At 47.1% G+C, this 72,089-nt stretch overlaps 2 protein-coding genes across 3 annotated transcripts in view; both read right to left on the bottom strand.

Moving 5' to 3' along the window:
• Positions 1–3,979: 3,979 nt before the first annotated feature.
• Positions 3,980–40,822, bottom strand: LOC138799479 (gastrula zinc finger protein XlCGF53.1-like). 2 transcript variants are annotated; one of them, XM_069980716.1, is made up of 10 exons: positions 40,690–40,822; positions 16,089–16,180; positions 15,809–15,982; positions 15,598–15,727; positions 12,889–13,026; positions 11,440–11,528; positions 11,261–11,360; positions 11,011–11,102; positions 7,269–7,380; positions 3,980–4,871 (listed from the first exon to the last, which is right to left on the bottom strand). In XM_069980716.1, exons 2-10 carry the CDS (start codon positions 16,164–16,166, stop codon positions 4,096–4,098), a joined length of 1,689 nt encoding a protein of 562 aa, XP_069836817.1. In that variant the 5' UTR covers positions 16,167–16,180; positions 40,690–40,822; the 3' UTR covers positions 3,980–4,095. The 2 variants fall into 2 exon arrangements, with proteins under 2 accessions (XP_069836817.1, XP_069836818.1); XM_069980717.1 differs by lacking the exon at positions 40,690–40,822 and having other exon boundaries at positions 16,073–16,177.
• Positions 40,823–56,293: 15,471 nt separating this feature from the next.
• Positions 56,294–72,089, bottom strand: part of LOC138798918 (zinc finger protein 665-like) — a 41,380-nt gene continuing 25,584 nt past the window's right edge. The window contains exons 11-15 of the mRNA XM_069979535.1: positions 71,062–71,217; positions 70,862–70,985; positions 68,140–68,228; positions 58,315–58,423; positions 56,294–57,150 (exon numbers count right to left, since the gene is read on the bottom strand). Of these exons, the coding sequence (XP_069835636.1) occupies positions 56,360–57,150; positions 58,315–58,423; positions 68,140–68,228; positions 70,862–70,985; positions 71,062–71,217 (1,269 nt within the window). The 3' untranslated portion in view covers positions 56,294–56,359. The remainder of the gene's footprint in view (positions 57,151–58,314; positions 58,424–68,139; positions 68,229–70,861; positions 70,986–71,061; positions 71,218–72,089) is intronic.

The following is a 72,089-nucleotide window of genomic DNA, read 5'->3' on the forward strand; positions in this document are numbered from 1 at the left end:
TCTCTGCAGCTTAAATTATAGGCTGCAGGGACATTAATTAACAGAGCTACAGAGCAATCTCGGCAGATTGCTCTATAACTGAAGAGCCCAGGAGATGGCGGGAACATCCCACAGAGCTGTCATGCGCCCACTCTTTTGAAAAGAGCCAGCGCGAACTATCCCCTTACTAAACCTTCTCGAACTACAAAATTAATCTCCAAAAATCTGAGGCTCTCAATATCTCCCTTTCTACCAAGGTGATTTCCTCCCTTGAAGTGTCTTTTCCCTTCCGCTGGTCCCGCACTTCCCTCAAGTATCTGGGGGTTCAGCTCACACCTTCCACGTCTGATTTATACAAGGTGAATTTTTCACCTATGCTTCATACGATAGAGAGGGACTACAGTGGCACAAGGGCACCTTTTCCTGGTTTGGCCGATGTGCTATCTTTAAAATGAATGTCCTGCCCCGTCTCCTGTATCTCTTTCAGGCCCTCCCGGTTGCGGTGCCCTTGTCGTTCTTCAGGCAACTTACCTCACTCCTCACCAAATTCATATGGGCGTACAAACAACCACAGCTAGCAAAGGCAGTTTTGTATCGCCCCAAATCACGAGGAGGCCTTGGTCTTCCTAACCTCTACCAATATTATGTAGCTGCCCACCTGTCCAGAGTATTGGACTGGCACCGCCACTGCTCTACAAAGTTATGAGTGGATCTGGAAAAGGCGATTGCTCCTCTGTCTTTTCTGGCCGCACCCTGGCTACCGGCCTCATCCCGCTTCGTGGGCTCCCATCCCACCATTGCCCAGACACTCCGGGTCTTTCATAAACACCCCTCCCCTCTGTTCCCGATTCTAGACAACCCATTCTTTCGCCCGGGGGTAGAAGACACTGGCTTCCGCGCGTGGTCCCGGGCTGGCTACTTTCGTGCTCAATTCTTCCTCAGGGGTACGACATGGCCCTCGCTCTCCGATCTCAATGGTCTGACAGACCCCACCCCTTTGGGGTTCTGGAGATCGCTTCAGCTTCACCACTTCCTCCTCACCCTCCCCATGCCCTCTTGTTTCGCCCGGACACTCACTCAGTTTGAATCTCTATGCTTGGGCTCTGGCCCTCTCCGACATTCTCTTTCCACTCTATACGCCATGTTGGGCTCCCCTCCGGATCAGCCACCCTGGCCTGGGAAGAGGATCTGAACACCTCTTTCTCCACAGCGCAGGTGGACCGAGTGCTCACATTCTTCCTCAATCTCCTCCCGTATCCAGGAGGCGGGCTACAAGCTCCTTTCCCAATGGTACCGGGTTCCTTCCCGCTTCCACCGGATTTTCCCTGAGGTGTCCCCACACTGCTGGAGGGACTGCGGCGAGGAGGTTATCATTCCTCAGTTCTCCGACACCTGACCAATGCTGCCCGGGCCTGTATCCCTGTTCTGTGGCGCCAACCAGACCCTCCTAGCCTCGCAGTATGGATCCGGAAAGTGGAAGATATTAAACACATGGAGGCACTGACTGCTCAGCTCCACGACCGGAACTCCCGGTTCTTTCGGACGTGGTTCTACTGGGATCAGTTCACCGATTCCTCTGAATACAGATCTCTGCTGGCTCAGTGAGGAGCTGCTTGCTCCTCTGCCCCCTCTTCTTTTTTCCGCTTTCCTCCCTTGCCTAACTCCTCCTCACTTTCCCCCTCTCTCCTTACCCCCCCCCCCCCCCTTAACCCGTCTTTCTCCAGACCCTTTAGAGTACTGGTTGAGCGCTAGCTCACTACCTATCTTACATTCCATGTTTGACATGTTATGTTATTTTACTTTATGGGAGCCATGATTGGTTCTGTATGTCTGGGTATAGGTGCCTCTGCGCCCTGCGAGACGCCAGTAGCATCTATTGTTGTATAAAAATGTAAAAATTTGAATAAAATTTAGAATATTAAAATAAAAAAAAAGAAGTGCCAGCGCATGACAGTTAATAAAAACTGTTATAGCTACTCACAGTGGCAATAAAAGTAACAAGATATGTACAGTAATGCAACAACACTTAAGGCCATTGCATTACTGTAAAATACCAAATCACCCAGACCCCCATTATAGTTTCTCTTTAAGAATATCCTGAATTTTGAACTTATAAACTATGATATCAACTGTATCCAGTCTCTTTTCATTTTATCATTGTGAGCGAATGCAGTATTTTAAAGTGAAATATCCAGGGTTACATAAGTATAGCTGTTTTCCTCCAAAAACATATAGTATAGTTTGTATGTGTAATTGTGGCTCAGTTCCATTGAATGGAACAGAGCTGAGTTATGATACCACACACAACCCATGGACAAGTGTGGGGCGGCTTTTGGATGATATCAGCTATGTCTTTCTAATCCTGGATAACAACTTCAAAATAGAATTTATCAATGGCAGCAAATCAAGGATCCAGATGAACTACTACCTTTGGAAAACTTTTGCAGGGCTGCTTTTTGGTTTGTATAAACGAAGAAGCAGATCTTATCCAGTTTCTGCAAAGGACACTGAGGGTAAAGGTAAGTTTCTCATCTTCATCCTCATCGCTGTTTTCCCCAGTGCACCAAAATGCCTAAACAGCATATGGATTAAACTGCTAATATGACAGAAAAGGCTCCAAGCATGAGGGTAAGAAATCTACCTTAAAGGGGAACTCCAGATAAGGAAAAAAAAATTCTATTAAAAGTTATATAGATGTGTCTACCATATTACCATATCTGTGCGGTTCTGCCACACTGGTAGCTGTTTGAAATCCAGGAAGTGAAGAAAAATGGCCTCTGTGCCAATCCACATTGTCACCTGCTCCTTTTGCTATCCCCACTTAGGAGACAAATGTTCCATGCCTCTGTCTCACAGTGTGTGTTTGCTGAGATCAGGATGATGATGCAGACAGGGGGCAGGGCGTGATGTCACAGGAGGCTTAGCGGGATCCCCCAATCCCCTGAGTGATCCACCATCTCTGACCGGCTCTGACTGTGTGGTGTTACAGGTAGAGAATACAGTGCGCTTTGCGATGTTACAGGTAGAGAATACAGCGTGCTGTGTGGTGTTACAGGTAGAGAATACAGCTTGATGTGTGGTGTTACAGGTAGAGAATACAGCTTGATGTGTGGTGTTACAGGTAGAGAATACAGTGTGCTGCGTGGTGTAACAGGTAGAGAATACAGCGTGCTGTGTGGTGTAACAGGTAGAGAATACAGCGTGCTGTGTGGTGTTACAGGTAGAGAATACAGTGTGCTGCGTGGTGTTACAGATAGAAAATACAGCGTCCTGTATGGATGGGACAACAATAAAATGATAAAGTACTGCAAATAATCCAGTAACACAATGAAACTGCAATGTGTGAACACAGGCTAGATGTTCTGCAACAGATTTGGGCGGGGAATGGGCAGGGTGGGGGACTGTGATGACCAGCTGAGGGAAAGCATTGCATTTTGGAACCTGTAGTACTGTATACAACTGCTCAACCAGGAAGTGCAGAAACACAAAACAGAACAAAACCCCCAAAAACAAATGATAGTTTCGAATAGATAGGCAAGTAATGCTTTATGCTTCTGAAGAAGTTTAATTTTTTTTTAATCAGCAGGTTAGATTCTTCTAGCTTCCCTTTAAATTAAAAAAAAAAAAAACCCTGTAGGAGCTAGAGATGAACGAATTTGCCGAAGATTGGGTTCGTATAGACCTGAACTATCGGCTTCTGATTCCCGCTGTCCGCAGCCTCCATGAACAGGGTGGATACAGCCTTACGGAAACTGGGATACAGACATTGGCATAGGCTGTATGCCAGTTTTCCAGGCGATCCGTAAGGCTGTATCCACCCTGTTCACCAAGGCTGCAGACAGCGGGAATCAGAAGCCGATAGTTCAGGTTCATACGAACCTGAACTTTGGCAAATTCGCTCATCTCTAGTAGGAGCGTGACCTGTATTTTCATATGACCTTCACTACACCTGACCAGTTGGTTCAGCAATTGTACAAAAAAATATTCCTTTCCACAAGAGTCAGTATAAAAATATTTATTACCTTAACAATGACCTACAGAACAACCACTGAAACCTAGAATTATTTTTAGCAGTCCAAAAACAATCACATAAACAGAAGAGGGCAGCTTCTTTCTTCATAAATGGTTGTGACTTTTCTGATGTCTAATGAGATGGGCCTTCTGGGTAAAACTTTTATTACATTCAGAGCAGGAAAATGGCTTCTCCCCTGTGTGAACCCGCAGATGCTTGAGAAGCCTTGATTTGCTGGTAAAGCCTTTCCCACACTCAGAACATGAAAATGGTTTTTCCCCTGTGTGAATCCTCTGATGCTCCACCAGATGAGATTTATTCTTGAAACATTTCCCGCATTCAGAACATGGAAATGGCTTCTCTCCTGTATGAACTCGAAGATGTTCAAGGAGGTTGGACTTTGTGGAGAATCTTTTCTCACACTGGGAACATAAGAATGGCTTCTCTCCCGTATGAATCTTCAAATGATTGGTGAGATTAAATTTCTCTTTAAAACAGAGACCACATTCGTAGCACGTATATGGTTTGTCACCTCTGTGAATTCTCAGATGTTTGTTAAGATGCCATTTATATCGAAAATGTTTTCCACACTCAGGGCATGGAAATGATTTCATGACAGGATTATTTGCCAGTGTAAAATCACTATGAGGATATATTGTATTATTTAGGTGGATTGAACTGTGGTTAATGATACCTGATGGATCAGAGGAAAAGCTTCCATGCATGGTGGGGTCATATAACACATCTAAGCCACGAACGAAAGAGTGCATATTGGGTGTAAAATGATTTTGAAAGTGTCCTGTGATGTTCACCTCTTTTGCTCCAAAGTGTGAATACGCACCTAGACGTCCCTTCAACATACTGCTGCTCCTGTGTCTACCTGCAAGGTAGTTCAGCAAAAGTTATTGCACTGAGATTCTTATTGGATAAATAGTTAAAAAAAATATGAATAATAAAAGTTACATCTTAGGCTGGGTTCACACTGGGTTTTTGCAGTCTGCTTAACGTACCCATGGTTTGACATTACCAATCTTAAATGGTTACTTTTAAACGTACACAGACGTGGTGAACCATGTTTTTGTGTATGCTAAACAAAAAAGAACAAAAAAAAAAAAAAAACTTTTGATCCTTTTTTTTTTTTTTTTTTTTTTAGAAAAAAAAAATAAATAAAAACAGGATGCGTTTTTCCCTTTTTTTTCCGTAGACTAAAACATTTTTTTGTGTCTGTTAAAAGTAAGCATTTAAAAACAGATATGTTAAAGGGACTGCAAAAATGCAGTGTGAACCCGGCCTTAGCCTCCAGGAAAATGTATTGCCTATATTTTTCTTATTAACTACAACAAAAGAACTTCTTATTTTCCTTGTATCTTTGTATTTTGTTCATGATTGTAGGGATCTTGTTTGAGCTTCTAAAAAATTATTAAATGGGTTATCCAGGATTTTAAAAAGCACAGCTACTTTCTTGCAAAACCACCACCACAACCACCCCTGTTTCCAGGCAGTATGAAGTATTACACACAGGGCTATGGAGTCGGTAAACAGCAGCTCCGGCTCAGACTCCTGAATCTTATTAAGACTCCAACTCCCGACTTTGACTCTGTGGTATAGGGGTCAGCCATAGTGATATTGAGGTCACATATAGTGACATTGAGGGGTGATCCATACTGATATAGAGGGGGTCACAGTAATATAGAGAGGTCATCCATGGTGATATAGGGGTGTCAGCCATAGGTCCAGATTTATCAGGTCTCTATTGCAGCCCCACAGGAACTACCCACTCAACCAGTCAGTAACTACAGCTGTGTCCCGCCTCACTGATTGGCTGAGCGGGCATTTCTGGGGGGCCATGACATCACAGGATTTGGAGCACATTGCATTGTGGGGGCACAGGGACAGGTAAATAGGAATTCTTTATTATGATCCCAAACCCCTGTCTTCCCTGGATTTTCCACTGATGCCCAGACTACCCCTTTCATTTCTGTCTCTCTCTCTAACACACACAGCCTGCTGCAGCCATAGTGCGCACACACACAATGCCTGCAAAAGCCATAGTGCACAGACAAACAGCCTGTTGCAGCCATAGCAGAAACACACACAGCCTGCTGCAGCCAGAGCACGCGCGCGCACACACACACACACAGCCTGCTGCAGCCATAGCGCACACACACAGAGCCTGCTGCAGCCATAGCGCACACACACACAGCCTGCTGCAGCCATAGCGCACACACACACAGCCTGCTGCAGCCATAGCACGTACACACACACACAGCCTGCTGCAGCCATAGTGCACAAACCCAGCCTGCTGCAGTCATAGTGCGCACACACACACACAGCCTGCTGCAGCCATAGCGCACACACACACACACACACACACACACACACAGCCTGCTGCAGCCATAGCGCACGCGCACACACACACACACGCGCAGCCTGCTGCAGCTATAGCACACAAAGCCTGCTGCAGCCATAGCGCACACACGCACAGCCTGCTGCAGCCATGGCGCACACACGCACAGCCTGCTGCAGCCATAGTGCACACACACACAGCCTGCTGCAGCCATAGTGCACACACACACACACACACACACAGCCTGCTGCAGCCATAGAGCACACACACACACACACACACACACAGCCTGCTGCAGCCATAGCGCACACACACACACACACACACAGCCTGCTGCAGCCATAGCGCACACACGCCCAGCCTGCTGCTGCACATGTCACTTCTTTTGGCGGAATGCGGAATCAGCCGGCCCATAGGATGGTGTCTACGGAGCCGGCGGAAAGGCGTGCGGACAGCTGACGGAATTCCGCGGAGTTTATCCGCGAGAATTCTGTAGTGTGAACCCACCCTGAGGACAAGAGTGGTGCTGGTTATGGAGAAAAGTGGGCATGTTTTTCTAAGCCTGGATAATCCTTTTGTTTGACTCCTATGGAAGGGTATTCCTGATTAAAGTTAAAGTTGGCAGAATTGGTCAACCATCTAATGCAGTGCTTCCCAAAGTGGGCAGTACTGCCCCCCTGTTATCAGTGGAACAATTAAGAGGGGCAATAGTAGCCTTGGGTGCAGTTGGGATTGTTCAAACCCCAAATTTGAAATGGATATACATTAGAGAGAGAAAAAAAAACAAAAAACAAATCAGAGGTACACTTTACCTACAAAAGATGGGTACCTTGTGGGCTGAACAGGGAATACCAGTACACAAGATGGAGGAAATAGGGTCAGCCAAGTAGAAAAAAAATATCTTTTCTGTATTTAGTGACGGTTACTCACTTGGGCTAAAATCTGCAGGAATTTCCTCCTCCATATAATTGTGACCCGCCCTCACATAGGTCTCATTGCCTTCTCCCACAGTACACACGTTAATATCCATTTGGTCTTCATCCTAAATGGACCATAACCAACAGGAGCATTAGGCTATGAGCACACAGTTTAGGATGTTTATTCAGCATCATAAAATCAATCACAAACATGTTTATTTTAAAGGCAATAAATACCTGATACCTTCAGGTTTCTTCTGCCTTCTGGCATTTTCAGTATTAATTATCATTTAGACATTTGTTTTATATTCTTTATAATTCTTTAGACAATTTTTGAAAAGATTTTGGCCAAAATACATGCTAGGAGACTGACATTTTTTGAAACATAAAAGGAGAAATCCAGAGTCCATAATTTTTTAAGAACTGCAGGTGGCCGAACCTAACAGGCAGTTTCCTCCCCGACTGGTCTCTGGTTTGCTGGTCGCTTCCTGGTCTGCGCGAGGACCCATCTAGCCGCTGACTGGTTGAGCAAGCCTGACACGGGACATCCTGGGTCCCAGTTCACACCAGGAAGCGCCCGGTGAACGGGAGGACAGCTGACCTCTGCGCTGGAGCCGGGGATGTAACTGCCAGACTTCTTTATTAAAGTGAAATTGTGTTTTAGAAACATAAAATGACTTTTTTTTTTAAAATAAACACTAGATAAAGACAAAAGGGGAAATTTATCAACAGGGGATTTTTCTAGGTGCGGTCTATTTCTGCTTTGGCAAGAATAGAATGGTCTATTTAACCCATAGCTGCACCAGGACGTTATTTAACGTCCTCGTGCCGCTATGGGAGTTCAGAGGGGGGTCGCGCGGCGACCCCCCTCTGAACTGCCGCGATACCGGGTGCCGCATGTAGCCCGGGCTCGCGGCTGTTAGCGGGCACGGTCCGATCGCCGTGCCCGCTAATTAAGTACTTAGAAGCAGCTGTCAAAGTTGACAGCTGCTTCTAAGTACTTGCTTTTATACATCCCTGGTGGTCTAGTGGGGGGATCGCCCCCCTGCGGCGCGATTGCGGGGGGGCGATCCCTGCATCCATACCGGGCCGGGGTCTGCTCCATAATGGCGCTGATCCCGGCTCGGCATTCTATTACTTTTGGCTGCAGCAGCCAAAAGTAATAGAACACCGATCTCATGGATTCATGCAGTATAACTATACTGCATGGATCTCTATGAGAGATCAGAGTGCATATACTAGAAGTCCCCCAGGGGGGCTTCTAGTATATGTGTAAAGTAAAAGAAAAATGTATTTTTAATAACACAAAATCCCCTCCCCTAATAAAAGTCTGAATCACCCCCCTTTCCCCATTTTATAAATAAAAATAAATAAATAAATTAATAAACAAACATGTTTGCTATCGCCGCGTGCGTAATCGCCCGAACTATTAATGAATCACATTCCTGATCTCACACGGTAAACGGCGTCAGCGCAAAAAAATCCCAAAAGTGCAAAATTGCGCATTTTTGGTCGCATCAAATCCAGAATAATTGTAATAAAAAGCGATCAAAAAGTCATATATGCGCAATCAAGGTACCGATAGAAAGATCACATCATGGCGCAAAAAATGACACCTGACACAGACCCATAGACCAAAGGATAAAAGCGCTATAAGCCTGGGAATGGAGCGATTTTAAGGAACATATATTTTCTTTAAAAGGTTTTAATTTTTTACAAGCCATCAAATCAAATAAAAGTTATACATGTTACATATCGTTGTAATCGTAACAACTTAAGGAACATATATAACGAGTCAGTTTTACCCCAGGGCGAACATAGTAAAAACAACCCCCCCCCCCAAATAAAAAAAAAAACATTTTTTTTTTTCAATTTCACCACACATATAATTTTTTTCTGGTTTCCCGGCACATTTTAGGCAAAAATTACATCTGCCATAGCAAAGTACAATTAGTTGCGCAAAAAATAAGGGCTCATTTGGGTCTCTAGGTGGAAAAATGCAGGCGCTATGGCCTTATATACACGAGGAGGGAAAAACGAAAATGCAAAAAAGAAAACTGGCTGTGTCCCCTAAGGGTTAAAGTGCAATTTACTATCAGGGATAAGCCTGGTCTAATTTCTGTGGTGCAGATTTGTTTGTCTCAGAATTGTCTCTAAATAGTCTCACTGTAACTCCCATGGTTTGCCTCCTAGGTAATGGGCATTTTCTCTTCCCTTTCTTTTTTCAGATACTGGCATGCAGAGGACTACATTGGATTCATTTGGACTAGATCAATGACCAGCGGATTTTAATGTACAATAAAATAGTCAATGAGGGGTGTGGGGGTGTTTGTATTTGAATTGAAAAAATTTGTAGGTGTGTTGTGTTTTCTTTCATTAGTTTACAGACTTAGTAATGGATCAGACAGCTTCCACTACTAAGTCGGGACTTAGTGTTGGCTGGTATAAAATGGCTATAACTAACCCTCCCCATTATTACCCCAGTACCCAATGCCACCAGGGGTACTGGGAAGAGCCAGGTGCAAGTAGTCCCGGAGAGCGTCAAAATTGGTGCTCCAGGACTGGCGGTAGCAGGCTAGCATTATTAGGCTGAGGAGGGCCAAAATAAATGGCCCTTCCCACCCTGGTACTACTAGGCTGCTGCTGCTTGCTTTTTGACCAGATTTACAACCAAACAGCAGCAGCTTAATAGTACCAGGGTGGGAAGGGCCATTTATTTATTGACCAGCCTGCTACCGCCCAGTCCAGGAGCCCCAATTTCTGATGCTCCGGGACTACTGGCACCCAGCTCTTCCCAGTACCCCTGCTGGCAGTGTTAGCTATTTTATACCGGCTAACACTAAGTCCTGACTAATGGATTCCAGCTATCAGACAGCTTCCACTACTAAGTCTGTAAATTAATGAAAGAAAACACAACACACCTAGGAAATTGTTTTATTCAAATAAAAACACCCCCACACATTAAAGTCCGCTGGTCATCGACGTAGTCCAAACGAATCCAATGTAATCCTCTGCATGCTGGTATCTGAAAAACAAAAAGAGAAAACACAAGCAAAAACAAACAGCAAGTAAGGGGTTAAGTCCCTGGGAGCCACACTGTAACTCCCATGCCCATGCTGGAGGTCACCCAGCTTTCCCACCATCCTGTAAGATTAACCCTTACAGAATCCTGGGAAAGCTGGGTGACCTCCAGCATGGGCATGGGAGTTACAGTCTGGCTCCCAGGGACTTAACCCCCTGGGAGTCAGACTGTTCTGGCACTGCACCTGCAACAGCAAGGAAGTGGGTTAAGTGCCCCCTTCCTTGCTGGGGCAGATGAAGTGAGCTCTCCATGGTGGGGGAGGGGGTGATGGTAGGGGCTGTGGGTTACCTGCTGCTTACTCCAGAGTTGCTTGCAATCCTGGTATGTCTCGGTAAGCCCTGCCCCCCCCCCCCCAATGGAGAGCGCACTGCATCTGCCCCAGCGAAGAAGGGGGCACTTAACCCACTCTTTACTGGTGCAGGTGCAGTGCCAGAACAGTCTGACTCCCAGGGGGTTAAGCCCCTGGGTGCCAGACTGTAACCTCTGTGCGGGGATTTTAAATATCCCGCTCAGAAGCAGAAGCTTTCTGCTTCTGAGTCGGAAACCCCATAGGGCAGGGAATCCTGGCTTAATGAGGGGATTCCCTGCTCCTGTACTGTAAGGAGGGGTGCACTTTGCACCCCTCCTTACTGTACAGCCCCAGAGGGTTAGTAGTGATCTCAATGAGATCTACCTGATGATCATCACTGGGATCTTCCTCTGGAGAATCCTGGAAACACAGCGGACTGGAATCATCCCTTGGTAGAGTTCTTTCAATGGATCCATCTGTAGATGACAAACACCAGTGATTGATTACCAATTAACACTTCAGGGATATTCTTTTTTTTTTTTTTTTAAATCACACATACAGAGAAAGTCAATGAAGAGTGAACTCTTCTGTATCCCTGTATTCTGTTATAATGGCTGAACTCTGTACTACTAACCTAGGCCGATCTCTCCCTGCTCACAGAGCGAATTGCTCCTGCCATACATCTCCTCTTCATCATCTAGCATTTCAACTTTGATAATCTTCAGGTCTTCAACCTGAATAACCAAAAACATAGAAGAATGCGTAATTATGTTACATTATAAACAGGTTAACTGAAGACTTAACCCCATTTACCTGATGTGCCTGGGAGATACAGCGTGATTTTTTTGGACAATCCTTAGAATTATAACATTTTCCTGATGGATTTCTTTTACGGGATTCAACTGTAGGAATCACACACACAGTGAATGAGTACACAGTCCATTAGACAGGAATTGCGCTTTTTCTGGAAGAAAGCAATTAGGTTTTTTCTAATCTCATTCAATCCCTTTAGGAAAGGAAAAGACCATATCCAGCTAGGGCCAAATATGTCCCAAATATATTTCTTAAGGTTACAAACCCACTTGGCGGGTCTGCAGCGAGTCTCCATGCTGCGTTTTTGCAGCGAGAATCGCTGCAGATCCCGGCCCTATACTTTTAATGGCAGACAAACAAGCAGCAGGGATGTACATCCCTGCTGCAAGTTTGTCTGCAGCCCTCCCCATTAACCCCCCGGCCGCCGGAGCTGATACTTCACCTGATCCCGGCTCCGGCGGTTCCCGATGTCTTCAGCAAGCCGGAGCGGGGACCAGGTGAAGTATATGCTCCAGCCAGCCGCCCGCAGCCCCGGCCGCCCGATCGCACGCCCCCCCCGCAGCCCCGGTCGCCCGATCGCCCCCCCGCAGCACCGATCGCACGCCCCCCCGCAGCACCGATCGCACGCCCACCCGATCGAGCGGCCGGGGCTGCAGGGGGGCGTGTAAGCGATCGGTACTGCGGGGGGGCGTGCGATCAGTGCTGCGGGGGGCGATCGGGCGGCCGGGGCTGCGGGGGGGTGATCGGGCGGCCGGGGCTGCGGGCGGCTGGCTGGAGCATATACTTCACCTGGTCCCCGCTCCGGCTTGCTGAAGACATCGGGAACCGCCGGAGCCGGGATCAGGTGAAGTATCAGCTCCGGCGGCCGGGGGGTTAATGGGGAGGGCTGCAGACAAACTCGCAGCAGGGATGTACATCCCTGCTGCGTGTTTGTCTGCCATTAAAAGCATAGGGCCGGGATCTGCAGCAAGTCTCGCTGCAAAAACGCAGCATGGAGACTCGCTACAGACCCGCCAAGTGGGTTTGTAACCTTAGGGAGATATGACTATGGAGAAGCAAAGAAGCCGTATTTGTCAAACATACAATCATGTCATATTTAAATCAGATTTTCTTGACAATGTTGATTGTAAGAAATATATAGCATGTGTATATTTGATTGTTAGTCAATATAACACGTGTATATTTAGTGTTGTTGACATCTTTGCAGTGCTGTGACAGGAACTGTCTGTAGCAGCAGCAAATCCCTATTGAAAACCTTTACCGCTTTGGACAGTTCCTGTCACAAACAAAGGTAGAAAGAATATACCAATTCCTGCAGGATATACAGCAGCTGATAAGTACTAGAAGACTTGAGATTTTTAAATAGAAGTAAAATACAAATCTATATAACTTTCTGACACCAATGGATTTGAATATAAATGTGTAACAATATAAATTATATAGCAATACCTGGTTCTGTGTACTGCATGGCTTTACTTCTAGGTGAAACCTTAGTTCTACCAATTTGACAATTCTGAGACAATCCTGTGACATTCTGATTTTCTTTTAAATTTGGAGACTCTGGTGGATTTCTCTTATTGGATCCATCTGTTAGGGAACACATATACAGTGATGAAATAGAACAGAATTATCCCCTTATCAACAGGATAGGGCAGGGGTCCTAAACTGGAGGCCAGCTGTCCGGACCCCTGGTCAGACCTCCCAATCGCCCCGTCCCGGGACGGCCCCCATGCCTCCCGCCCCAAAAGCATACTGTCCTTAGATTTCAGTATGCCTGTGGGGCTGGGGGCAGTGTCGGCCCGGCCCCTGGCTGATACGCGCTCTCTGGGGATGTCCCAGGGATTCCCCAGCAGAGCGCGCATCAGTAACCTCAGTGTACGCCGCCGTCCTGAACTTCCCAGCCGTCCTGAAGTACAGGCCAGCAGCGTACACTGAGGTTACTGGTGCGCGCTCTGCTGGGGAATCCCCGGGACATCCCCAGAGAGCGCGTATCAGCAGGGGGCCGAGCCGACAGGAGAAAAGAAGAAGACAGCCGCAGCGGGGAACGAGGTGCTAGGTGAGTTGTGGTTTGTTTGTTTTTTTGTCTGGGGGAGAGCGCACAGGGGGGCTATATACTACAGGGGGAGAGTGCACAGGGGGGCTATATACTACTGGGGGGAGCATATACTACTGGGGGGAGCGCACAGGGGGGCTATATACTACTGGGGGGGAGCGCACAGGGGGGCTATATACTACTGGGGGGAGCGCACAGGGGGCTATATACTACTGGGGGGAGCGCACAGGGGGCTATATACTACTGGGGGAGAGCACAGGGGGCTATATACTACTAGGGGAGAGCACAGGGGGGCTATATACTACTGGGGGAGACCTCACAGGGAAGCTATATACTACTGGGGGAGGGCACAGAGGGGGGCTATATACTATGGGGGAGAGTGCACAGGTGGGCTCTATACTACTGGGGGGAGCTCACAGGGGGCTATATACTACTGGGGGAGAGCGCACAGGGGGGCTATATACTATGGGGGAGAGTGCACAGGTGGGCTATATACTACTGGGGGGAGCTCACAGGGGGCTATATACTACTGGGGGAGAGCGCACAGGGGGGCTATATACTACTGGGGGAGACCTCACAGGGGGGCTATATACTACTGAGGGAGAACGCACAGCGGGGCTATATACTACTGGGGGAGACCTCACAGGGGAGCTATATACTACTGTGGAAGCTCACAGGGGGGCTATATACTACTGGGGGAGCAACAGGGGGGCTATATACTACTGGGGGAGCTCACAGGGGGGGCTATATACTACTGTCGGAGAGCGCACAGCGGGGCTATATACTACTGGGGGAGCAACAGGGGGCTATATACTACTGGGGGGAACTCACAGGGGGGCTATATACTACTGGGGGAGCAACAGGGGGGGCTATATATATACTACTCGGGCAGTCACCCCCTTTGTACCCAATATTATAGGGCCGGTGAGAGAGAAAAAAACGCCAGTTTTCCCACTAATAAGCATCAATTCTGTATGTAAATAGTTGAACGTTTGTGAAAAGTAACAAAACACGTTTCCTACTGATGTTCAGCTCGACCTTCGCCTGACAATAGACCCCGGTAAGTGGACCTTCACTAAAAGTTGTTGAGTACCCCTTGGATAGGGCATAAGTGTCAGATCGTAGGTAAAAGGCCCTTAGCTTTTGTTATGATAGCCCAAACCCTCCTCGGTCATATAAAATGCAGGCTAAGTGTTGCAAACTTAACCCCTTCAGGACCAGGCTAATTTTCGTTTTTTCCTTCTTGTGCTTAAAAGGCCATAGCAGTTGCATTTTTACACCTACAAAAATTATATGCGCGGTGAAATTGAAAAAAACAAACAAACATAATTCTTTTTCTTTTGGGGGGGGGGGGATTCGTTTTTACTCCGTGTGTCGTATGGTAAAACTGTCCTCAAGTCGTTACGATTACAACGATATGTAACATGTATAACTTTCATTGTATCTGATGGCCTGTAAAAAATTCAAACCATTGTTAACAAATATATGTACCTTAAAATCGCTCCATTCCCAGGCTTATAACGCTTTAATCCTTTGGTCTATGGGGCTGTGGGAGGTGTCATTTTTTGCGACATGATGTGTTCTTTCTATTGATACCTTGATTGCGCATATGCGACTGTTTGAATTTTTCTGGATTTGATGCGACCAAAAATGCGCAATTTTGCACTTTGGGATTTTTTGGCGCTTATGCTGTTTACCGTACAAGATCTGGAATGTGATAAATTAATATTTTGGGCGATTACGCACGCGGCGATACCAAACATGTTTATTTATTTTTATTTATAACATGGGAAAAGAGGGGTGATTCTGACTTATTAGGGGAGGGAGCTTTTTTTTATTAATAACACTTTTTTTTTACACTTATACTAGAAGGGGACTTCTAGTATAAGTACTCTAATCTCTCACACAGATCTATGCTGCATAGATCGATGAGATAGGCACTAGATTGCTTCCGGACGCGCGGCCCCACTCTGAACGCCCCCACAGTACAGTTACGTCCTCGTGTGGGAGAGGGTTAAATCAGTATCGAGTGTTCTATCTTAGAATAACACATAGCTTATATTTCATTAAGGGTTACCTTGGGAGACTCTCATAACTGCTCTTACCTTTCCTTAGCCATTTAACAGGCAGGTGGTTCTCCATTATCATGTCCTTATAGAGATCCTTATGTCCTTCTAAATACTCCCACTCCTCCATGGAAAAGTAAACTGTGACATCCTGACATCTTATGGGAACCTAACATACACAATGACATCATCATCCAAATGCCATCATAGCAGTGGTGTAAAATATCCCAGCATTCCCTGCAGCACTCACCTCTCCAGTCAGCAGCTCAATGATCTGGTTGGTGAGTTCTAGGATCTTCTGCTCATGTACCAATGGCAGACAATAAGGCTCTGTGATAGTGGTTTGGGTCCTACTCCAATCTGATGACATGTGCAGGTCCCAAATAGGTTTCATATGTTTACTTGTCTTCATGGGTCCATAATTCTAAGGCCCCCCCAAAAAAGATCAAATATCATGCAACAGCATAACCCATAATGCTCTGCTAGTGCTTTTGCTCAGATGTCATTGTATTACCTCCAGACACTCTCACCTCTCCAGTCAGCAGGTATATAATCTTCAGAGTGATGTTTAATATTATTTCGGTGTTATCCCTCCTCTTTCCATCCATTATGGCCCTACAGCCTGCAAGGGACACAACAAAAACAATAAAATAAAAATACTTGTGTCATCTGACATCACTACAGCAATTAATGGTATGGCATGTCTGTTGATAAAAGCAATATATGAAACCAACTCTTCTTCAGCCCCTTCTCTCCCCTATTTTCAGATTCCTTCATGCTACTCTGGTGTGTGTGTGTGGGGGGGGCACTAATGTTGCACCCAATTCAAGTGCTGGTTAAGTATGTTACCCTGTGTAATCTCCTCATTCTAAGGAGATATAGTTGAAGGTTTTGTGGCTATAACTCGGTACCCGTCTCTGTACAATACTGAAATACCTTATTTTTTTCTGAATTTTGTGAAGAATGGCCTTTTGTTTAAATGGTAAAATTGTTCATTATAAAAAAAAAAGAAAGAAAGAATTCAAAAACTAACTCTCACCCCCTTAAAGATTTTAACCAAATGCTTCCCATAATTTTAGACACTTTGGAGACATTGTTCCACCCTCATCTGCTATATAGCTAAGGCACGTTTAAGAGGGTTGTCCGACATAAGAATACTTTTGGCATATAGCTGTGGTTATATACAGTAGAAAATAATAACGAACCTATACTTACCTATCCCGCTCCCCCAGGTGTCCTCCTGCAGTGTCTCTTGGTCCCCTGCTAACCACAGCTACCGCCCCTCCAGAGACACACTCAACTAGGCAGTGACAGCCCGCTCAGCCACCAATCACTGACTGACAGCACCTACATAAGCACAGGCTCTTTATTATTTTCTATAACTGCAGCTATATACCGATATGGTTCTCACGCCAGACAACTCCTTTACAGAGAACCAATCACAGTCCCCTAGGACAGTGCTTCTCAATTCCGGTCCTTAGGCCTCACCAACAGGTCATGTTTTGAGGCTATCCCATACAAAGGACACCTGTGCTAATACCTGATGCACTGAGTATAATTATATCACCTGTGAAATACTAAGGAAATCCTCAAAACATGACCTGTTGGTGAGGCCTGAGGACTAGAATTGATAAGCACTTCCCTAGGAGGATGGCTCACCAAGTATGGTAAGAGAACGCTTTAGCAGCTCTATTATAACTGTGATTGGTTCCCTTTCAGGTCTCATGTATTGAGCATCTCCATTAGGATCAACTTCAGTTCTCTCTCTTCAGCCATTAAGATATAGGAATTAATATTTCGTGTAAAGTGTTATTTAGTATGGTTGAAGAAAAGACACATGTCCATCAAGTTGAACCAAGGAAACTTGTCTAAGCCTGTTGTGAAGCCCTCTACTGTTTTTGCTATGACTAATGGTCCTTTTACACGGAGCGATAATTCGCCCAATCGATCGTTTAACAATTTTGAAGTAACAATGTGTTTTTTATAACGATCAGCGTTTAGACAGAATGAAAGATCGTTTAAAAAAATCGTTATTGCGATTGTTTTAAGATTGCTTAAGCCCATCTCACACATAGGGTAAATCGTTGAAAGACTGTTTACACAAAGCGATCTGCAAATTTTTTGCGAACGACCAACAATGATTTGAGAACTTGTTGAAAGATCAAAATGAACGATTTCTCGATCGTCGTTTGATTGTTTGCTGTGTTTACACAAGTCGATTATCACTTAAATGCACCATAACTCCTGAGGAAGACAGAGTCACTGTTCTCATGGTAAAAATTGCTTGTCGCTTCTGGAGAATTTTGAGGGAGTTTTACCTGAAACATCTTTGCACCATTTTTCTTGTAGGGACCATTTATATACTTATACTAAAAGAAGTGCTCCAGGCATGTTAAAAAAAAGGGAAGAAAAAAAAAAAAAAAAATGAAGGTATACTTACCTATTCCTGTGCCCCTGCAGCACCAACGCTCACGGTCACCCTCTGGTATCCTCCTGTATCTCCCGGGTCCCTGTTTTCTGAGGACCCTGCAGGAGCTACCCGTTCAGCCAGTCAGTGACTGCAAAGGTGTCCCACCTCGGTCTGAGTGGGCATTTCTGAGACGGGACCAAGAATTACAAAAGACCAGGGGGGACCATGAGCAGTGACACTGTGCTTTGGGGGCACCAACCTAGGTAAGTATATTATGTTCCTACCACCCCCTACCCTTCCTGATTATATCTGCCCTTAACCGTCTCTAATTCTTTCTTTCCTCATAACTCCATGCCCCTTAGGCCCCCTTCACACATCCGGACATAGGTCAGGATTTTATAGATCCTGTCCAATTTTCGACCGAAAACCCAGCACGGACACTGCCATAGAAGTCTATGAGAGCGCAGGAACTCACGACCCTTTTACTGATGCACATCAGGAAAGCATCCAAAATTCTGATGACAAGCCGGGGCTGGGGATCGATGACAGACAGGGCGGGTGACTGCAGGGAGCAACCCCCCTTCCCCCCATACCTAAGAGAGACAACACAGGGGCAGACAGTGCAGTGCCGCCCTACCCCCCCCCCCCCCCATTTCCTTAATCCCCTGCCCCTTTCCATCTCACTTGAAGAGGACAAGGGTGAGCTTATACCCCTAGAACCAATACTACCATCATGCCCTGCTGACAGTTCATGATGACAGTTGTAGTTTTGTCACCTGCGACCATCCAGATTGCAAAACTACTATTCCTATCATGACCTATTGGCAGTTCATATTGGAAGTTATAGTTCTGCAACAGATTAGGGGATGACACATAGTATGAGAGGGGACTGTGGCACGGTACACAAGGAGGACATGGTGGCATGGTACAGTAAATGGGGAGATGGTGGCATGGTACACTAGGGGTACTATGTGGGTACTTGTGATGTATGTTGGCATACCAGACCATATTGAAAACACTTTTTTCTGATCAGGAAATCCTGTTGCTTTCCTGAAGCCTTTTGAGGCCTCCTGATCAGGATTTTCTGACAGTAAAAACTGACCCGAACGTGAGGGGCGTTATTAGTTTAGTTGCTGCCTTTGTACCTTTTCCAGCTCTAGGGCATCCATTCTATGAATTGGGGCCTAAAACTGAATAGTGTACTCCAGATGAGGCTGCAAAGTTTTATGAAGTGTAAATGTCCCTGTCCTGAGAATTCATGCCTGTTTTAATACATAACAATATCCTGCTGGCCTTAGAAGCAAATGTCTTGTGCCATAACCAAGTTACAATATTTTCTTCCAAAAATGTCTTCCATTGGAAATTTTCGTGGCCCCCTCAATGGTGGACATACAAATGTCATACAACTGTAGGACATTACGAAGCCGCCACCACCTAAGGGTGTGACGTCTGTTAAATCCTGGATTTCATTAAACATAATGGGACCTATGTTGTCCATAAAGCTTTTTTTTTTTTTTTTTTTTTTTTTTTTGCTGCAGCCTTGAATTTACCACAGTTATAAGCTTTCTCCTTAGTCTCATTTTCTCCTCTATTTTTTCACTGAGTTTCTGAGCTTACAATGGCTGTGATTATTACGAGAATATAAGTTGCATTGCTGTCTATGGGATCCCAACCGAAGAGTATACACATGGTATTTGCTCCGGCCGGGATCTCTCACGGCCCCGCAAACAACTGACATGTCAGTTTTCTGCGGCCGCTATTTATTGAAGTACCTGCCGGGATGATCTATTCAGAGACCGGGTCACGGAACAGCTGATCTCTTACATTGTGTGAACATAGCCTAAAGATGTATACTAGTTACATACGTTTGAAACAGTATGAACACCCTTGGTATCGTATTTTTAAAGAAAATGTGCTAGCAGAAAATGACCTACTGCTCAACTCAAGTTTTTACGTTAAACATTCTTTTAGTGTTAGGAATTTAAAAGGGTTATCCAGGATTAGCAAAAACATAAATGCTTTCTTTCAAAAACAGCTCTACACTTATACACAGTGTGGTATTACAACTGGTATTGTGTGCTATTATAGCTGGCTCTACTTACTACAATGGAGCCAAACTGCACACAAACTGAGGACAAGGTTGCCGCTGGACCGCAACAAAAAAAAAATATTTTTTTTTTTATTCTTTTCCAAAATAGATTTTATTAAAGATAAACAAACATAGTACATCTCAGTACATAGGAAGTAAAGTGTATACAAAGGTTTTGTATATAATTATAAGAATAGTTTACACAAAGTGATTTAACGGTTAGGTATGTGTTAATGGATTACAAATAATTAGCAAAAAAAAGGCAAGTAGGACCAAAACAAATTAAATAAGCTATGGTAGTCATAGACTATTCCTCAAGGTAAGGTTATGTGGAGGGAGAGGGGCTTATCAGCATGGCAGGTTCCTATAGCTAGGAGAATCTAGGAAGGCTAGCCAGGGAGACCAAGTTGCTGTATATTTAGTTACATATTTAGAGGCTAGCAGAATTACCATATGTAGGGTATGAGTAATTTCAGTAAACCTGTCCTCTTAAGATGGAGGATCTGTGGATGTCCAATTACTGTTTTAGCTGTTTGCAATAGTTAACAAGTCAAAGGTTTCTTGTATTTGGACTGGGCCGTGGTAAACGTGAACAGAAGGGTAGCCTCAAGTGTGTTGAAAATGAATACTCCTGCAATTTCCAATATCATTTGCAGCACAGTTGTCCAAAAGGTGCTTGAGTCATGGTCTCTCCAGAGTTGTCACATCTTCAACACAGATCCAGAACCAAGAGGAACCTTTCTGACAACTACAGCTTTGTATGTCGGAAGGAAGCATTTTGTCCATTGGGCATTGAAGAACTATTTGCCTAGCTCCAACTACCATTTCCTACACAAAACAAATTACTGATATCAGGGAGACCAGCCAAAGAAGACACTCGGCTGCTGGTTAAAGCCTCAATATAGTAAAATCCTAGGTGCATTGCCCCCTAAGAAACATCAATATGCAAAAAGGTCTGCAGAGCCTCAGTTACGAGTCTCAAAACATGGGACTAGCCAGACATGCTTCCAGGGAAGGACCTAGCAAATTGATGGCTCGTGTAAGGCAGTGCTTCTCAAACTTTTTCTACTGGAGCCTCACCTAACAGACCAAGGCAATGCCTGGGCCTCACCAGACTGACAAAAAGGGTCACTGGGCCTCACTATCTGTGGTGACAGTCTATTTAAAAGCTGAAAATAATGCTTTCACCCGCCTCCCAAGCTCTATATACTAATAAATCAGTACAAAATATATTAATAATGTTGCTAAAATAGAGATTTCTGCAAAAAAGCAAAATGACTGTGCAGATCATAGTTAATTTGTGAAAACTGGCTCCCCAGCTGGGCCTCACCAACAACTAGGGGGCGCCTCACTGGTGAGGCCCGCCTCACAGTTTGAGAAGCACTGGTGTAAGGAGACCACCAAAACCACCATATTTACTCGTCCCTTCAGTCAATATCCAACTCAATTACAAGTCTGATGATATGACTAGGAAAATACCGAAGGCAGGTATCCATCCACAGACAGCTGTTTAGGGCTGTTTGATATTGAATGAAGGGACCACTTAATATGGTGGTTTTCGTGGTCTCCGTACAGGAGCCATCGCTAGGTCCTTCCCTGGAGGGATGTCTGGCTAGTCCCATGTTTTGAGATTCGTAAGCAAGGCTCTGCTGACCTTTTTGCATATTGATGTTTCCCAGGGGGCAATGAACCTAGGATTTCACCATATTGAGGGCTTTAACCAGCAGCCAACAGTGTCTTCTTTGGTGGATCTGTTCGCTGTATTGGTCTACTAGGCATTGCTCCACCTAGCCAGAACCCTACCCCACACTGATGAGGGGCAACACCCCAAAACCGCTGTCTGTGGATGTACACCTGGCTTTGGTATTTCTTTGGTCATATCATCAGACTCGTAATTGAGTTGGATACTGACTAAAGGTACCACTTAAAGTGACTGTACCACCAGGCCCAGGCTGAAGCACTGGAGGCGGGCCGACCCACCCTTAGTGGGAAGAAACTCCAGCCCCTCCATGACGTGACTCCATTAGAATCAATGGAACCCAATCATATGGGGGAGGGGGTTTCCTCCCACTAAGGGTGGGTCGGCCCGCCTCCAGTGCTTCAGCCTGGGCCTGGTGGTACAGTCAGTTTAATATGGTGGTCTTGGTGGTCTCCGTGTAGGAGCCACCCCTTTGCTAGGTCCTTTCCTGGAGGGATATCTGACTAGTCCCGTGTTTTGAGACTTGTGACTGAGGCACTGAGCCTTTTTGCATATTGATATTTCTTACAGAAGGAGGGAAGCGTCTGCCTTCTAGGTGAAATTAGCAGTCCATAGATGGTGGATATAGTTTCTCAAAATCTGTGAGTGAGCGATGCAGCTGTTTTACATGTGAAATGTTGAAATAAAAATGGAGCAATTAGCCATACATGAACGGGGCACGATTTAAAAATGCATTGCTTTTAACAATAGAGAGAGGCAGAAGGGTACTGTTTGAAAAGATAAACCAAGTTATTTTTTCCCAATCCTGGATAACCCTGTTAAAAGGATTGATTATTTAAAGGTTTATGTAACATATTTCAAAATAATTTTTATGATGTTTTAATATATTTCCATGTTACTACCTTGATATATTGCAGGGTTTTTCTCTCCATTAAGCCCAAAGGTACCTATACACCTGCAATAACTGTTGGCTCTGGTCCCTGCATATCCTTCCGAGAGCAAAAGGGTGTGAAGATCCATCATACCAAACTTTAGTATACATTGTATGGGCAGGAATAAGCTGTGACTTTTTGCTCTGATTGTGGTATTAGCAGGAATCCTGTGAAATGATCTGTGCAGCACTACAGCGACAGGTGACACCAGTAGATATTTTAATAGATAAAGCTCACAGTTTAACCTCCCCCACCATGTGAAATAAGCTCTTTGGAGTATGCCAAATAATGTTTCCTTTTTTGAATGGGACAGGTCCATTCCATTGTCATCAATATAATGGAGCTTGCTGTAAAGCATTTCACTGTTAAACAAGTTAGACAAGCACTATTCAATTCTCTCACCAATGCCTCTGTCCCTACGGTAGCCCACATTGGACTTCTCTCTATGATTCTCCTCAGTTAAGAAGGATATACTTTGCCCTTTCTTAACGGCTGCCAGAATGGTATTGCCTGCCCACTGGAAATCTCCCACCTCCCCATCTCTTGCTGAGTGGATGGCTGAAATTGAAGGGGAACTCCGGATAAGAAAAACTTGTTTTCTATTAAAAGTACATTAAAAGTTAAATATATGTGTCTATACAATGTATTACCATATCTGTGCGGTTCTGCCACACTGGTAGCTGATAGAAATCCAGGAAGTGAAAAAAAAATGGCCCCTGTGCCAATTCACATTGGCTCCTGCTCCTTCTGCTATCCCCCCTTAGGAGACAAATATTCCATGCCTCTGTCTCACATTGTGTGTGTTTGCTGATGATGCAGACAGGGGGCAGGGTGTGAAGTCCCAGGAGGCTTGGCTGGATCCCCCAATCCCCTGTATGATCCACCATCTCTGACCGGGCAGAAGCAGGTGTTGCACTGATTTCTCTGATTGTGAAGAAGTGTGCAGGGAAATTAGGGCTGTCTTCACACATGTTGAAGTGTCATTGCAGTACTGCTGCGTGTTCGCAAAAATGATGCAGTAATGGTGCGTTTACACAGGCAGATTTATCTGACAGATTTTGGAAGCCAAAACCTGGAATGGATTAGAAAAGAGAAGAAATCTCAGTATTTCCTTTTATGACCCGTTCCAAGTTTAGGTCTGTTTCTGGCTTTGGCTTAAAAAATCTGTCAGATAAATCTGCCTGTGTAAACGCACCATAACACAAGTAAATGATGCTAAACGGCAGAGAGCATCAGAGCCTTATTGTGGGGCTCAACTTCAAAGATAATAGATGCTTGATCATATTATGTGCGTGGAAATGAAGAGAAAAAAAAGTCAAAAAGTTCTTTACTTTATTCCAATATCAGTGTTACAGGTAGAGAATACAGCGTGCTGTGTGGTGTTACAGGTAGAGAATACAGTGTGCTGTTACAGGGAGAGAATACAGCGTGCTATGTGGTGTTACAGGTAGAGAATACAGCGTGCTGTGTGGAGTTACAGGTAGAGAATACAGCGTGATGTGTGGTGTTACAGGTAGAGAATACAGTGTGCTGTGTGGTGTTACAGGTAGAGAATACAGTGTGGTGTTACAGGGAGAGAATACAGCGTGCTGTGTGGTGTTACAGGTAGAGAATACAGCGTGCTGTGTGGTGTTACAGGTAGAGAATACAGTGTGCTGTGTGGTGTTACAGGGAGAGAATACAGTGTGCTGTGTGGTGTTACAGGTAGAGAATACAGCGTGCTGTGTGGAGTTACAGGTAGAGAATACAGCGTGCTGTGTGGTGTTACAGGTAGAGAATACAGCGTGCTGTGTGGAGTTACAGGTAGAGAATACAGCGTGCTGTGTGGTGTTACAGGTAGAGAATACAGCGTGCTGTGTGGCGTTACAGGTAGAGAATACAGCGTGCTGTGTGATGTTACAGGTAGAGAATATAGTGTGCTGTGTGGAGTTACAGGTAGAGAATACAGCGTGATGTGTGGTGTTACAGGCAGAGAATACAGCGTGATGTGTGGTGTTACAGGCAGAGAATACAGCGTGATGTGTGGTGTTACAGGTAGTAACTGTGTGCTGTGGGGGTGGGACAACAATGAAATGAAAGTATTGCAAATAATTCAGTAACTGTTACGGCCGCGGCGGCGTCCCGCGTTCCGGGCCGCCGCCGCGACCGCTACCTGCCCTATGCAGCAGCCGGTGTCCATAGTCGGGGACCCGGCGCTGCTGTCACCTCGGCCCCGGGGGGCGCCTCACCTCTCCACGCTCCTGTCTCCCGCTGTGCCGGCCGGCGCGCGCGTCCCCGCCTCCTCGGGCGCGCGCGCGCCGGCTGTCTCAGATTTAAAGGGGCAGTGCGCTCCTAATTGGTAGTTGCACCCAATCACTCCCCTATAAATCCCAGCATGCCCTGTCCTTAGTGTTGGAGCCTCTACATGCTTCCCATAGCGTTTGGCCCAGCCCCCTGTTGTTCCTGAGTCCTATCTGTTACCTGGTCCCAGTCCCTGTTCCTGAGTCCTATCCGTTACCCGGTCCCTAGTCCCTGTTCCTGGTTCCTGTTTCCCTGTCACTCCATCTGTTCCTGCGTTCAGCCTGTCACGTGCGCTCTCACCTGCAGACCTTTGCCAGTGCCATCTCCTGCCTACTGCTCCTGCCACGCCTCGCCTGCCGTCACCAGCAACCAAGCCAGGGGTAGCGACCTGGGGGTCGCCTGCCGCAGCAAGTCCATCCCGCCTTGCGGCGGGCTCTGGTGAAAACCAGCGGCCCCTTAGACTCCGCTCCCTGGTGAGGTTTGTGCCAGTGCTGGTGCCGGTCCAGTGGATCCACTACTCCAGGCGTTACAGTAGGCTCCAACCATGGATCCCGGCGAGGTGCCAGATCTCCGTGACGTCGCCAGAGTGGTCGCGCAACAGGCTCAACAAATCCAGAAACAGTCACAGCAGATCCAGCAACTCACTGCCGCCTTACAGCAGCAGACTACTGCCCAGCGCACACCATCTCCTGACGCTGCTTCTTCACTCCGACTGGCTCTCCCAAGCAAGTACTCTGGGGGACTCTAAGTTGTGCAGAGGATTCCTGACTCAGTGCACCATGCACATTGAACTTTTGAGTAGTCAGTTTTCCACCGAGCGCTCTAAAGTGGCTTTCATCATCAGCCTATTAGAGGGTAGAGCCCTGGCCTGGGCCACGCCACTGTGGGACCGTGATGATCCTGTTGCTGCCAATCTCCGGGCCTTCCTATTCGAGTTCGCTCCGTCTTTGAGGAACCTGCCCGTGCTTCTTCGGCCGAGACTGCTCTCCTCAACCTCTCTCAAGGCAGCTCCTCTGTCGGTGACTACGCCATCCAGTTCCGCACCCTGGCAGCTGAATTGGACTGGAACGAGGCCGCCCTGTTGGCCACCTTCAAGAAGGGCCTGTCTAGTCGAGTGAGAGACGTGCTCGCTGCCCGAGACCTGCCTACCTCCCTGAACGAACTCATTCTACTGGCCACCCGAGTTGATACTCGTTTTTTCGGAGAGGGAGGAGGAGGTTCGGCATGAACATTTACTAACCCATTCCCGTCGCCACCCCCAGCTGGCGCCGGTTTTCCAGAATCCTGACCTTTCGATGTCCCAGCCCTCTCCTGAGATTCCTATGCAGGTGGAACGGGCTCACCTGACGCCTGATGAAAGAATCCGGCGCCTGGAGCAGAATCTCTGTCTCTATTGCGGTGGTTCCGATCACTTCCGGCTGGGATGTTCCCTACGTCCCCAAACATCCGGAGGACGCTCGCACCTAGGTCCGGTGGGACAGGTGTCCCTAGGTGCGAATGCCACCATTCCAAGTCTGTCTATGCCTGTTTTCCATCCGGACTCCCTCAGGACAAAATCATCAGACTACTGCCTTCCTCGATTCTGGCTCAGCAGGCAGTTTTATTGCGGCAACATTGGTCCAAAGATGGCGGCTACCCGTGACCCGACTAGCCAGGCCCCTGACTATCTCCTCGGTCACGGGCGAAATTCTTACCGACCGTGTGTACTACCAGACCGCATCTTTAGTCCTCCAGGTGGGTCCTTCACATCAAGAAGAGATATCCTTCTACGTTCTGCCCCATTCTTCCCCCGCGGTCCTCCTGGGACTCCCGTGGCTACAAGAACATGCCCCTCAGCTGGACTGGAGAACCGGGGAGATTCTCAGTTGGGGTCAGGACTGTTCCCACCAGTGTCTCAAGTCACCTCAGACCAAGTGTATTTTGTCATTTCCTGTCCCGGCCAAGCCTCTATCCGGCCTACCGGCAGAAGACCAAGACTCGGCGGATGCCTTCTCTGCCGAGGTGTACCCTCTCCCCGTACCCAAGACTAAGGTCGTGTCCTCTCACCACCGGAAGAACTTACAGAAGGTCCCTTGCCACGTTATACCGCCTGATCGCCTAGTACCAGTCGTCACCTCCACTCTTCAGAGAGTACCCCCCGGAAAGACTCACGTTCACCCTGCGCTTCGAAGAGGTATTTTGAACTGGGGACATTCCTCGTTGGAGGCCGGGCACCCGGGAGTCCGTAAGACCGGCCAACGGATCTCTCGCCACTACTGGTGGCCCAGCCTATCCCAAGATGTCAAAGACTTTGTGGCTTCCTGTGCCATTTGCAGGCAAGAAAGAGGGGGAGGCCAAAGGGGGGGGGTACTGTTACGGCCGCGGCGGCGTCCCGCGTTCCGGGCCGCCGCCGCGACCGCTACCTGCCCTATGCAGCAGCCGGTGTCCATAGTCGGGGACCCGGCGCTGCTGTCACCTCGGCCCCGGGGGGCGCCTCACCTCTCCACGCTCCTGTCTCCCGCTGTGCCGGCCGGCGCGCGCGTCCCCGCCTCCTAGGGCGCGCGCGCGCCGGCTGTCTCAGATTTAAAGGGGCAGTGCGCTCCTAATTGGTAGTTGCACCCAATCACTCCCCTATAAATCCCAGCATGCCCTGTCCTTAGTGTTGGAGCCTCTACATGCTTCCCATAGCGTTTGGCCCAGCCCCCTGTTGTTCCTGAGTCCTATCTGTTACCTGGTCCCAGTCCCTGTTCCTGAGTCCTATCCGTTACCCGGTCCCTAGTCCCTGTTCCTGGTTCCTGTTTCCCTGTCACTCCATCTGTTCCTGCGTTCAGCCTGTCACGTGCGCTCTCACCTGCAGACCTTTGCCAGTGCCATCTCCTGCCTACTGCTCCTGCCACGCCTCGCCTGCCGTCACCAGCAACCAAGCCAGGGGTAGCGACCTGGGGGTCGCCTGCCGCAGCAAGTCCATCCCGCCTTGCGGCGGGCTCTGGTGAAAACCAGCGGCCCCTTAGACTCCGCTCCCTGGTGAGGTTTGTGCCAGTGCTGGTGCCGGTCCAGTGGATCCACTACTCCAGGCGTTACAGTAACACAATGAAACTGCAATGTGTGAACACAGCCTAGATGTTCTGCAATAGATTTGGGCAGGGTGGGGGACAGCTGAGGGAAAGCAATGCATTCTGGAACCTGTAGTACTGTGTACAACTGATAAACCAGGAAGTGCAGAAACACAAAACAAAACAAACCCCCCCAAAACAAATGGATTTTTGGTAGTTTCAAAACTGGAAAATGGATGGTCCGAACCTGCCGAGGTTCGGGTTCGTACGAACCATAACTCTCGGCAATGATTCCCGCTGTCTGCCCACTCCGTGGAGAGGGTGGATACAGCCGGAAGACCGCCTTGAAAACTGGGATACAGCCTATGGCTATGACTGTATCCCAGTTTTCCAGGCGGTCCTCCGGCTGTATCCACACGCTGAACGGAGCGGGCAGACAGCCGAATCATTGCCGAGAGTTCAGGTTCGTAAGAACCCGAACCTCGGTAGGTTTGGACCATCCCTACTGCAGAGGTCCCTTTATATGTTTTGGCCTCATTGCAATATTCAAAAAAGGTGCCCACTGCACTACACTTTTTCTTAAACTTGGGAAGGGGGGGAGGGGGGACACAGATCCGATTGCAAAAAGGAGAGTTGAAGCAGATGAGTACAATGACTTTTTTAGGGTAAGGAATTATTCCCTATCGAGTTTCGTTCTAATTACACAGTAGTAGAATTAAAGCAATTTCTAGTTCGATCCTTAATATGAGGAAGGAGCAGTCTAGCAGTCTGATAATGGGTGACCCAAGTTTCTTTTTGCAGGGATGCCTCCACCCAATCCATCTTAGATAGAAAAGTGAGTTTCTCTAAAAAGATGTACAGGGTAGGGGCATGAGGTACCAACCAGGTTTGTAAAATAGTTTTCCTGACTGCCACAGAAATGCAGAACAGTAAGCAGTTGGATTTAGGAGAAAGAAACGTGTTGGTGTTGGGAAGCTGGCCTAAGAGGGCCCAAGCTAGCTGTAAGGGAAAGTTATGGGGGAAGTATGTAGTGGTAAAAAGGTGGGTTCTGTGCCAGAACGCAATCTCAAAGATAGTAGAAGTGGTCAGCAGTGGATGCTTTTCTAGATATAATATAATATTACAAGTTATGGGCAGTAGAGTTCAAGTGATAGGACATTGATCCAGGGAATTATTCTGATATTGGTGTCGGGAAGGAATTTTTCTTCCTGTGATGGGGCAATTGGAATCTGCCTTATGAGGGTTTTTGCCTTACTCTGGAAGTTATAGCACAAGCCTGGAGGACAGATATGGCTGCACAATGATTTAGTGTAGGGACTCATGTGTATCAGAGACCTGCACGTGGTACATGAGGCAATATGGTTTGATCAAATTATATACGAACTTCTGATGTTGGTTTTTAATGTAGCTGAACAGGCTTTCGTATCAACCATGAGTGTGATGTGCAGCCATTTCTGTGCTCCAGGCTTGTGCACAGTAGAGTTATAGGTTGAACTTGATGGACTCTTTTTTTTTTTTTTTTAACCTTATTAAAGGGGTTATCCAGCGCTACAAAAAAAATGGCCACTTTCCCCCCTCTTTTGTCTCCAGTTTGGGTGGGGTTTTGAAACTCAGTTCCACTGAAGTAAATGGAGCTTAATTGCAAACCACACCTGAACTGGAGACAACAGTAGGGGGAAAAGTGGCCATGTTTTTGTAGCGCTGGATAACCCCTGCAATAGAGATGAGCAAATTGCTTTGTTTGATCAGCGTTCCGTTCATCAAGCCGCCAGCCTTACAGCGCTGCTACACTCCCTGCTACTCCTCCCAAGGTGGCGGAAAAAGCTGGATCCAATCCTGGGAAACTTCTCCCACTTTCAAAGGATTGGACCCAGCTTTTCCCTGGCACCTGGGGCAGAGCAGCAGGGAAGGGAACAGCGCTAACAAGCCGGCGGCCTGGAGAGCGGAGCGCAGATCAAACAAAGTGCTTTGCTTCATTTACATCTGTGATTTGCTCATCTCTACTTATTAACTGTATAACTATGAAAGAGCCAGTGAAGAGTGTCAGTGTCACCAGCCTGCTCCGCTGTGTAATTCTATTGAATCCACCCCCCAGCCTTGCTGATTGATAAGCAGTGCTCTACAAATCTATTCTCTCTCACACATGGTATGTTACAATGGTGGCCTAATGACAGATTTGCTTTGGTGATTGTTTTTCTACTCTGTATAGTATAAAATAATCCTAAAATTTTGCAGTTTTCAGCCAGGCCTAGACATTTCTACATGTTGTGTACAGCTCACTTTCCAGCAGTGCCCTCCTTATCATGACAGACAGGAGTACAGTGAAAGGTGATACTAGTGTCACTGTCCTGGTCATCCAGTGAACTTTATTGGTGACAGTACACTACACAAGTATGACACACAAAGGACACTACATTCTGCTCCTCCTGTAATAGTATACAAAGACTACATTGCATCCCTCCCCCAGTATAAAACATAGAAAATATTTCTGATGTATATCCTACATTCTGCTCATCTATGGTATATCCTACGAACAGGCCATTCTGTCCTTACTGCAGTACAATGGGATATGAACACATAGGTATGCATCACCTATCAAATAAAGGAATGCTTGCATACATGAAAGAATAGCTACTCACAAAGACCGAAGGCAATCATGCATAAAACACCACACATCTCATACTGCTGACTGATAAAAAAATTGTACATTGTACACACAAAAAATACTGAATAAAATGGCCCAGATATCCTAAGGTGTCTGAGCCAGAGTTGTGACAAAAAAAAAAAAAAAAAAAAAAAAAAAGCTGCACACAGGACTTTTCTCCACATTTATTATGTGTATCAGATAATATAAGAATAGTATGGAACAACAAGAACAAATGTAAAGTGCTAATGAAATATATAGAAAAAATGAAGTACCCAACGTGGGGGCCAAACCCCATGTGTATTGCAGAGTGGCTTCATCAAGAGTGATGGAATTCTCTCTCCCTCTCTATTACATATATATATATATATATATATATATATATATACACACACACACACACATCATACAATACATAATCAGCATAATGAGGTAGGACAACCCGCTAAACTGTACGCACTAGTGTTATGACGCACCACAAGCAGTGGCGTAGCTACCAGGGTCGCAGTGGTCGCCACTGCGACCCGGCCCGCTATGAGGGGGGGCCCGCGAGGGCCCCCCCTTGCCACTGCACTGCTCACCCCTTAAATTACTCTTGTGACCGCAAGCATTGATTTGCTTGCGGTCACAAGAGCGTGCTCGTCCGGGCCCCCAGCTGATGCGCGGCTGCCGGGGGTGTCCCGTCCTATCCCCGGCAGCGCGGCGCATCAGTGAGCTGCTTGGGGCCCTGACTTCCGGCACAGGAAGCGCACGTCAGAGACGCTTCCTGTGTCAGAAGTCCCATCCCCGGCGTACAGGGAGCTCACTGATGCGCCGCACTGCCGGGGATAGGATGGGACACCCCCGGCAGCCGCGCATCAGCTGGGGGCCCGGACGAGCCTGAAGAAGAAGAGGATCGCCGGGGGAGCAGGTTGTCAGGTGAGTTTGTGTGTTGTTTTTTTAAATACTGCTTAGCATAGAGGAAAGGAGGGGGCATTTATAATGGGGGGAAGAGAAGGGGGGGCATCTATAATGGGAAGGAGAGGGGGGGCATCTATATTGGGGGGAAGAGAAGGGGGGCATCTATAATGGGGGAAAGAGAACAGGGGGGCATCTATAATGGGGGAGAGGGGGCATCTATAGGGGGGAAAGAGAACGGGGGCATCTATAATGGGGGGGAGAGGGGGGCATCTATAATGGGGGGGAGAGGGGGGCATCTATAATGGGGGGGAGAGGGGGGCATCTATAGGGGGGAAAGAGAACGGGGGCATCTATAATGGGGGGAGAGGGGGGCATCTATAATGGGGGAAAGAGAACAGGGGGGCATCTATAATGGGGGAAAGAGAACAGGGGGGCATCTATAATGGGGGAGAGGGGGACATCTATAAGGGGGGAAAGAACAGGGGGGCATCTATAATGGGGGGAGAGGGGGGGCATCTATAATGGGGGGAGAGGGGGGCATCTATAATGGGGGGAGAGGGGGGGGCATCTATAATGGGGGAGAGGGGGGCATCTATAAGGGAGGAAAGAGAACAGGAGGGCATCTATAAGGGGGGAAGAGAAGAGGGGGCATCTATAATGGGGGAGAAGAGGGGCCATCTTCAAGGGGGGGGAGAGGGGGCCATCTATAATGGGGGGAGAGGGGGCATCTATAATGGGGGAGAGGGGGGCATCTATAATGGGGGAGAGGGGGGCATCTATAATGGGGGTAGAGGGGTTCATCTATAAGGGGAGGGGGGCATCTATAATGGGGGGGGTAGAGGGGGCATCTATAATCGGGGTAGAGGGGGTCATCAGTAAGGGGAGGGGGAGAGGGGGCCATCTATAAGGGAAGGGGGGTGCAACATGCAGTGGGGGCCATCTATATATACTATACCTACTAAATGAGGGTGTAAAGGGGACAGTACAGATGTGCAGTGTGTATAGAGATGAGGATGGTGTCAGTGTGAGGAGACTAATATGTCTGTCTGGCAGATTCTGTGGATTTGTGGCTCAGAGAAGTTCTCATAACGGCCCAGGGCAGATGGAGAAGAAGATGAAAAGGAAAGAACTCCGATCAGAGAAGACGTCCCCTGTGAGTCACCTGATATATCTGCGCTGTAATGTATATGGTGTATACAACCTGTGTGCAGCTGCTTCCACCTCTATATGAGTGTATGAGGTGATAGTGATCTGTGTACAGTGGATCTTATTCAGTAGCAGCAGTGGTGGTATTAGTCAGTATGTGGTGGTAATATTTGTTACTTGTTATCTGGTACTGTGTTTTATTGGTCTCAGTATACTGGTTTTGGTCAGTAACAATATGGTGGTGATGGTTGTGGTGTGGCGTTAATATTTGCCCCTTGTATACTTGTATTATTGGCAATATTGGTCTCAGTATACAGTAACAGTATGGCGGTAATATATATGGTGATAATATTTTCACTTCCTATATGCTGGTGTTATTGGTAATATCTGTCTTGGAGTGTATATATATATATATATATATATATATATATATATATATATATATATATATATATATATATATATATATATATATTGTAGACATGTCACTGGAGAAGTATTTGAGGGGAGGTACATCTCACCCAGGCTAAGGCATATGGTGAGATGGTGAATCCAGGTGAGATCTGTCACTCAGCAGTGTTATGCTGCTGAGGGTTTTTTTTCCATGTTCCGGGCCTGGATTTACTGGAATGGTGGGTAGGTTGGTAGTGGGACCTGCCATTCCCCTCCCCCGGTCCAGTTCGGGTGTTGCAGGCAGGTGTGCCTTGTTAAGCCTGCAGCAGGTAAAAGCTCCACAGAGCTAGAGGGATTTGCTCTCAGCCCGGGTGAACAGCCTGCATGCTGTGTTTCCTGGGAGCAAGGAGTTCTATCACTGCTGGGGCCTATTCACACTCCACGATACCGCCTATGGAAGTGACAGTTAGGTGACCTGTGTTAGTAAGTGCCCAGACGGGCAAGACCTTTTTGTTTTGTTTTATTATCAATGCATGGTGTTGCTGTATTTATGTTGCTGGACCGTTTATGCTACAAATAAACACCAAAGCGGTTTTAAGTCCAAGTTTGCTGCCTGAACTGTGTCCTAACACACCATTCCCCCGGGAAGATCCTTACAATTGGTGCTGCGGAGCGGGCAAAACGGTTGCTAGGGGCAACGGTGTGCATCAACTTGGCTACAGCTGCTTATGTCCTGGGTGAAGGCTGCTGCTTCACTCCAAAAACAGCCAAGCAACATGGAGGAGATGATGAAGCAGTTAATGCAAGTGAGTTTGCAGCAACAACAGGCTCTGACAGACGCTAACCTGCGCCATGAGCAGGCTAATAGGCTGCAACAACAGGCTCTATCAGATGCTAACCTGCGCCATGAACAGACAATGGCTGCACAACAGAGACTTATTGAGCACCTGATAGCAAAGCAGGAGGCGTCTGCAGGTGCTAATCCCCAGCTGGTGGCCACAGCCACGCCAGAGACTTTGTCTGTGAAAAGAGCCGTGCAGCGTGCGCTGCAAAAGATGACTGCTGATGATGATATTGAGGCCTACTTAACTGTCTTTGAGCGGGTGGCTGAGCGAGAGAAGTTACCCTCCACTGAGTGGCCAGAAGTGATTGCGCCTTATTTAACAGGCGAACCTCAAAAGGCCTATTATGACCTCAGTGAGCAAGAGGTCAAAGACTATCCTCGGCTAAAAGCAGAGATACTCGCCCGACTAGGAGTTACTGCTGCTGTTCGTGCCCGGAGGGTCCGCAACTGGAGCTACAGTCTGGACAAGTCAGCGAGGTCCCAGATGTACGACCTGATCCATTTGGCAAGAAAGTGGTTGGAGCCAGACACCTCTACTCCTGCCCAGATCCTAGAGAGGGTCGTGATGGATCGCTACCTCCGTGCCCTTCCTGCTGATCTACAACGCTGGGTGGGACAAGGCGACCCTAGGAGTGCCAACGAACTCGTCAGCCTTGTGGAGAGGTTCCAGGCGACCGAGGACTACCTCCGTGATGTTCCTGCAGCACCTTCACCTCCCCGGAGTGCCAGATCTGTGCCTTCAGCTGGTAAGAGACTTCCATCTATTGGGGGAGTGTGGAGGGGTGCTGATAGAGGGAAGAGCGCTCAGGAGGTAACTCAGGGGCAAAAGACTGGTGATGGTCCCCGGTGGCTAAGTGGCCCTAAAAAGGACTCCCTGCCAAGGAGACCAGGCCCTATCCAGTGCTGGAGATGCCATGAGACGGGACATGTGTCTGCCCATTGCCCTCTTACCTCTGAGCCCATGGAGTGTGACGCTAGCCGGCGTCAGTCGCTATTTGCGGAACCGTCTCTTGTTGCGGTCACTGGACTAGAGACTGAACCGCAAGTCTGCCACATTACTGTCAATAACTTCCCTGTTAAGGCGTTGCTGGACTCAGGAAGCCTTGTCACCTTGGTGCATGCCAGCCTGGTGACTGGGGACTTTGTGCCAAAAAGACATATGAGTGTGGTATGCATACATGGTGATACAAAGGTTTACCCTATAGTACTGGCTAATGTCGGGACTGAACTAGGCACTGTACAATATGAAGTGGGTGTGGTTAAAAACCTTATGCATAATGTGATATTGGGGCGTGATTTTCCATTGTTCTGGGCTTTATGGGGAAAACAACAATCCCCTAAAAGGAGTGAGGATACCCTAAGTCTATTGCATTACCCACGGTAATTGATAAAAATGTACAGGATGAAAATGCTTTTCCTTTGCAGGTCCTGGCTGGTGAGGATGAGGCTCCTCCTACTGAGCAGAATGTTCCAGACTTAGAGGTGTCTAGGGATAATTTTGGTACTGCACAGTTGCAGGACCCCACTCTCAAAAATGCGAGAGAGCAGGTCACTGTTATGAATGGGGTACCTCAGGAACCAGAAGCTGAGAAAAAGTTTCCACATTTTTCTATGACTAACGATCTCTACTATAGAGTCACTAAAATTAATGATGAGGTTGTGGAACAGCTTCTGGTGCCTAAGTCGTACCGGCATCAGGTACTCGACATGGCCCATAATCATGTCCTTGGGGGCCACTTGGGGACGGATAAAACGCAGGAGAGAGTCCTCCAGAGGTTTTATTGGCCTGCGATTTATGCTGATATAAAAAAATACTGTGAGTCGTGCCCCACATGTCAGCTTAGCGCCCCAGTGTCGCATTTCCGCAGCCCGTTGGTTTCGCTCCCCATCATAGAGGTACCTTTTGACCGCATTGCAATGGACTTGGTGGGTCCCATTGTAAAGTCGGCAAGGGGACACCAGTACATTTTGGTGGTCTTAGACTACGCAACCCGCTATCCTGAGGCTGTACCCCTAAGAAACACTGCGTCTAAAACAATTGCCCGTGAGTTGTTTTATATGTTTTCCAGAGTGGGGATCCCCAAAGAAATCTTGACCGACCAAGGTACTCCGTTTATGTCAAAGGTAATGAAGGACCTGTGCAAACTGTTTAAAATCTCACACCTTCGTACCTCTGTATATCACCCACCGACGGACGGGTTAGTGGAGAGGTTTAATAAAACCCTGAAACATATGTTAAAGAAAGTAGTGGAAAAAGATGGTCGGGATTGGGATCACTTACTACCTTACCTAATGTTTGCTATTAGGGAAGTGCCCCAATCATCCACAGGGTTCTCTCCCTTCGAATTAGTCTATGGTCGTCACCCTAGGGGTTTGTTGGATATAGCGAAAGAGACATGGGAAAGTGAGTCCACCCCATACAAGAGTGTTATAGAGCATGTAGCACAAATGCAGGACCGTATAGCCACTGTAATGCCCCTAGTAAGGGAACACCTCCAGAGGGCGCAAGAGGGCCAAAGTAGAATTTACAATCGTTCTGCGAGAATCAGGACATTTAGCCCTGGTGACCGGGTACTCATACTTGTTCCCACAGTAGAAAGCAAATTCTTAGCAAAGTGGCAGGGTCCCTATGAAATTGTAGAGAAGATCAGTGAGGTCAACTACAAGGTACACCAACCAGGTAGAAGGAAGCCTTTCCAAGTTTATCACATAAACTTGATCAAGCCCTGGAAAGACAGGGAATCCATGGTGGCGACAAAGCCTGTTGGTCATCGGTCACCACCAATCCCTCCGGTCAGGATTGGTGACACCCTGTCAGTATCCCAGAAGCAGGAAGCTAAGGAATTCCTGCAGAAAAATAAAGACAAGTTTTCTGACCTCCCAGGGCGTACGCATCTCATTAGTCATCATATTGAAACTGAGCCTAGAAGCAGAGTAAACCTTAAGCCCTATAGGATACCAGAAGCACGGAGGGAGGCGGTATCCTCTGAGGTAAAACGTATGCTGGACCTAGGAGTCATTGAGGTGTCCCAGAGCGAGTGGTCCAGCCCGATTGTGTTAATCCCAAAGCCCAATGGAACTTGGAGGTTCTGTAATGATTTTAGAAAGTTAAATGAGATCTCCAAGTTCGATGCCTACCCCATGCCCAGGGTAGATGAGTTGATCGAAAGGATGGGTAATGCCAGGTACATAACTACCCTCTATCTCACTAAGGGCTACTGGCAGATCCCCCTCACTCCTAAGGCTAGAGAGAAGACCGCATTCTCCACCCCTGATGGGCTCTTCCAATATGTAGTGATGCCATTCGGGTTACATGGAGCCCCTGCCACTTTTCAGAGGTTGATGGACTTGATCCTGCAACCACATCGGGACTACTCTGCTGCCTACCTCGATGATGTGGTCATTTTTAGCCCTGATTGGGAAAGTCACCTCTGTAAGGTCCAGGCGGTATTAGATGCCATAAGTGATGCGGGGTTAACCATCAATGCAGAGAAGTGTGCACTAGCCTTAGAGGAGGCCAAATACCTGGGATACATTATTGGGAGGGGGTTAGTGAAACCACAATTGAATAAAATTGAGGCAATACAGAATTGGCCCAAACCCCTCACAAAGAAACAGGTCAGAGCTTTCCTGGGTATTACGGGCTATTACCGTAGGTTCGTGCCAAACTTTGCCACAGTTGCAGCCCCGCTAACTGACCTGACAAAGGGTGCGAAGTCCGCAATGGTGACATGGACTCCAGAGGCCGAGAAGGCTTTTCAAAGCCTTAAATCTGCCTTGTGTCAACAACCCGTACTAGTTACCCCTGACTTTAGGCAAGAATTTCTGGTCCAGACAGATGCCTCCAACACAGGGTTAGGTGCCGTCCTCTCACAGGTCGTGAATGGCGAGGAGCACCCAGTGATGTACTTAAGCAGGAAGCTATCCCCGGCCGAGAAAAACTACGCCATTGTTGAGCGAGAGTGTCTGGCAGTGAAATGGGCCCTAGAGTCCCTGAGGTACTACCTGCTAGGCAGAAAATTTAAGCTAGTGACCGACCATGCCCCCCTAACATGGATGAAGGTTAACAAGGAGAAAAATGTGAGGGTAACTAGATGGTTTCTGTCCCTCCAAAACTTTTATTTCACGGTGGAACACAGGCCAGGAAAGTTACAGGCAAATGCTGATGCCCTATCAAGGGTACACTGTCTGTGGGGACAGAATGCTCAGCCCTCCGGTCTGAAAAAGAGGGGGGGGATATGTAGACATGTCACTGGAGAAGTATTTGAGGGGAGGTACATCTCACCCAGGCTAAGGCATATGGTGAGATGGTGAATCCAGGTGAGATCTGTCACTCAGCAGTGTTATGCTGCTGAGGGTTTTTTTTTCCATGTTCCGGGCCTGGATTTACTGGAATGGTGGGTAGGTTGGTAGTGGGACCTGCCATTCCCCTCCCCCGGTCCAGTTCGGGTGTTGCAGGCAGGTGTGCCTTGTTAAGCCTGCAGCAGGTAAAAGCTCCACAGAGCTAGAGGGAATTGCTCTCAGCCAGGGTGAACAGCCTGCATGCTGTGTTTCCTGGGAGCAAGGAGTTCTATCACTGCTGGGGCCTATTCACACTCCACGATACCGCCTATGGAAGTGACAGTTAGGTGACCTGTGTTAGTAAGTGCCCAGACGGGCAAGACCTTTTTGTTTTGTTTTATTATCAATGCACGGTGTTGCTGTATTTATGTTGCTGGACCGTTTATGCTACAAATAAACACCAAAGCGGTTTTAAGTCCAAGTTTGCTGCCTGAACTGTGTCCTAACACACCATTCCCCCGGGAAGATCCTTACAATATATTATATATATATATATATATATATATATATATATATATATATATATATATGTATTTACATACACACACACACACACATACACCTACCAGTAGCATCACTTGGTCGTGAAAGGGGGGGGGGCCCCAAGTTGACCTCTCGCACCAGGGCCCAGGAGACATTAGCTACGCCCCTGACCACAAGTTATCATCAGCAAAGTCCCACATAGCGCAGGCTGGTGCCCAGTACATATGGTGGATGAAATGTGATTAACCTGTGCTACAGTGGCTTTACTGGTGACTAGAGACGAGCGAACCGGGTTCGGGTTCGAGTCCATCTGAACCCGAACGTTCGGTATTTGATTAGCAGTGGCTGCTGAACTTGGATAAAGCTCTAAGGTTGTCTGGAAAACATGGATACAGCCAATGACTATATCCATGTTTTCCACATAGCCTTAGGGCTTTATCCAAGTTCAGCAGCCACCGCTAATCAAATGCCGAACGTTCGGGTTCGGATCGACTCGAGCATGCTCCAGGTTCGCTCATCTCTACTGGTGACACAATAGCTTGTGGTTTGGCAAAACTCGGATAGAGTATGGTATTTTCCAGCATTTTTCATGCTTGTCTAGAGGTTTGTCCAGTGGCTGGGGCCAGGGTCGTGCACACAGGGCCAGACCTGATATATATATTTTTTAGGGTGCCTTCACAGGTACCGTATCGCTGCGAGTTTCTCACACATAAATACACAGTGATACTGATTGCTATCAAGTCAATGTATGTCTATTCTCGCTGCGTGTTTAATGCGATTTTTACATGCGAGTTTTGATTGTCATATGATTTTTACAGGCGAGTTCAACACCACAAAAAATGCAGCTACTTTTATGCGAGTTTGATGCGAGTTTTGTGCGAGAAATAAGCAGCGATACGGTACGTGTGAAGGCACCCTTAATATCCTATTTTGTACATGTCATTTCCTGCCATTCCTGTACTGTTCATGACGTCAGAGGCTTAGCCTTCAATAGCGATTTCTGAAATATTGTGTTTACTCTCTGTAATAGGAGATCTTTTAGGAGGTCTTTTATACATAAATGCTTTTCTCTCTTTGCTTTCGATAGGTGGTGCCCACCACTATGTAAATATTGCAGACACTACATCCTACTCCTACTGGAAAATAACCTACAGACAGGACACTACATTCTGCTCCTACTGTAGGATAAGCCACAGACAGGACACTACATTCTGCTCCTACTGTAGGATAAGCCACAGACAGGACACTACATTCTGCTCCTACTGTAGGATAAGCCACAGACAGGACACTACATTCTGCTCCTACTGTAGGATAAGCCACAGACAGGACAATACATTCTGCTCCCACTGCAGTATTACAGACAGGACACTACATTCTGCTCCCACTGCAGTATTACAGACAGGACACTACATTCTGCTCCCACTGCAGTATTACAGACAGGACACTACATTCTGCTCCCACTGCAGTATTACAGACAGGACACTACATTCTGCTCCCACTGCAGTATTACAGACAGGACACTACATTCTGCTCCCACTGCAGTATTACAGACAGGACACTACATTCTGCTCCCACTGCAGTATTACAGACAGGACACTACACTCCTCCTGTAAAACAACACACAGACCAGACAATAACAGCTCTTCCTCCAGTGTTATTAATCAAGCAGTCCAGACACTACATCCTGCTCACCCAGCACGACACCCACATCAGGACTACACTGCCCTCCATGTCGCTCAACAGAAGAGGACACTACACTGCACTACATCTCGTTATACATTACCTTCTTCTTTAAAGGGACATAACACTATAGTGTACCCCTCTACCCCTGTAGTACATCCCACAGTCAGGACACTACATTCTGCTCCTCCTCCAGCAGCACATATCACACACACAGGACACCGCACTCCACTCCTCCTGCAGCAGCAGCCCCGTTACCTGTCACCTCCTCTTTGTTATCCTGCACTTCCTGTCTCTGCGCTGTGTTCCTGGAGGCAGTTGGTAACGTTATCTGCCTGGCCACACCCCCTCACCCTCAGTAGTCAGCTCTTTCATTTTCTGCTATGCGGTTCCCAAATATGGACTGCGTGACGTCATGTTGTTCCCCTAGTTATAGTGACCTGGAGCTCTAGCTCTGTCCTCAAGGTATGGGAGCGGCAGCCATTTTCTCGTGGTCCATATCCTCCCTAGAAATAGAGGAAAGGCTGGATTTTTATATAGCTGTAAATATTTGGAGACAGTCTAGTCTATGTTGGTGCATACAATACTTATGTAAATCTTGGCGAATATTCCATAGATTACTTTTTCAGGAATACTGACAGTCTATGAGCTGCTTGGAGGCATGCAATGTGATAAGAGATACAGGAGGATGTGAATGGCTGCTCGCATGGTGGGCTTCCTAGATAGCACAAAATTAGCGCCATCCCTATCTCTAAAGCATCACGCACACCTCCAGTAAATTTAAATTTCTGGACCCATAGACTTCTATTGTGCACGGACACCCTTCAGTATTTTTCCTGAAGGGTGTCCATTCTGGAAAGGAGGTCAGGGAATTATAGAACCTGGCCTATTTTCATCCAGAAATCAGGCACAGATGACCCTATAAAAGTCTATGGGAGCATTCGTAATTCCAGACAGTCTAGAAAAGTCTATGCACATCTGGAAACTGTCCAGAATTCTGGATAGGCTGCTAGCCAGGTAGGCCAGCCTCACCACTTGGGCAAGTACCACCAGATGCTGCATCTGACCCTTTAACTGTATGCGCTTCTAATCAGGAGTGCATACAGTTAAAGGGGTATTCCCCCCAAGAGCAAAAATAATTAAATGCTCCCAAACCTAGCTGAGTTCCAGAGTTCCAAGTTTTTCTAAAAGATGGTCTATTATCAAGATGGGAAACTACATTTCCCATCATGCAATGCTTATGTCTGATGATTGTGTAGCAGAGCTGAGATGCTGTTGAGGATGCAGCAGAGCTAAGATGGTGATACGGATATAGCAGAGCTGAGATGCTGTTGAGGATGTAGCAGAGCTGAGTTGGTGATACGGATATAGCAGAGCTGAGTTGGTGATACGGATATAGCAGAGCTGAGATGGTGATACGGATATAGCAGAGCTGAGTTGGTGATACGGATATAGCAGAGCTGAGATGGTGATACGGATATAGCAGAGCTGAGATGGTAATATGGATATAGCAGAGCTGAGATGGTGATACGGATATAGCAGAGCTGAGATGGTGTTGAGGATGTAGCAGAGCTGAGATGGTGATACGGCTATAGCAGAGCTGAGATGGTGTTGAAGATGTAGCAGAGCTGAGATGGTGTTGAAGATGTAGCAGAGCTGAGTTGATGTTGAAGATGTAGCAGAGCTGAGTTGATGTTGAAGATGTAGCAGAGCTGAGTTGATGTTGAAGATGTAGCAGAGCTGAGTTGGTGTTGGGGATGTAGCAGAGCTGAGATGGTGTTGAAGATGTAGCAGTGCTGAGTTGGTGTTGAAGATGTAGCAGAGCTGAGTTGGTGTTGAAGATGTAGCAGAGCTGAGTTGGTGTTGGGGATGTAGCAGAGCTGAGTTGGTGTTGGGGATGTAGCAGAGCTGAGTTGGTGTTGGGGATGTAGCAGAGCTGAGATGGTGATACGGATATAGCAGAGCTGAGATGGTGATACGGATATAGCAGAGCTGAGTTGGTGTTGGGGATATAGCACAGCTGAGTTGGTGTTGGGGATGTAGTAGAGCTGAGTTGGTGTTGGGGATGTAGCAGAGCTGAGTTGGTGTTGAAGGATGTAGCAGAGCTGAGATGGTGTTGGGGATGTAGCAGAGCTGAGTTGGTGTTGGGGATGTAGCAGAGCTGAGTTGGTGTTGGGGATGTAGCAGAACTAAGTTGGGGATGTAGCAGAGCTTTGTTGGTGTTGAAGATGTAGCAGAGCTGAGTTGGTGTTGGGGATGTAGCAGAACTGAGTTGGTGACGTAGCAAAGCTGAGTTGGTGTTGGGAATGTAGCAGAGCTGAGTTGGTGTTGGGAATGTAGCAGAGCTGAGTTGGTGTTGGGGATGTAGCAGAGCTGAGTTGGTGTTGGGGATGTAGCAGAGCTGAGTTGGGGATGTAGCAGAGCTGAGTTGGTGTTGGGGATGTAGCAGAGCTGAGTTGGTGTTCAAGATGTAGCCTGCGGTATTGCCCGACACCAACCCCCCCCCCCACCTGCGGCCATCACCATCCCCGTCTCACCCGTGGCAGCATGTTACTCCCCCCGCCCCGAGTCTCACCCGCTGAGTTGGTGTTGGGGATATAGCAGAGGTGAGTTGGTGTTGGGGATGTAGCAGAGCTGAGTTGGTGTTGGGGATGTAGCAGAGCTGAGTTGGTGTTGAAGATGTAGCAGAGCTGAGTTGGTGTTGAAGATGTAGCAGAGCTGAGTTGGTGTTGGAGATGTAGCAGAGCTGAGTTGGTGTTGGGGATGTAGCAGAGCTGAGTTGGTGTTGGGGATGTAGCAGAGCTGAGTTGGTGTTGGGGATGTAGCAGAGCTAAGATGGTGATACGGATATAGCAGAGCTGAGTTGGTGTTGAAGATGTAGCAGAGCTGAGTTGGTGTTGAAGATGTAGCAGAGCTGAGTTGGTGTTGGGGATGTTGCAGAGCTGAGTTGGTGTTGGGGATGTTGCAGAGCTGAGTTGGTGTTGGGGATGTAGCAGAGCTGAGTTGGTGTTGGGGATGTAGCAGAGCTGAGTTGGTGTTGAAGATGTAGCAGAGCTGAGTTGGTGTTGAAGATGTAGCAGAGCTGAGTTGGTGTTGGGGATGTAGCAGAGCTGAGTTGGTGTTGGGGATGTAGCAGAGCTGAGTTGGTGTTGGGGATGTAGCAGAGCTGAGTTGGTGTTGGGGATGTAGCAGAGCTGAGTTGGTGTTGGGGATGTAGCAGAGCTGAGTTGGTGTTGGGGATGTATCAGAGCTGAGATGGTGATACGGATATAGCAGAGCTGAGTTGGTGTTGAAGATGTAGCAGAGCTGAGTTGGTGTTGGGGATGTAGCAGAGCTGAGTTGGTGTTGGGGATGTTGCAGAGCTGAGTTGGTGTTGGGGATGTAGCAGAGCTGACTTGGTGTTGAAGATGTAGCTGAGTTGGTGTTGAAGATGTATCAGAGCTGAGATGGTGATACGGATATAGCAGAGCTGAGTTGGTGTTGGGGATATAGCAGAGCTGAGTTGGTGTTGAAGATGTAGCTGAGTTGGTGTTGGGGATGTAGCAGAGCTGAGTTGGTGTTGGGGATGTAGCAGAAATAAGTTGGGGATGTAGCAGAGCTTTGTTGGTGTTGGGGATATAGCAGAGCTGAGTTGGTGTTGGGGATGTAGCAGAGCTGAGTTGGTGTTGGGGATGTAGCAGAGCTGAGTTGGTGTTGGGAATGTAGCAGAGCTGAGTTGGTGTTGGGGATGTAGCAGAGCTGAGTTGGTGTTGAAGATGTAGCAGAGCTGAGATGGTGTTGGGGATGTAGCAGAGGTGAGTTGGTGTTGGGGATGTAGCAGAGGTGAGTTGGTGTTGGGGATGTAGCAGAGCTGAGTTGGTGTTGGGGATGTAGCAGAGCTGAGTTGGTGTTGGGGATGTAGCAGAGGCGAGTTGGTGTTGGGGATGTAGGAGAGCTGAGTGGGTGTTCAAGATGTAGCCTGCGGCATTGCCCGACCCCCAACCCCCCCCCCCACCTGCGGCCATCACCATCCCGGTCTCACCTGTGGCAGCATGTTACTCCCCCCGCCCCCAGTCTCACCCGCTGAGTTGGTGTTGGGGATATAGCAGAGCTGAGTTGGTGTTGAAGATGTAGCAGAGCTGAGTTGGTGTTGAAGATGTAGCAGAGCTGAGTTGGTGTTGAAGATGTAGCAGAGCTGAGTTGGTGTTGAAGATGTAGCAGAGCTGAGATGGTGTTGGGGATGTAGCAGAGCTGAGTTGGTGTTGGGGATGTAGCAGAGCTGAGTTGGTGTTGGGGATGTAGCAGAGCTGAGTTGGTGTTGAAGATGTAGCAGAGCTGAGTTGGTGTTGAAGATGTAGCAGAGCTGAGATGGTGTTGAAGATGTAGCAGAGCTGAGTTGGTGTTGGGGATGTAGCAGAGCTGAGTTGGTGTTGGGGATGTAGCAGAGCTGAGTTGGTGTTGGGGATGTAGCAGAGCTGAGTTGGTGTTGGGGATGTAGCAGAGCTGAGTTGGTGTTGGGGATGTAGCAGAGCTGAGTTGGTGTTGGGGATGTAGCAGAGCTGAGTTGGTGTTGGGGATGTAGCAGAGCTGAGTTGGTGTTGGGGATGTAGCAGAGCTGAGTTGGTGTTGGGGATGTAGCAGAGCTGAGTTGGTGTTGGGGATGTAGCAGAGCTGAGTTGGTGTTGGGGATGTAGCAGAGCTGAGTTGGTGTTGGGGATGTAGCAGAGCTGAGTTGGTGTTGGGGATGTAGCAGAGCTGAGTTGGTGTTGGGGATGTAGCAGAGCTGAGTTGGTGTTGGGGATGTAGCAGAGCTGAGTTGGTGTTGGGGATGTAGCAGAGCTGAGTTGGTGTTGGGGATGTAGCAGAGCTGAGTTGGTGTTGGGGATGTAGCAGAGCTGAGTTGGTGTTGGGGATGTAGCAGAGCTGAGTTGGTGTTGGGGATGTAGCAGAGCTGAGTTGGTGTTGGGGATGTAGCAGAGCTGAGTTGGTGTTGGGGATGTAGCAGAGCTGAGTTGGTGTTGGGGATGTAGCAGAGGTGAGTTGGTGTTGGGGATGTAGCAGAGGTGAGTTGGTGTTGGGGATGTAGCAGAGGTGAGTTGGTGTTGGGGATGTAGCAGAGCTGAGTTGGTGTTGGGGATGTAGCAGAGCTGAGTTGGTGTTGGGGATGTAGCAGAGCTGAGTTGGTGTTGGGGATGTAGCAGAGCTGAGTTGGTGTTGGGGATGTAGCAGAGCTGAGTTGGGGATGTAGCAGAGCTGAGTTGGGGATGTAGCAGAGCTGAGTTGGGGATGTAGCAGAGCTGAGTTGGGGATGTAGCAGAGCTGAGTTGGGGATGTAGCAGAGCTGAGTTGGTGTTGGGGATGTAGCAGAGCTGAGTTGGTGTTGGGGATGTAGCAGAGCTAAATTGGGGATGTAGCAGAGCTGAGTTGGTGTTGGGGATGTAGCAGAGGTGAGTTGGTGTTCAAGATGTAGCCTGCGGCATTGCCGGACCCCCAACCCCCCCCCCCCCCCACCTGTGGCCATCACCATCCCGGTCTCACCCGTGGCAGCATGTTACTCCCCCCGCCCCCAGTCTCACCCGCGGGACGTTCCCTCCCCCCGTCTCACTTGCGGCAGCACCCGACCCCCCCCACCCCGTCTCACCTGCGGCCATCACCACCCCGGCCTCACCCATGGCACACGTTCCTCCCCCCCTCTCACCCGCGGTAGCACCATCCCAGTCTCCCTGCTCTTCCGAGGCCTCCCGCAGCTCAGTGATGCTACTGAGCTGCGGGAGGCCTCGGAAGAGCAGGGAGCCTGGGATGGTGCTACCGCGGGTGAGAGGGGGGGGGGGGGGAACGTGTGCCATGGGTGAGGCCGGGGTGGTGATGGCCGCCCGTTAGACGGGGTGGGGGGGTCGGGTGCTGCCGCGGGTGAGAGGGGGGGGGGGCATGGGTGAGACAGGGGTGGTGATGGCCGCAGGTGAGACGGGGTGGGGGGTCGGGTGCTGCCGCGGGTGAGACGGGGTGGGGGGGGTCGGGTGCTGCCGCGGGTGCATGATGAGAGCGGGCGGCGGGAAATGCCCACAGGTGACACCGGGGGGGGTGGGGGGTTGTGGAAAATGGGTGCCGCGGGTGATCGCAGGGGGGGTTGCCGCGGGTGAGCGTTGTCAGTGTGAGCGCAGTCAGGGGGAACAGTGCAGGGGAGCACTGAGGGGGCACAGAGTGCTCTGGGCTGGGGGGGGCACACGGTATGGGTGACGGGGGTGGCTGCTGTTAGAGAGGGAGACAGTGACCAGTGCAGCTGTCACTATCTCCCTCTCTAACATCAGCCATCCCCGTCAGTGTCCTCCTTCTCTTCAGATTGGCTGGGTTAGAAGTGCTAACCCGGCCCATTGAAGAGAGGGAGGACATGTGATGCCGTCTCGGAGGGTGCGGGCCAGGAGCAGGGAGCGTGTCGGAGTGGACTTAGATTTGATGATTCTATCTGTTTGGTGGGGGTGAATGCATGCATTTGGATTACAGCGAAATTGTGCAGAATCCTTAATAAATTGATATTAGAAAGATGGAAAGCTACGGGTGGGCAATGTATTAATGTAAAAATAATTTTGGGGGCAATACCCCTTTAAATGCTGTGCTGTTTTTGAGAGCCCCTGTCAAGCACTCTTGTGACCAGAGGCAGTATTATGGCCACAAGAGGCTTCTCTCTTTCCATTAGCACTGCACAGAGTAGGAGGGGAGAGGGAGAAGCACCACTACAGCCTGCAGCAGGTATGTCTTTTTTTTCTCTTCAGTTTTTATGGTTAGTAAATATTGATGCTTCCTGACCCTAAAAAGTGACACGGACAAGTGCATAAATCTAACCTCCTAATGTTTGAGTTGACCCACAGCGCCTCTAGGGGCCCAGTGTTCTAATGTTCAGCCCACTCACTGTAGTGTAGAGAGTGAGAGGGCTGAACATCAGAAGACAGGGGAGATGGAGCAGGACCTGCACAGAAAGAGAAAAGGGTGAATGGTCTGATCACATGACCTGCAGGTCCTCAACCTATCAGTGTGGACAGCAGCCCCACAGAGAGAAAGAGGGAGAAGACAGAGTTGTAAGTGCATTCTGTCAGTGTTAGTCAGTCAGTGTGTGTAATGTGTGTCAATAATGTGTGTTTGTGTATGTTAGTGGTTTCTCATAGTGTGTGGATGATGGGTGCATAGTGGATGGATGAGGGGCCCGCAAAATCCTGGAGCTGGCCCTGGCAATTGTGGTAGAGAACAGGATAAATCCTGACTTACACAGACCTGATTACTGTCGTCACCGTCACCAGGCAGCTCCTTCTTGTGAGGATGAGTCATCAGCAGGAGGGCTGCTCTAGGTCCTGTTACACAAGCCTCCCCCTCCCCCTCCTTGTCAGGTGACTCTGCTTGCTCAGCTTATCTTCTCTAGTAACATGACTCCTTCACTGAGTCCACAGCAGCAGGAGAGAGGGTATGAGGGGAGGGGGGAGCTGCCTATCTGCAGAGTCAGTCTGAGGGAAGATAAGCAAGTGAGATATGACAAGTGATGGCTTGCAGTTGTTCAGCCAATGGGAGCTGAGCACGCCTGTCACCTGACAAGGCAGGGGAGGGGGGAGGCTAGTGTAACAGGAGAAGTAGCTGAGAGAAGAGCTTGGTGACGGTGACGACAGTAATTAGGTCTGTGTGAGTCAGGACACTTCCTGGTGGGGGGTGGAGGGGGGAAAAGACAGGGAAGGGAGGCAGATAGGTGACTGAAGCATATTACAGAGTTATATAACTTTGTAATGTGCTTCAATTACTGAGAAAAAGTTTTTCATGGCACTTGTCCTTTAAACTTACGGCAATATACTCCTGAGATAAACAGCTACTGCGGCATATCAGCAGGTTCGCTTTAATGCTGGCCCCCAAGACTTCAGGAAGCCCAAATTTGAAAATAAATCTTTTTAGAAGTAAAATGAATACATGGCACATGCATGTCAGATGCACTGTATCAGAGGAAGGGAAATATCCACCCAAAATGTGACTTGCATTTTATTTTAGGTAAATTAATTTTTTTTCTCTTTTCTAAAGCCTTTGTGGGTAATTAGGAATGAGCGAACTTTTGAAAAGTTCGGTTCGGTTCGATCCGGCTAACTTTCGTTAAGTTCTGATTCGTATGACCCGAACCTAAAACGAACCTTGCTAATAGTGATATATTAGAATATTCTAATATTCAATATTCGGACGCATATCTCCTGATATTCGAATATTTGATCGAATATTCGATCCCATTAAAGTCTATGGGAACAAGTATTCGATTATTGAAAAACATCTATTCGACCACTTGGAGGTCACCAAGTCCACAATGACACCTCAGGAAATTATGCCAACACCACTGGAATGCAACTGGGACAGCAGGGGAAGCATCTGACTCTGCGAAATCGCTGGTAATAAAGTCACAAGTTGATGTTATACAGATGAATTACCTGGTTATTAGAGATGAGTGAATAGTGAAATATTCGATTCAATTGGATTAGATTCAAATAGCTCCCGATATTTGACTATTCTAACGAATATTGAATCCCATTATAGTCTTTGGTAGAAAAATCCTTGGAACCTGGAAATCAATGTTCAACGAATTGGAGGTCACCAAGTGCACAATGAAACCTCAGGAAATGATGCCAACACCTCTGGATGCATATGGGGCAGCATGCCTGGATGCCTCTAAGGCTGCCTAATCGCACCATTACGCCAAATTCTGGGCAACAGCATGGCAGTGATCACACAGTGAACCATTAAAACAGAGGTAGCATATAAACCATCCCAAAATTGGTGACAGCTGTGTGTTTCCATTTAGTGACAGCAAACAAGGCTACTGGGTGTTTCCATTCATTGACAGTAAACAAGGACACTGGGTGTTTCCGTTCATTGACAGCAAACAAGAGTACTGGGTGTTTCCATTCATTGCAGCAAACAAGGACACTAGGTGTTTCCATTCATTGACAGCAAACAAGGTTACTGGGTGTTTCCATTCAATGACAGCAAACAAGGTCGCTGGGTGTTTCCACTCAGTGACAGCAAACAAGGTCGCTGGGTGTTTCCACTCAGTGACAGCAAACAAGGTTGCTGGGTGTTTCCACTCAGTGACAGCAAACAATGTTACTGGGTGTTTGCATTCAATGACAGCAAACAAGGCTACTGGGTGTTTCCACTCAGTGATAGAAAACAAGAGTACTGGGTGTTTCCATTCATTGACAACAAACAATATTACTGGGTGTGTCCACTCAGTGACAGCAAACAAGGTCGCTGGGTGTTTCCATTCATTGACAGCAAACAAGGCTACTGGGTGTTTCCATTCATTGACAGCAAACAAGGTTATTGGGTGTTTCCATTCAAATATGTAGTAGCAAATCTACTCTGCTGACCAAGTGCTTTGTGCTGCTGATACGTGCTAGAGTAGTACGCATGTTCATCCAGTGCTATGTGCTGCTACCAGGGCTGTGAAGTCGGTAAGCCGCAGCTCCACACACACACACAGCTGCAGCCATAGAACACGGAAGAAAAACACAATCTTCTCCCAGAGAGAAAACACTACACTGAGGACAGAGGTTACAGCTACACTACTTATGTCTTCTCCTCCTCCTCCATATTACACAGGATATCTTCATATTACACTGCTGCTCATATACAGTCATCCAGCATCCAGGAAGAGAACAGCACAGATCTCCCCCCACACAATGGACTCTTCCAGCTCAGAAACAAACTGCCAAATAGTGACTGACAACTTTTCCATGACCACCCTTATCTAACAGGGCCAGTGTTCTATTAGAATCTTGCTCATAATATATATTCATGAGCAAAACTTGTAAAGTACATTTTTTTACCGACTCCAACTCAGACTCCGACTCCAGCCAAAACTAGCTCCAACTCAGACTCTGACTCCACAGCCCTGGCTGCTAAGTCATACATAAATATACCGTGTGGTACAAGCAGGCTGCTGTGCTACTATAAGGCACTCTGTTTACCAAGTGCTACGTGCTGTACGTGCTATGTACGTCATACATAAATATACCGTGTGGTACAAGCAGGCTGCTGTGCTACTATAAGGCACTCTGTTTACCAAGTGCTACGTGCTACATAATACAGCCGTCCAGCTGTACCTATAAAATATTCATACACCCTTTAATAACCAGGTAATTCACCTGTATAACATCGACTTGTGACCTTCTTACCGGCGATTTTGGGGTGTCAGATGCTTCCCCTGCTGTCCCAGTTGCATTCCAGTGGTGTTGGCATCATTTCCTGAGGTGTCAAGTGGTCTAATAGATGTTTTTCAATAATCGAATACTTGTTCCCATAGACTTTAATGGGATAGAATATTCGATCAAATATTCGAATATCAGGAGATATGCGTACGAATATCGAATATTCCAGTTTGTTACGAACTTTCTCAAAGTTCGGTTTGGTGACGAACCGAACTTTTTGCAAAGTTCATAACGAATCTGGTTTGTTACCGTTCGGTTCGCTCATCTCTACTGATAATACCAGATTTATCCCATTTTCTACCACTATTGCTTTGCATCATAGGCCTCCTTCTAAAAACACTGAGAAGTAGCTATTCAAATGGTTAGCAATCATCTCATCTCCATCAATAAGGGGCAATACCCACCAAATTAGGTGATTTACCTTCCTACTGGGGGCATCTACCTAATGGGGGAGATTACCTACCTAATGAGAGGATTACCTACCTATTGATAGCATCTACCTAATAGCTGGGTGCTATCTAGTGGGGGCAGCTACCTAATTGAGGAGGGGGGTTCAGGGGCGGATTAACTTTACCATAGGCCCCGGGCTGTTCACCAAGCCTCGGCCCCACACCACCCTACTGTAACTATGGCAGCACTAGTGTGGTGTTCATAGTACAGGATAGATGATGTCATGATGTTTGTGCAAAGTTGTGGTAAAAAAGCATCAGTTTTTGCAAATCATGGCAGAATAGTAGCCCGGAGACAATACACCACTGAAAGTATAAGTCTTTTTAGGGTGGCCATGGGCCCCCCAGAAGCCCTGGGCTACCACCCAAAATGTACCTGTTATAATCCGCTACTGGGGGGGGGGGGGGTTACATAATGGGGGTAATTACCTAATGGGAAATTGCTACCTACTGTGGGCTTCCACACTATGGTGGAAGGTTACTTAATGGGGGCATCTACCTAATAGGTGGTGTTACCTGCCCATCCTTATGTTCCCCCCACCCACGCTGCTTACCTACCGACTCATACAATGCAGGGCACCTAAAAGCCTTATTTGGGGCATTTAGGGTAGGGAAAAGATGGGGAATGTGCTGGAAAACTGCAGAGTTTAAGATGTTTGTCTAGTTGGAAGAAGTCATTAAGATGGGATATGCCAGACGAGAAGATAAGAAAATAAAACCACCCCAAGAAGATGTCCCCTGTGAGTCACTAGATATAACTGCAATATAACCTCTTCTACTGCAATATGTAGCGGTAGACCTGTGTGTTGCATAGACTTGTGTAGAGCTGGGATCATTGCTACATGGGTACTGTATTGGAGGTGGGTGGATGGCTTTGTGTACAGTGGTTTTTATTCAGTATTGTAGTCACTATGTGGTAGTAGTGGTCATTGTGTGGCGCAATTATTTGTCCCTTGTATAAGTGTGGTGATATTGGTCTGTGTATAGTGTTTGTTTTCTCCTCCCCTTGCAGGATGGAAACAAATGTCTTCACACAACACCTGCTGGCATTGTGAGTGGTTCTATTGTGATTTTGGCTCTATTTTTAGTCTGTTTGGCCCCTGTAAGCAAGAAGTTCATGACTGTATGAATAGCAGATGATCATTAACACATAAATATCCAGGCAGATAGCTGCAGGGAAGTCATTTTTCTCATGACACATTCGCTTTTAGAGACTCAAACAAGGTAAAGCCCCAGGACAAGATCGCTATACTGCAGTTATTTGTTAACAACCTCTCTACCCTCTCACGTCCTTTTACAATTACATCCTCCAAGGCCCCCCTCTCCCCCACAACAAAAAAATCTTAAGATCTTTATATAACTGTCATACCCAAGGCAAATAAATATTCCCTAATCTCATTTAACTATAAGACCAATTTCCCTACTCAATATGGACTATGAATGCCTAACTTCCATTCTCACCTTAACCAACTTTGATCTACAGGGACCCACTGTGATTTATCCCATCCCGCAAGGCTCCATATAACATAAGGGAGGTTCTGAATATCATTCATACCACCCACAGACCCTTAAAGGGGTTATCCAGCTCTACTAAAACATGGCCACTTTTGCCCCACTCTTGTCTCCAGTTCCAGTTCAGGTGTGGTTTGCAATTAAGCTCCATCTACTTAAATGGAACAGAGTTTCAAACTCCACCCAATCTGGAGACAAGAGTGATGCAAAAGTGGCCATGTTTTTGTAGCGCTGGATAACCCCTTTAAGTTGTACTAGCCTTAGATACTGTAAAGGCTTTTGATAATCTCTCATGGGACTACTACATGTTTAAAACTCTTTCCATTATAGGCTTCCAGGGTCCATGTCTGCAGGCCATTCAGTCCCTATACATTGCCTTGAAAGCTACACTAAAACACTGTTTGTCTTCCCACACCATGTGGATGTCAGGAAAGGAACACTTCTTGTGCCAATATTTGCCACAGCCATGAAATCTCACAGCAATATTTTTAGTCTTGGGGCCCATTCACACTGAGCAAAAGAGGCAGAATTTTAAGCAGAGCCCCTGCCACGGACACCGCTTGAAATTTTGCCAGTCCCATTGTTTCAATAGGATTTCTTGTGCGCCTCCACTCTCTGTCCAAAGAATTGACATGTCAATTCTTGACATGACATTCCGGGAAACGGCGTGGGGTAGGGCTGGGCGGTATACCGTGAAAATACCGATACCGTCTCTGGCGTCGGTTAACCGACCTCAACTTTGCCAGGACGGTATGTGCGGTATTTCACATATTTTGTATGTGCAGGGACGCTGGGCAGACAGGACATGGCTGTAGCTGATAGGATGAGGGGAGTCTTATCCCAGGCCCGAGACAGAAGGGCGATCACTGTTCCGAGACTACAGTCCGGGATCCGGATTATCGCTCCCCGTCCCAAGACGCAGACGCTGAGCCTGGGGAGCCCGGCAGGTGAGTGCAGCCTCGGTGTGTCCTGCGGTCCCCGCCTGTATCTCTCTGCCCGGGAAGCACAGGGCAGACGCCTGCAGGCTGAGGACTGGACTGCTGCTGCTGCACCGTGACCGCTCAGCCCCCTCCTGTCTCTGCCGGGATCCGTCCTGTCAAAAAGGGCAATTGCCGTGCAGAGCAGTGACCTGGAGCAAGAGCAATTCCGAGGCTCCAGTCACTGTGCGCTGCCACAACTATCCCCCGCATGTAACAGCCAGCAGCCTTCAGGAGGTAAGCTACTACTGTGCTGCTGCCGTCCACACAGCCCTCCCCTCCCCGTAACTCACAGCCGGCACCGGTCTCCGGGAGGTCCCCGGCCAGATAACGATCAGCTGGGATAGGGACAGTGAGTGTAGCGGCAGGTTACTGCACAGACCAGCCACTTTCTTCTTTAGCTTTACTGCACTGCCTCTTATCACTCACTTATACAAGTTTTTGCCCCAGTCTTCACGCTATATGTCTATGCTCAAATACAATGTTTATCCAACTACTGTCAAGACTCTAATAATAAAACTTAACTTTTATTGTTAATAATAGTAAAAAGTGCGATAACTGAAGTTAAAACTGTGGATGCAATGCGGCTGGACCTACAGTGATAGCATTCATTCAGTTCATTATATATCCAAAGATATTGTAATACTGCTATAAAGATATGGGGGAGATTTATCAAACATGGTGCAAAGTGAAACTGGCTCAGTTGCCCCTAGCAACCAATCAGATTCCACCTTTCATTTTCCAAAGAGTCTGTGAGGAATGAAAGGTGGAATCTGATTGGTTGCTAGGGGCAACTGAGCCAGTTTCACTATAAACCATGATTGATAAATCTCCACCATAGTCTATGTGCTAGGATCTACACCGCCTGTGTCACTGTGAGCTACTTTATGATGATGGTTTAGTCAACTGACTTTTATCCCAGCACCAGTGTAAATCAGCGTCCTGACTTAGTGTCTAATGATCGTAGCTACTATTATAGCCGAGCAATGTAATAAATCAACAGATGTAGCCGTCTCTGGGGTGCTCAGCATATAGCCGGCTTAGCCTAAGCACAACCCAATAGCTGTATCACTCTCTAATTGCCACTAGTTTTGATATATATGGCGGGCCTGTTACATCACAACCGTGATTTAAAATCTCACAGACACCCTCCACCCACCCGACGTTTCACCACATAAATCGTGGCGACAGTCCCCCTTCCTCCAGTGTGTACATAGTGTATATATATATATATATATATATATATAGACTTGTCCCTTCCTGTGTGTATGTAGCTGTATAACTCTGCTAATAATGACAAATAATAATGACTACAGAGTAAATCCACAGCCTTGAGTTGCTGCTCAGTGAGTTTCTTTTTACTTTTTTTAAACAAAATATCCCCATTTTGGCACGGGCAAGTGGGTGTGGCTTGCAAAAGGGGCGTGTCATAATTATCGTTCAATTATCGTTACCGCAGCTACTTGTGCGATAAACCGCGATATTGATTTTGGCCAATATCGCCCAGCCCTAGCGTGGGGCTTTATTTAAGACTGGCATACAAGTATACAATCTTTATTGTTGTAACTATCTCTCTCTACTCCATAAACTTGCCTTCTCCAATTGCACAGTCCCACTCTGTTCTGGATTGGAAGAATACACACACAAATAAATAAATATCAACCTTTACATCAGGTATATTTGGACTGAAACTTCTTAAGGGTACAAACACACACGGCATATACGCTGCGTATTTACTGCTGCGATACGCAGCAAATACGCAGCAGATACGCAGCAGATTAGATCTAAATAACTGAAAACAGCATCAAATCTGCACCATCAAATCTGCTGCGTATCTGCTGTGTGTGTTTGTACCCTAAGAAACTCGTGGTCTACAACTCTCCTATCTCTCCATGCCAAATCTTCTCCGCTATTACAGAGCTGCACAGATAGGACAAATGACCGTGAACAACTTCCTGATGCAAGCCACAATCTGGGTTTGTAATTTGTGTTTCTCTCCCTCAGGACACTAAATTGAAATTTATCCTGAGTCATGTGATTCCAGAATTTCTATAAAAGAACTGAGGGAAAAAGAAAAAAAAAACAATATGCAGGAAAAATGTCTCTGTGGAAAATAACAACAGAGGCCTTGCTATGTTTTAAAAATAAGGCTGTAAAATTTACTGGGGGGAAAAAAAAACTGCCAAAAAACACTTTAGCAGAAAAAAAATCCTGCAGGAATAGAATTTCATTTTTAGCCAATGACTCTATCTTCAAGTTTTTTAAGCCAAAAAACACCATGTGCGAAACCTGTTTTTTTTTTTTTTTGTTTCCAGAAAAAAAATAAAAGTCTAGTCCACCCTGAAAGGAGTGGAGACTTGTAAATCAACAGATGATGGTGTACCACTATCATAATACATATGGTTGTCAAAACAGATGTTCAACAAGCACATACAGATGTGATGTGCATACTGCTTATGCAGAAAGTAGGGACGAGCGAAATGAAGCAAATCACTCTGTCAGCTCAGCAGTCGGTTAATCAGCTGGCTGCCTTTGAACTGGGAGAAGTTTCCCAGGACTGGATTCAGCTTTTTCGGGCACATGGAGCGGCACAGAGTTCAAAGGCAGGCGGCTGATAAGCAGACTACCAAACTGACAAAGCGATTTGCTTCATTATTACTGTGTATTCCCTCATTTCTAGTAGAACGATTTTTGTAACAAACATTTCAGCTTTACCAACTTCACTTCATTGAGATCATTTTATTGGCAAAAACATACATACATAAAGCAAAAAATGCTTTTGTGATCATAAATGGTTACGATTTCTCTGATGCATTACCAGATTAGATCTCTTTGTGAATGATTTTCCACACTGCAAACATGAATATGGCTTCTCACCCGTGTGAATTCTGAGATGTTCAAGAAGCCTGGACTTGTTAGTAAAACCTTTCCCGCACTCAGAACATGGATATGGCTTCTCCCCTGTGTGAGTTCTTCGATGCTCTACCAAATGAGATTTATTCTTAAAACATTTCCCACATTCAGAACATGGAAACGGCTTCTCCCCTGTGTGAACGCGAAGATGTTCAAGAAGATTGGACTTCTTAGTAAACCGTTTGCCACAGTGAGGACATTCAAATGGCTTCTCCCCTGTGTGGATTTTCAGATGATTTGCCAGATTAGATTTCTGTGCAAAACAACGACCACATTCGTAGCATGAAAATGGTTTTTCCATCCTGTGAATCCTCTGATGCTTGGAAAGATACATTTTGAACCTAAATGGATTTCCATAGTCAGAAGATGAAAAATGTTTCATAACAGGGTCATTTACTAGTGTGAAATACTTATGAGAATCAGTAGCTGTGTATATTGTATCACTGAGATGAGGTGAATTGTGCTTAATGATTTGTGATGGATCAGAGAGAAAACCTCCATGTAAAGCAGGGTCATAAGCATGATCTAAGCCATGAAAAGCTGGGTGTACATTCAAGGCAACAGAGTTTTCTCCAGGTAGATTTCCTATGATGTTTCCAACTTCAGCTTCACAATCTGGATATAGGCCAAGATGTCCAACCAAACTATGATTTCCATGTGTTTCTGCTCAAAAGGAAATACAATTTAATTTCTAATGACCACATTGAACATTGTAAATTGACATCATTATTGTGTATCAGGAGTAAAAATATAACCCTTTTGTGTTGTACTACTTTGTATAACTTCGTTATAGAGAAAAGGACTACACAGGCTGGGTTATGCCCCTATTCCACAGATTGTTTAGAGGAGCAAACGAGCACTCTCAGCGCTAGTTTGCTCCTCATTCCCCGCTCGCTGCCGCCGCTATTCAACGCGGCTGCAGCGAGCGGGTGAGTGCGGGAGGGGGCGGCGGGGATCTGCGGGGGGATCGCTGATCGTCCGGGCAGCCCATAGGATATAGCAGCGTCTGCTGCCGATGCTCCTATTCAATGGAGCGACGGCAGCAGATCGCTGCTATATCAGTCGCTTGTTTTTCAACATGTTGAAAAACAAGCGACTGCAACGATCAGCCGACATGAACGATGTCGGCTGATCGTTGCACTCTATTCCACCGGACGATTATCGTCCGTAGCGGCCGATATCGGCCGAATACGAACGATAATCGTTCCGTGGAATAGGGCCTTTAGGACTTTAGCTATGAGTAAAGGCCCTATTGCACAAAACGGTTATAAGCAATACTTGGCCAATTACTGGCCACTCCAGCCGATAATGGTTTGGTGTAACAGCACATGTTATAAGATCATGATCAGCTATCATGCACAATGTCAGCTGATCGTGGTCTTTCAACATAATTAAAGATGCCAGATCATGTCAGCGACTGTCTGCTGCAAGTCGCTCCTTGTAATAGGAATGGTGGCAGAACACCAACACTGACTTCAATGGCAATCTAAGGATTGTCCAGGAAGCCCCTCATGCTGCTCCCCGTGGCCACGCTGTTCCCTGCTCACTTTATGCGTGTATTAGCACAGGCAGCAAGCGGGGACCGAGCCCCTAATATAATTAACATTTTTTAATATTTACACTTAAAGATGTTCCCATTCCAGATATTTCTGGAATTATGTTTGTGTAGTACCGCTTACTGTTTTTTTTCAATAGATTTACAGTGTCTACTTGTTAAATGTCAAAGGAGATGCTAAGCAAGTGCAACTGCAATCTCATTCCCTGCCAAGAGGGTTGTAAGAGATAAACAAGGAGAAAATACAGTTTCTTGTATTTTAAAGCTACTACCTGTCTTGATAAGGATAGGACATTCCTCCTGATACTTCTGTTCATCCATCATATATGACACTTCCTCTTCACGAACTTCCTCCACTTTAATTCTGATGCAGTCTTTATCCTAAAATAAACAGTATAACCATACAAAACATATGTTTTACTTAAGGCCCTATTCCACCAACAGATCTGATGACAGATTATCTGCCAAAGATTTGAAGCCAAACCCAGGAATGGATTTTAAAAGAGGAGAAATCCAGTCTTTCCTTTATGACCTGTTCTCTGATTATAGTCTGTTCCTGGGTTTGCATTCAAATCTTTGGCAGATAATCTGTCGTCAGATCTGTTGGTTAAGGACAGAGCCAATTCGTTTTTGCACTTCTGTTTTTTTCCTCCTTGTGCTTAAAAGGCCATAGAATTTGCATTTTTTCGAGGGGCGTGACCAGCCATGGCCGTGTGAGGAAGCTTCTGCCTGAGCTCCTCCAGACCCAGACTCTAATCTGTCGGCATCGGCCACCTTAACCATGGGGAAAACGGCGAAAAAGAGCAGGGGACACTCCTCTACCCGCACTGCATCCCCCCAGGGGGATATTGGGACATATTTCACCCGTCCGGAGCCATTGGGGCCTGCTAAGGGGACGGAGCTGCCGGACATAGAACATGGCCGCCGCCATGCTGACGAGGCGCCAGATCCCCCCACAGCGGCCCGCACCCGGTCATCTGTGGCCGCCACCGAGAGCCAACACCTACCGGTGGTCCCCGCAGGCATCGGCACCTCCTCACAGGATCCGGAGAAGACTGCCGCGACCTCCTCCCGGCCGCACACCCGATCCGCCATGTGCTCTGGCGGCCATCTTGCTGCTATCCTGGATGACGCGCAGCTCCTCCAGAACACGCCGGGAGAGCTACAGCAGCGGGAGAACACCACCGCGAGTGCCCGGCAAGTACCCTCTTCCCCCACAACGAGCCCGCATTGTGCCCCCCCACTGGTGGCGCTGCCGCCGCGGCGCTCACAAGGCGATTCCCTCACCGGGCCTCCTGCGGCCTTGCCTCTAAGTGACGCCCCAGGCCTCAACCCTCAGGCACCACTATGGGACTGTGCAGCTGTGAGTGGCCCTTGGTTCGCACCCCCAATCTCTGCTGAGAATCAGCTAGGGGGCCCCCTGCCTCTACTCCCACCCGCACAAGGAGGACTTTCCCCTGCTTCTTCCTCACCCCAATGGTCCTCGGGTTCCTCTTGGGGCAGCTCACCCCCACATGCCTCGGCTGCTGTAACTCACACAGTTGCTCTTATACATGCCCCGGCTACCTCTGTTTCTCCTACTGCACGGGTATTATCCTCTAGAAGGCTACCAGATATACCTCCCTCCCTTGAGGGTACCCCCCCTATCTTTAGGGTCTGCTCCCAACCTCCACCCTCCGGAATTCCTGACTTGTCATTCCCACTGACTTCTGGTCGCCCCGCAGTAATGGATGAGGACAGGCCAGTGTCCCTATCGGATCTCAGAGCTCTCACCCAGTCTCTTCCTACTAAAACTGACATTTCCACTCTGGCCAAGCAGTTGCTAGATGAATGTAAACATGAATTTGCGCAATTTCGTGCTGAGCTCACATCGGTTTCATCTAAAGTAGGTGTACTGGAAACTGCGCAAGAGACTACCTCCACTACCCTGTCTGCTCTTCAATCCACTGTACAATTGCATTCCGACCAGCTATTTGCCCTGCAACAGCACATGGACGATATTGAGAATCGCAACAGGCGTAATAATCTCAGGATCCGTGGACTCCCGGAATCTATACCTTCTTCCGACCTATTTACTGTACTATCCACCATCTTTAATGACCTCCTGGAGCAGCCGCCCAATACGCACATCGAGATAGACAGAGCACATAGGGCACTGCGGCCCCCTAGCCGTGATGACCAGAGGCCCAGAGACGTTATATGCCGCATTCATTTTTACTCTACTAAAGAGGAAATCCTTCTGAGAGCCCGACGTCGACGTAACGTCACCTACAGAGGAGTGCATCTGCTTATTTTACAGGACCTTTCCCGGCACACTCTAGCCCAGAGAGCTGCTCTTCGCCCGGTATTGGACATCCTACGTGATCGCAATATCCCCTTTCGCTGGGGGTTCCCCTTTGCCCTCATTGTCCGCTGGAATAACCGAGTTCTTACCCTGCGGGCACCAGAGGACATCCCGGGCTTTCTACAAGACCTAAACATTACTGGCATCGCTGTACCTGAATGGCCCTCACTGCTGTCCTCCTCCAGGAATGCCAAGAGGCCACTGTCACCTCGATCTTCCACATCTCCAGCCGGGGGCCCCCGAGCCTCTAGACGGAACAGCCCACGCCAGACCTCGGCCTCCTCTCCGCACGCTCCTGTCCAGGATGGCCCCCGTACCCATCTCCCCTGAGTCATGGACAGCATTTGGTGTTTAGTGGTTTATTGCCATCCCCGTTACTGTTGGATCAGTTTACATGTTTAATAGCCGATATATGCCTTGGAATTATTTGCACTTCACCATCTGGGTCTGTGAGGGAGTCTTGGGTCTTTGCATCTACATGCTTAGCTGTCTCTTCCCCCCAATAGATGGGAAACCCAGCCTGGGTGGTTCCGGGTATGGTAGTACTCAGTTTAGAGTTATTGAAGTTTACGCTGCAGTTTTGCTCTTACTGCTGTTGTTGTATCTGTGTGTGTCCTTGTCTGTCTATGTCTCCCCCCCCCCTAATTTTCTCTATTTCATTTCCTGTAACAGTTCCGGTCACTCCCTGGAAGTTCTCGGCTGCGCCTGCCGGCGTTTTTTGTGAATGGCAGACTTACACATAGCATCCTACAACGCGAGGGGATTGAACACACCCCAGGAAAGATCGCAGGTTCTTCACCATTTCCACCGCCGACAGGTACACATACTTTGTCTGCAGGAGACACATTTTAAATCAGGCCACGCACCCTCCATTCGGGATAGACATTATACACAATGGTTCTTCGCTAACAACCCCGATTCCAGAACTAAAGGGGTGGCCATAGCTGTTCATAAGTCGCTGCCGTGTCAGATCCTGTCTTGCACAGTTGACCCAGCAGCACGATACCTAATACTTTCCCTCTCCATTAGTGGCCACGTCTTTACCATAATCAATGCCTATGCCCCGAACCACGATCAAGTTGCTTTTCTTATGAACTTGATTGATCTTTCCCTCCCCTTGGTCAGAGGGACAGTGCTCCTTTGCGGGGATCTTAACCTCACCCTAGATCCCTCCTTGGATAATTCTACGGGCCGCGCGAGCCTTTCATACGCTGCCATTAAAAAAGCCAAAAGAGCCTTACTCCAATTACAGCTATACGATGTCTGGCGACTCTTGCACTCGGCTGACCGGGATTACACCTTCTTTTCTAATCCACACGGGACATACAGCCGCATTGACCACATTCTCCTCCAACATAGTGCATTGCCGTGGCTGGCTGCCGCCTCCATAGGCAATATACTATGGTCTGATCACGCCCCGGTATTCTGCTCCCTCACCCTACCTTTTCTATCTAAGACTACATGGTCGTGGCGTCTAAATGAGTCTTTGCTTCTAGATACGGTGTGTTTGGCTGATCTGAAGCAAACTATTACCCATTTTCGCTCGGACCATTCTGCTGACACAACCTCTCCTATCATTCAATGGGAGGCGCTTAAATGTGTGCTCAGGGGAGTACTTATAAAACACGGATCTAGGCTCAAAAAGGCGAAGGCTGCATCCCTGCAAAAAGCTCTTGCAAAGGTTTCCTCTTTGGAACTGGCCCACAAGCGAGCCCTGTCTCTACCTCTGCTACGAGACTTACAAATAGCCCGCTTGGAGGTTAAGCGTCTCCTTGAGGCATCTTGGGGAAGACTTCTCCAAACATGCCGCAGTAGATTCTATGAATACGGTAATAAATGTGGGCGCATGTTGGCCAGAGCCTTGAGGAATCGGATGGCACAATTACACATTGGCTGTATCAGGAACCCCGCTCACCAACTTAAGCACATTAGCTCAGATATAGCATCCACTTTTCACACATATTATTCTGCCCTGTACCACCTTCCAAACTCCCGGCCCGCGACTCCTGGGCCCTTCTCCCCTCCACCCCTTGCAACGCGTCTCCCCACTGAGACCATAGAGGATTTGGAGGAGCCATTTGCTGCACACGAATTAGCTTATGTGATCTCACAATTGCCCGGGGGGAAGAGTCCAGGACCCGACGGCCTGACTGCCCAGTTCTACAAGGCTCTCTCAGAACCTCTTTCTCCTATCCTACTCTCTGCTTTTAATTCTATATCAGACTCTGTTCCCTTCCCACCTCATGCTACCAATGCACATGTCACCCTTATCCCTAAACCGGGTAAAGACCCCCAGCTTTGTAGTAGCTATCGCCCGATCTCCCTATTAAACGTAGACTTAAAAATGTATTCGAAATTATTGGCCAATAGGTTGAATCCCCACTTGCCCTCTCTTATTCACCCTGACCAAGTGGGCTTTGTGCCAGGGAGAGAAGCCTGTGATAATACCCTCAAAACTCTGGATATTATCCACTATGCGCAATCACACCATATCCCCCTGATGATCCTCTCATTAGATGCCGAGAAGGCGTTTGACAGGATCTCATGGCTCTCCCTGACGCAAACCCTGCAACATATTGGAATAGGTCCCTCCTTCCTCGCTAAAATAATGGCTTTATATAAGAACCCTTTGGCTCAACTGAAAGTGAATGGTACACTCTCGGCCCCCTTTCCCATTTTTAATGGAACCAGACAGGGGTGCCCGTTATCCCCTCTCCTATATGCATTAATCATGGAAAATTTGCTAGCCTCTATTCGTTCCGACCCAGACATCACAGGTATACGTATTGGGAACCAGGAATATAAATGCTCCGCCTTTGCGGACGACCTCCTCGTATACGTCTCAAATCCGCATATTGCCCTCCCCGCCCTGATGGCTAGGTTGGAACAATTTGGAGTGTGGTCTAATTTCAAAATCAATTTCTCCAAGTCTGAAGCCCTGAACGTGTCCCTAGACCCCAAAGTGGCAAGCACCATCCAGTCCAATTTCCCTTTTGCTTGGCCCAAATCTGGTATCACCTATCTGGGCATTCGGATCCCCCCCGCCCTCTCCCACTTATTTGAGGTAAACTTCCTCCCCTTATTGACACGTTTTATTAAGGATCTTGATGCCTGGAACAAGAAGGAATTTTCTTGGTTTGGGAGAATCAACATCCTGAAAATGACATTACTGCCCCGGCTTTTGTATTTGCTGCAGACCATCCCCGTGTACATCCCTATTTCCTTTTGGAAACGAGTGCAACGTTGCTTCACCTCGTTTGTGTGGTCCGCAGGTCGTCCTAGGATTAGGCGGGAGACCCTATCTCGCTCTAAAGATGCGGGCGGGGTTGGTCTGCCAGATTGTCATTTATATTATCTGGCCTGTGTCCACGCTCGGGTTTTGGACATGGTCCATCATTCCCACTCTAAGCTGTGGGTTCGACTTGCGCAGGCGCAATGCCCTAGACCTCTATCCACCCTCCCTTGGACCTGGTCACCCTCTGTGCGGGATGTCACTGCTTTGTCCTACGTTACACGACATACACTGGCCTCTCTACACCGGGCGGGCAATTCCCATGCTCTGCTGCGTAGGCTTGGACCACTGACCCCCATAACACATAATCCACAGTTTCCACCGGGCCTTTCTCCCTCTTTCTTGGGGCTTCCGGCGGACCGGGTCCTCCGTTTCCACCAGGTACTCAAACAGGGCTCCCTTTTGCCCTTACCAGTGATCCTGGATACTACCTCACCTACTGTACGACACTCGTTTGAATATGTTCAACTACAACATTTCTACTCTTCCTCTAAACGCACGCACTCCCTACACCAGGAACTGACAGACTTTGAGCATCTATATGTGTCTCCTTCCTGCCCGCCACACATCATCTCTGTGGTATACCAACAGCTGCTGTCCTCGGGCTCGCAACACTTACCATCGTTCTGTTCTGCATGGGAGTCGGAATTGGGGAAAAGCTTTACACCACAACAATGGTCTAAGGCTTTTTTTCTTTCGCACAAGGCAGTACTGGCTTGTAAATCGCAAGAAACCAGTTATAAGATTATCTCCCGGTGGTATCGTGTTCCTGCCCTTCTCCACAAGTGGTATCCCTCAGTTCCTGCTGTGTGCTGGCGTTGTGAGGAAGTTGGGGGAACTATGACACACATTTGGCATACATGTTCACGGCTGCGGGGGTACTGGTCATCTATCCTGCGCACTATACATGCTGTCACGGGCATCCTTATTCCCAACACCCCGGAAGCGGTGCTGCTGTATATGTTTCCCACTGCCCAATCCCGATTTAAGAAGTCCTTAGCCAGACATCTCCTGCAGGCGGCAAAGACAGTACTTCCCCGACGGTGGAGAACCACGGAACCCCCTACACTAGATGATTGGTATGCCGAAATTGCCCAAATTCATGACATGGAGAATCTTATTGCGGTTACCCCAACAGCTGTAAAGAAGTATACAGCCACCTGGAGCTCATGGTTGCTCTTCCGTTCCTCAGACTCATATAGGGACGCTGATATTTAAGGTCGCTTTGGGAAGTGCCTTCCCCCCTCGCTATCCAACCTCACCGCCTTAATTGTAGGCGCAGCCGAGTGATATTCCTTATCTTCCATGATATATGTTGCTGTGACCACATACTATTTAGATGACGTAGAGTATCCCCCTCCCTCCCTTCATTTTGTCTCTTTGTCCTTGTCTTGTTCTGTTACTCTCAATATATGTCTATTTGCTCATGACAGGCCTTTCTTTAAGTTGTTTTTCGCAAGAACATGTAATCTATGAATGGCTGCGGTCATGAGATCCTGCTGCACACTTAGGGCGTCCATCATTTCTACTATTATTGCTTATGACAGGTCAGGGCCAATGTAAGTGACCATAGCGCTGGATATGTACTGCAGGAGTGGGTATATTTGGCGAGCAGCCTCGTCACCTAGCAGCTGGGTCCCTTGACCGTCTGTTGTACTGTATGGATAACGCCTTGTCATTGTTCTCTCTCTTTTTTTATGTTTTATGTTTTGATGAGGACTCAACGTCCTTTGTTTGTTATTCTCATATAAAAATAAATAAAACTTTAAATATGAAAAAAGAATTTGCATTTTTTCACCTAGAGACCCACATGAGCCCTTATTTTTGTGCCACCAATTGTACTTTGCAATGACAGGCTTTTCATAAAGTACACTGTAAAAACCCCCAAAAATTTAATATGTGGTAACATTTTTTTTAAAAAAAAAGTGCATTTTTTTTATTTGAGGAGTATTTATTTTTACACCGTTCGCCCTGGGGTAAAACTGACTTGTTATACATGTTCTTCATGTTCTTACAACGATATGTAACATGAATAACTTTTATATTATGTGATGGCTTGGAAAAAATTCAAACAATTGTTAAATATATGTTCCTTAACCCCTTAGCGACCCATGACGTATCTGATACGTCATGGTGCCGCTCGGGGTGTTCAGAGCGGGGTCCCGCCGGGACCCCGCTCTGAACGGCGCTGATCCCGGCTGACACGTGCAGCCGGGCAAGTGCCTCTATTAGCCGGCGCGGGTCCCGTTGCCGCGCCGGCTAATTAAGCCTCTAAGTGCAGCTGTCAAACCTGACAGCTGCACTTAGAGGCTTCAGACCTCACGTCCCTGGTGTCTAGTGGGATGGATCTCCCCCCGCGATGCGATCGCGGGGGGGAGATCCGTTCTTCTGCCCATGCCGGGCCTCAGCGTCGGAATGACGCTGATCCCGGCTCGGCAATAGATTGCTATGGCCTGCAGCAGGCCATAGTAATCTATGACCGATCTAATCGATCTTTGCTGTGTATATACACAGCATTGATCTCTATGAGAGATCAGTGCTGTCTATATACAAGTTCCCCAGGGGGGCTTCAAGTTACAGTAAAAAAAAAAGTAAAAAAGTGTTTATTAATAAAAAATCCCCTCCCCTAATAAAAGTCCAAATCACCCCCCTTTTCCCATTTTATAAATATAAATTAATAAATAAATAAACATATTTAGTATCGCCGCGCGCGTAATCGCCCGAACTATTCATTAATCACATTCCTGATCTCGCATGGTAAACGGCGTCAGCGCCAAAAAATTCCAAAGTGCAAAATTGCGCATTTTTGGTCGCATCAAATCCAGAAAAAATGTAATAAAAAACGATCAAAAAGTCGTATATGCGCAATCAAGGTACCGATAGAAAGAACACATCATGGCGCAAAAACTGACACCTCACACAGCCCCATAGACCAAAGGATAAAAGCGCTATAAGCCGGGGAATGAAGCGATTTTAAGGAACGTATATTTGTTAACAATGGTTTGAATTTTTTACAGGCCATCCGATACAATATAAGTTATACATGTTATATATCATAGTAATCGTAACGACTTGAGGAACATGCATAACAAGTCAGTTTTACCATAGGACGGACGGCGTAAATGCAAAACTCCCCGAAATCAAAACAAATTTGTTTTTTTTTCAATTTGACAGCGCAAATGATTTTTTTCCGGTTTCGCAGCATATGTTATGGAAAAATAATGCCTGTCATTGCAAAGTACAATTGGTTTCGCAAAAAATAAGCGCTCATATACGTCTCTAGGTGAAAAAATGCAAGCGCTATGGACTTTTAAACTTAAAATGGAATAAGCAAAAGCGCAAAAACGAAAATAGGCTTTGACCTTAAGGGGTTAAAATCGCTCTATTCCCAGGCTTATAACGCTTTTATCCTTTGGTCTATGGGGCTGTGTGAGGTGTAATTTTTTGCGCCATGATGTGTTCTTTCTATCGGTATCTTGATTGCGCATATGCGACTTCTTGATCGCTTTTTATTACAATTTTTCTGAACTTGATGCGACCAAAAATGCGCAATTTTGCATTTTGGAATTTTTTTGCGCTTACACCATTTACCGTGTGAAATCAGGAATGTGATAAATTAATATTTTGTGCGATTACACACACGGCGATACCAAACATGTTTGTTTATTTATTTTTATTTATAACATGGGGAAAGGGGGCTTTTTATTAACACTTTTTTTTTAAACACATATACTAGAAGATTCCCTGGGGGACTTCTAGTATATGCACACTGATTTCTAATTGAGATCTATGCAGTATAGATATACTGCATAGATCAATGAGATAGGCACTGGATTCCTTTCGGCTGCTGCAGCCAAAAGCAAATCGAGTGCCGAGGCGGGATCAGCGCCATTACGGCGCAGAACCCGGCTCAGGTCAGATGCGGGGATCGCGGGGGGCGATCCCCCCCCACTAGACACCAGGGAGTGGGACAGCAAGCATGGGGATCGGACTGTGCCCGCTAATAGCCGCACGGTCCCACTCTGAACTCCCCGAGGTGACAGCAGGGCGTAAGTATACGCCCATGGTCGTTAAGGGGCTAAAGGGAATCTATCACCTACAATTCACGTTGTAAACTGATGACACTGTTAGATAGCTAACATAGATAGATCAAAGAAACAATGTATAAAAATGCTTTTATTCTATAGCACAAAAAGTCAGTCTTTCCTGAGCTCCTGAAAGGCAGCAAGCTGTAACACCTCCTCCCCCTCCCATACCTGACCCTGCTTGGGACTCTGTAGGCCGCCAACCCGCCCCTGTGACACGGTCAGCGTAATATAATTTTTTAGCAACACGCTGAATCACAGAGCAGCACCAAAGGTAACAATGCAATACTCGTGTGATAGGAAACTGGCAGCATGGACATGCCAGTTTCCCTTTAACATCTGGTTTAATATTTGTTAAGGCCTCAGTTTCACATACCTCATGAACTTCAGAATTTTCCTTTGTATGAACCTCGAAATAAGAATGACTGAGACATTTCTCTGGTGTATTAGTGTAACTGGATCCATCTAAAAGAAAAAAAAATACGTTCTTTGTACATGATGATTTGTTATATCTAGATGAGTGTCCGCATCAACAATAGTAAGGGTATGTTTACACTGAGTAAATCAGGTGGAATTCCGCAGCTTCCAACCTGCCTCAGTGTGCCATAGCCTGTCTATGGGAGAGCTCGCGCGCCTCCACTTCCGCCACTCTTCACTCAAAGAACTGATGTGTCAATTCTTTGAGCGGCGAGCAATGGCAGCGGAGGCGCGAGAGCTCTCCCATAGACAGGCTATGGCACACTGAGGCAGGCGGGATTCCGCGGCGGAAAGTTCTGCCTGATTACTCAGTGGGAGCATACCCTAAAGGTGACTGTACATAATATGCTGGATGCATGTTTATCATCTGTTTCTCCCAACATTGAAACTTTGGCTGAACATGCATTTTTTTTATATTAATGGGGAGAGGGCAATGGGCACCTCTGGCAGTGGCTAATTTCCTGTAGAAACAAAGAGCTCAATATGCCACGTTACTTTTTACTATGAGGGAAAATGTAGTTGGGCAGTGGGATGAGACAAGTACACTTTAAACCAGGGCTGTGGAGTCGGTAAGCCGCAGCTCCGACTCCAACTCAGACTCCTGAATTTTATCAGGACCGACTCCCGACTCAGACTCCTGCTCCTTGTTAAATGGCTGGTCATATACCTGGGGAGTTATCTATCACACTGGCTCAGCAGCTTCTCCCTAATGTCCTACATGATCCTGGGGAGACTTGTGAGGGAATAAAGGAATACTGTATATAAAGCAGCTTCTCCTGTGTGTGCAGTGGATGCAGCCAGTCTCCAGCCTCCATGTCCTGAACTACTCAGAACTAGACTAGATGGAGCAGGTGGTCTTTTCCTGCTGACAATCTACTATGTTTCTAACTAAATATTCACCATACACACAGAAACACTGCTAACAATGCCAGATACCTGTAATATAGAGGTCAGCCATAGTGATATACAGGGGGGGGGGGGGTCACACATAGTGATATAGAGGGGTCAGCCATAGTGATATAGAAGGTCACTGTGGGGACACGTAATAGCACGCGCACACACACACAGCCTGCTGCAGCCATAGCATGCATACACACACACACACACACACACACACACACACAGCCTGCTGCAGCCATAGCACACCCACCCACACAGCCTGCTGCAGCTATAGCACACACACACACACACACAACCTGCTGCAGCTATAGCACACACACACACAACCTGCTGCAGCTATAGCACACACACACACACACACACACACAACCTGCTGCAGCCATAGCACACACACAGTCTACTGCAGCCATGCACACACACACACACACACACACAGCCTGCAGCAGCCATAGCATGCACACACACAGCCTGCTGTAGTCATAGCACACACACAGCCTACTGCAGCCATACACACAGCTGCGGCCATTGAACACTGAAGAAAAACATACAATCTTCTCCCAGAGAGAAAACCCCACACTGAGGACAGAGGTTACAGCTACACTACTTATGTCTTCTCCTCCTTCTCTAGATTACACAGGATATCTCCATATTACACTGCTGCTCATATACAGTCATCCAGCATCCAGGAAGAGAACAGCACAGATCTCCCCCCACACAATGGACTCTTCCAGCTCAGAAACAAACTGCCAAATAGTGACCGACAACTTTGCCCCGACCACCCTTATCTAATAGGGCCAGTGTCCTATTACTGATATATTCCCTGACCACCCTTATGTAATAGGGCCAGTGTCCTATTACTGATATATTCCCTGACCACCCTTATGTAATAGGGCCAGTGTCCTATTACTGATATATTCCCCGACCACCCTTATCTAATAGGGCCAGTGTCCTATTACTGATATATTCCCTGACCACCCTTATGTAATAGGGCCAGTGTCCTATTACTGATATATTCCCCGACCACCCTTATCTAATAGGGCCAGTGTCCGATTACTGATATATTCCCTGACCACCCTTATGTAATAGGGCCAGTGTCCTATTACTGATATATTCCCCAACCACCCTTATCTAATAGGGCCAGTGTCCTATTACTGATATATTCCCTGACCACCCTTATGTAATAGGGCCAGTGTCCTATTACTGATATATTCCCCGACCACCCTTATCTAATAGGGCCAGTGTCCTATTACTGATATATTCCCTGACCACCCTTATGTAATAGGGCCAGTGTCCTATTACTGATATATTCCCTGACCACCCTTATCTAATAGGGCCAGTGTCCTATTACTGATATATTCCCCGAACACCCTTATCTAATAGGGCCAATGTCCTATTACTGATATATTCCCTGACCACCCTTATGTAATAGGGCGGGTGTCCTATTAAAATGTTGCTCATAATATATATACATGAGCAAAACTTGTAAAATTCGTATCAAAATTCAATTCTAAATTTTTTTAAAGATTTTTTTAAAGCTGGAGTCGGAGTCGGTACATTTTTTTCCGACTGCTACTCCAGCCAAAGCTAGCTCCGACTCCGACTCCACAGCCCTGCTTTAAACCATCAGCTACTTCTCAAAAGCCTCATGTGCATTGCCAGCTTCTTCAGGGCATCAAACCTGCTCTTTACCTATTCTTTAAAATAACTAAATCTTTCCTTACCCAGTGATATGAGTGGTTGGTAGGTCTCCATCATGATGTCCTTGTACAGATCCTTGTGTCCTTCTAAATACTCCCACTCTTCCATGGAGAAATAGACAGTGACATCCTGACATCTTAAAGGAACCTGACACACACAATGATACAATTGTCATGTTAAGACATTCACTGTTATTGCTGTATAATGTCCCAGTGGTCCTTACCTCTCCAGTCAGCAATCCAATGATCTTATTGGTGAGGTCTAGGATCTTCTGCTCATTGTTTTTTTCATGTATCTGAGTCTTGTTCCTTCCTCCTGACCCTCGAGGTTTCCAGATAGGTGACACATTTTTGCTGGATTTCTTTGCAGGTTCATACTTCTGATAATAAAGCAGAGGATAAACTGTAGTGTAACCTATAATATTTTGTGAGTCTCCAAACTAAACTCTTCCCTCCCAAACATATCCTGATGCAGCAGCCAGGCTAATATTTCCTTCTGGCCACTACAATAACGCGTTTCCCATAAACAAGTTGTTGTACTGGTTGCCCATTCCCTTAAAGGCCCTTTTACACAGGCCGATTCCTAGAAATGCTTATTCAGCTAATAATCTGTGATAAAGTGCCAGAGATCAGCCAACAAGCGAGTAAACGATCGCTTGTCGGCTGATCGCAATTTTTGACATGTGGTAAAATCAATTGCTATAAGACGAACATCTCCCTGTGCACGTGTGGTCAATAGCAAAGTATTTAAATGGCTGCACGAATGATGCGATTAATTGGATCCAAGAGTAATCCATGTCTACCAGCAATGTCTCTAAGTCACGGTAATTTTTTTTACTACTTTGTAAAGTTTGGCTTTGTATATGTATTGTAAAGTGTTGCAGACTATGTCGGCACCCATCTGTGGGGGTTTCTTATATAAAGTTGACCATTTAACTCTCATGATACTATTAATGGATAAATAAATACAGTGGTCCCTCAACATACAATATTGATTCCACGACGACCCCTGTAATATACTATACATTGAATCACTATAAGAAAGCCAAACAGTGCATGCATTTCAGTAATACTGGTGTTTTACCAGTAAAATGGCCACTTTCATTGGTCGAGTATCTAGTTTTTTACATATTCCACAGATCTGGACTGTCTGTAGCATTGTATGTTGATTCTGGTCTCAAGTTACGATGGTCCAGAAAGGACCATTGTAAGTTGAGGGATCACTGTATTATTTTTGCTATCATTATGATAT

The sequence above is a fragment of the Dendropsophus ebraccatus genome, chromosome 8 (assembly GCF_027789765.1).
Source record: "Dendropsophus ebraccatus isolate aDenEbr1 chromosome 8, aDenEbr1.pat, whole genome shotgun sequence".
Lineage (NCBI taxonomy): Eukaryota > Metazoa > Chordata > Amphibia > Anura > Hylidae > Dendropsophus > Dendropsophus ebraccatus.

Bases quoted from the DNA above. Each gene is read 5' to 3' on its own strand.
- LOC138799479 (XM_069980716.1), bottom strand. From the start codon at position 16,166: ATGGATGGAAAGAGGAGGGATAACACCGAAATAATATTAAACATCACT. The intron at 13,027-15,597 runs GTAAGAGCAGTT...GTTCCCTAACAG, and splicing joins TGTTAAATGGCTAAGGAAAG to ATGGATCCAATAAGAGAAAT. The intron at 4,872-7,268 runs GTGAGTAACCGT...ACTACCTTGCAG, and splicing joins TCCTGCAGATTTTAGCCCAA to GTAGACACAGGAGCAGCAGT.